This window comes from Dasypus novemcinctus, chromosome 10 (genome assembly GCF_030445035.2).
Source record: "Dasypus novemcinctus isolate mDasNov1 chromosome 10, mDasNov1.1.hap2, whole genome shotgun sequence".
NCBI lineage: Eukaryota > Metazoa > Chordata > Mammalia > Cingulata > Dasypodidae > Dasypus > Dasypus novemcinctus.
Genome location: NC_080682.1, coordinates 92665729 through 92737817, shown reverse-complemented (window position 1 = coordinate 92737817; position 72089 = coordinate 92665729). Strand labels below are relative to the sequence as shown.

Here is a 72089-nt window from a genome sequence, read left to right as displayed (position 1 = left end):
GAAAACCACAAAATTTAAGATTAAGGCCTAAAATGATATTTAAGAAATCTACCACTGTAAGGGCATGCATTACAAACAAAATTTACTTAAATTTGTGAGCTACTCATTTACTTCAAGGAATTATAACAACGAACTTCACAGTAAACATGAAACAAAAAGAATTTTCAAAATGAAGCACTGAAATTGGAGAAAAAGGTAAAAAGAATTCTCCAAAAATTAAAAAGCTTAATATTTAAAGAAAATCATTAAGCAGATAAAATCTACGAAAAGATGCAAGAGAAATGAAAGGTAAGACACAAATATGCAATATAATTAAAAATCAGGACTTGGCTTTTAGAAAATTAATTAAAAAATACTAAGGAAATGTGTGAATCACTTTATGATTCAAAACTGAAATTTTTGAATCCATGCAATTTCCAGATTTTAAATAATTAACTGTAACTGAGGGACAAGATAAAGAAACAGAAACAGAAATTGGAAATTTAACAAAAATTAACAGAAATTTGCCAAAGAATATTGATAATCCTTCGGAGAATATACAATTAATACTCAATGTATGTTGTTCAAGGAATTACAAAAAGAAGGAAAACTCTGCATCTGCTAAACAAGACAATTTCTTAATGGAAAAACATTTCAAAAAATTTTAGGACTATTTCTATTGTGAATGTCCAATGTCAGGAAATGTACCTGTGCAATCTCTAAAAAATATATAAAATGCATTAACAAGTCTGCTTTAACATTACAAAATTAGTAATTGAAATTCACTCAGAGTCAAAAGAAGTATTACAAAAGATTAGACGGAGCAGAAATGTATTTGATTTTATATATTTTTTAAAAATTCAAATTAAAAGAAGGAACTTTTGTAAGATCATGAGTATTATCTAGTAAAAATTCAAAGATAACTACTTATTTAATGGACATGTCTTGCATGTCCGCTATCTCACGTTCTATTACTCAGTGTCGTAGAGGATCAAAGTCTAGTGGATTATAAGAAATAAATGTAGCTGGCATCTATTTTTGAACATATAATGAGCTATGTTGAGATGCCAAGAACATCTACAGACAAACCTTTAGAAATGATAAAAATTGCTAGGAAGATAGCTGGATTTACTCTTAGAATGGATTATGTTCCCTTAATCAATCACAGATTTATGCTATAACCTTGAAAGATATACAAGAGAAACTAAGTGCTCTTTCGATTCTGGGAATTTCTTGAAAACCACCACAAATACTTGTCACATTTACCAATGTCCAACAGTCATAACATTGTGGTGGCCTGTGGCCCTATGATTTGAAAAATTGCCTTAACCTCTAAGCACCCTCAATTCTAATCTATATAATAGTATAATTCATTCTGAGCTCCTGAAGTTGCAATAAAGATTAACCTCTCTGAAAATTTCTAATTAAAGTCCTTGCAATATGGAAAGATAATTAATATGTCTATGGTCAATTTAAATGAGGACCTGGATGACTTTTTCCTCAGTGGAGTCAATAACCATCAACACTTGACTCCTGGAAACTGCTTCTAAAGAGTCAGAGATCTAAGAGAACAATAACATGAATACATGTAGAAACTCAATGGAACCAGAAATTGAAGAACTCTGATACAGCCAAGTAAAAATTTGCCTTAGAAACTTTGTAAAGCATTATAAATGCTCAAACTATCTAATAGGATTAAAATCTGACAAAGCAATGAATATGATTTTGTAGGATGTTGGTGCTAATATACTTTGCTGTAATTTAACAATCTTTGTAATAGGCCATAGAGGAAGTGGGAAACCGAATATTTTGTCATATCAAGTTCCTATAAAACTGTCCAGTACTCAGGTTAATTAGGCACAGATTTCTACAGACACATGATTTCTACAAAGAAATCGTCCAAAAATTATTGTTTTTTTAGTATTATTTAAGTACTGTCCTAGTGGAGCTCCTAAAATGACCTAGAGCAAGGGAATCTTCAATTTAAAGAGCAGGTCTTCTGAACCTGTGTCTGCGTGATAACATGCATTTATACATGTAGCAGAATTAGTTCTGAAACTAGCTTTGGTTTTTAATTTCCATTGGCTGGTTCAGGTGGGGGTCAGGGTCCTTAGAGCATGATCCTGGCTCAAACCATTTAAGACTGCAGATATTCACCTCCAGGGGACTTGATAACTGTGAAAAGACAAAACCGACTCAGTAGGAAAAATGACACTGCAGGTGCTCCTATCGCAGGTGAATCGTATCTTCTCTAATGCATCCCCAAATCTATGCAGAAGCTGGCCCCAGCTATGTACATACTGTGGGGCTTACTGGACTGGACTCCTTTTATGTATCAATCTTCTCTAACTCAGAGGTGTTTATAACCACTGCAGATGGAGTCTATGATTTTATGAAAACGGAGGTGAAACTCAGGGAGAGAAATCATGTTCTCCAGGGAATAAAACCCAAATCACCCTGAAGCTGATAAAACCCAGAGGATGGAGGTTATAAATAGGGAAGTACTGAAATCACTTTATTTAACTAACATCCTTATTGGTATTTAACTAACATCCACATTTATCTATTCTTGAGTTAGCCTTTATTAAATACAGGCATAGATGGGTAAAATGTCTAAATTTTAGAAGAGATATCTGTTTAAAGAAGGTCTTTGGGGGCTTCTTTTTGAAAGAAAAGCAGAGTATAAATCCTCTTGCTCCTTATATTTAGGTTTTGTAAATGCCCGTTTCAGGAGGATTTTTTAAAAAATTTCTGTCCTGATGATATATCCAAATAGGAGTAAGAGCAGTAACTCAGAAAATACTGGGTTGGCCAGCTCTAGAGAGCAGAAAATGCAAAGTCATTTGTGCAACACCAGACATTACAGACTTGGAACTCTTGTATCACACCGCACTTGGCTTGGTTAAGTTGAGCTCCATTAAGAAAAATGGAAGGGGTGAAGATGCACTTACCTCTAGGCTGCAAACGCTTGATTCTTTTGGGGTGTTCCAGATGTAATTTTTCAGAAGAATTTCATCAATCAATTCAGTCTTATCTTCTGACTCACACAAACACACATCAAATCAGAAAATCACATGATTTTATAATATTACATAGTCTAGGATTATCACCATACTATGTATGTTTATAATAGCATAGAGTGTCTATGACATGCTTTCCCACTATTTCCCACGATTGACTACTTTTCCTTCTGGTAAGCTAGATTCAAAATTCTTTACCCAACACATAAAAAGAAAATACTTATCTAGTACTTCTGATATACCAAAATTTAATCCAAGCATTTTGCTTATTTTCATAAATCATCATCATAGTAACTGCTAATTTTTAGATATAATTATTTGTTCTCTTTTATAAAAGAGTTTTCTGAGGCACAGAAAAGTTGAGAATTTTGTCTAACAACACAGTGTGTGGTAATGCTGAAGTTTGCATTTATATAATCATACTTTCTCTTGAGTCCTTCTACACCAATAGGTTTCAAGAATTTATTATTTATCTGATTAGATTAAAATCTCTTAGTCTTCATTTGCCCTATTGTGAGGTTTATCCCAAATTCCATTTCTAGAACCAACCTTTTGTTTTTTTACTGTACACGTTCCACACTGTTTTTCCCTTTCTTCACCATTCCTCCCCTCTGCTCCAGAGTTATAAAATTTCTGAGAACAGAGTTTCACTTGACTCACATCTGTGTGTGGAGTATCTAAGGAATCTTTTGTTACTTTGCAGATGTTGACAAATATAGGCTTTCAAAACTCCCAAAATATGCCCCTCCCAAATACTGAATTTCCTTTTTACTTTTTTGATTAGTTTTACTCAATATACAAGGTAACTTTGAAAGATCCACTCTTTTAGCCACACACACTTAATTACTATTTATTGAGCTTTAGGCCCTTGTGGTGGATTAATTGCATTAATGACCCCAATAGATGGCGTCCCTCTATCTACATGCTGTGCTCCATAAATCTAGAGTCCTCCTCAGTGTTATCCTAAAGTTGAGTTTGTGACTTGTTTTGGTCAGTGGCAGAGTAACAAACATAACACAATTATAGACTTTCAAAAATACATGTCCAGGCAACCAGCAAGACATCGGTGGAGTAAGGACTTCCCCGAGTCAGCTCCTGCTATGGGGCATTTCCCAGAACTACCTGGAGCGAGCTGGAGCACCTGTTTGGGGGCTCCAGAAGGCCAGAAAGCATCCTGCCATATCCTTGAAGGAAAGGAAGGAGCAGAGTGCCAGTCTGCAGAGAAGACTTGTAGTAGAGTGCTCCATGCCCTGGAGGCTGGTGCCTATCCTCCACTGGAGGCAAAAGTCACCTTGGGAGCAGTTCCTTGGCTGGGATTGAAGCTCCATTTCCCAGAAAAGGGGGAGGAAAAGATGGTTGGGCACCAACCTTAGCTACTGATGAGGAAATTCAGTGGGCTAAAGTATAATCCTGGGAACAGCTAAAGTTTGAGGCTGTTCAAGTGAGAAGGAGGTACGTGGTAGCCACCATCTTAAGTCCACGCATGGACGAGGGTAAGTGAGATGGACAGAAAATCACAGTGCTGGTGGGGACCGGCTTCTTTCCATCCAGGTCAATTTGCAGCTCTAGCCTAGGCCACAGCCCCACCTCCAGCAGGGAGGAAGCTGGGGAGACCTGCACCAGCCTCTCTGTGAAATTACCAGCCAAGCTGCAGAAGCCTGTGTTTATCCTACTCTGGCAGCATGAGCTGCTGCGGGAGCTATTTTGTGTCTGGAATTGGAAGCTCCATTTCCGAAAAACAGAGGAGGAGGAGACAGGTAATCTAACGATTTCAGCTACTGATTGGTAGACTTGGCTGGCTAAGATATAGCCCTGGGAACAGCTGGGGTATGAATCTGGCCAAGTTGGAAAGACACCAGTAGGCGCCATTTTGACTCCACCCCCAACCTGAGGGGAAGCCCGCTAACCAAAAATCACAGTGATGGCAGGAACCAGGTTCTTTCACACAGATTGGCCTGCAGCCCTAAACTTGTCTTCAGCCCCACTTCTGGCAGGGAGGAGGCCTGTGTTCCCAGCACCAGTTTATCCAGGTAACTGCAGGCACTTTGGCTGGCATAGATTGAAAACTGGAAGTCTCCCAGGGCAACTGTGGTCATCTTGTACCCAGATTGCCTAGATTGCCATGCATACCTGCAGGTCCATCCAAGCCCCAGGCAAGGGAGAGAGGGGTGTGGAGCTTCATCAGTCTCTCTGGGCAATTACAGTCTGGCCTGCACAACTTGGATTATTCCATAGAGCTGTGACTCTGTCCCTACCTCTGACAAAGGAGAAAGTTGGGAGAAATTTCATTGATCCCTGGCACAATGGGGGCAGCTTGAGCCAGCCAGCAAGGGAAAAAGGACAGGAAGCCCTAAACTGTGGAGAAAAACTGCACCCAGAATAAATATGCTTGTAATCCAGCAGCCTTGACACCAACAAAAAATTGCAATCCACACCAAGAAACAGGAAGCTATGTCACAGATAAAGGAACAACATAAGCCTCCAGATGACATAAACGAGTTGAGTCAACTAATTATAACTGTTCAAACAAATCTCCTTAACAAATTCAATGAGATGGCTAAAAATATTAAGGATATTAAGAAGACAATGGATGAGCACAAAGAAGAATTTGAAAGCATACATATCTTATGGGAATGAAAGGTGCAATAAATGAAATTTACAAAAAACATTGGCATCCTACAATGGCAGATTTGAGAAGGCAGAAGATAGGATTGGTGAACTTGAAGAACTAGCCTCTGAAAGTCAATCTACAAAAGAACAGATGAAGAAAAGAATTGAAAAAATTGAACAAAGTCTCAGGGAACTAAATGACAGCAAAAGGTGTGAAACATACATGTCATGGGTGTCCCAGAAAGAGAAGAGAAGGAGAAAGGGGCAGAAGATATTTGAAGAAATACTGGTAAAAAAATCTCCCAACCTTATTGAAAGACACAGGTATTCACATCCAGGAAGCTCAATGTACTCCCATCTGAAAAAATCTGAATAGAACAACTCCAAGACACTTACTCATCAGAATGTCAAATGCCAAATATAAAGTCTGAATTCTGAGAACAGCAACAGAAAAGCAATGCATAAGATATAAGGGATACCCAATAAGATTAAGTGCTGATTTCTCATCAGAAACCATGGAGGCAAGAAGACAATGGTCTGATATATTTAGGATACTACAAAAGAAAAACTTCCAGCCAAGAATCTTATGTTGTCTTTTAAAAGATTGTCTTTCAAAAATGAGGGCAAGATTAGAATATTCACAGATAAATAGAAACTGAGAGAATTTCTAAGCAAGAGACCAGATTTTCAAGAAATGCGAAAGGGTGTGCTAGAGCCTGAAAAGAAAAGACAGGAGAGGGAGGTCTGGAAGAGAGTCTAGAAATAAAGATTATATCAATAAAAGTAACTAAAAATGTCAAAAGAGTGCTGACAATAACAGTTGACAGATAAAACTCAAATAGTCAGGAAGAAACGTAACCAATGATGTAATGCCTTTGTATTTAGAAAACTGCAATTCAATATTAAAAGAAATTTTAAAAGGCATAAATAACTGGAAGAACATTCCATGCTCATGGATTGGAAGACTAAATATCATTAAGATGTCAATTCTACTCAAATTGATATACTGATTCAATGCAAGCCCAGTAAAAATTCCACCATCATAAAAAAAAAAAAAATGAAAACACAAATCATCAAATTTACTTATGGGTTGAGTGGTCCTGAATAGCCAGAAACATAAAAAGGAAAAGCGAACCTTCATCTCCAGACTTTAAATCATATAACCTAGCTATAGTGGAGAAAACAGGATGGTACTGGCATAAAGACAGACACATAGACCAGTGGAGCCAAATTTATGGTTCAGAAACAGACTCTAACATGTATGGTCAAGTGATTTTTGACTAGCCTGTCAAACACTCACAGCAGAAAAGTCCATGAAACAAATGGTGCTGAAAAATTGGATTATATCACATCTTATCCAAAAATTAACTCAAATGGATCAGAACCTAAAAATAAAAGCAAGAACCATAAAACTTCTAGAAGAAATTGTAGAAAAATATCTTCCAGACCTGTTGGTAGGTGGTGGATTCCTAAAGGAGATAAGGAAAGGACTGAGATGGAGTGCTGTATGTATATAGAAATTTTAATTGATGTTTAATGCTTAATGAATGTAGAAATTTTAATGTAAATGTGTGTAAATATATAGAGTGGATGTTAGCACATAGTGAGCAACAGCTAGTTTATAAATGGGGATGTGGCTGAAAATGGTAGTCTAGGGATGTAAATACCAATTGACAGAATGCTAGAAAAAATATCTAGGAATTGACTAGCACAGTAAACCAAGAAGTGAATGAGAATTGAGGTCAATGGTACAGATGCAAGGGTGTCCTTGTGAGCTACAACAAATGTACATTGCTACTACAGGGTGTTCGGAATGCGGAGAAGCATGGGTAAAATAGAGCTGAACTGACCTGTGGACAGTGCTTATATTATAATAATATAATATTCTTACATCTATGTGAAAGATATACTGTGTTGATAATGAAGCAGTACGGAAAATATGAGCCAAGTAAATGTACATTATGGACATAGTAACAATCAGATGATATTATCTTATCTGTAGCAAATGTTCCATCACAGTGTGGTGTGTTGATGAAGGGGTGTTGTTTGGGAATTCTGCATTATGTGCATGATTATTTTATAAGCTTACAACTTCTGTCATAAAAAATATATTTAAAAAATAATAATAGGGTGGTTTTGGGGAAAAACATGCCAAAGGTAAGAGAAGGAGTATGGTTAGTTAAGAATTTGACAATATTCTTTCACAATTTGTAAGAAAAGTCTCACAACAATGCAAGGTGTTGGTGGAGGTTTGATGTAAGGGACTTCCATATGATGGTATGCATGTTTGCTTTGTAAGTTCACAACTTTTATTATACACTTAATTGTTTATGTATGTTCATATATAAATTAAATAAGGAAAATAATAATAGGGTTGGTTGGGAGAAAAGTACTTTGGCTACTAGCAGTATTTTGAAAATGCTCTTTAATCATTAGTTAAAAAGGTTTAACAACATTGCAAGTTATTGGTAGTAGGGTGAGTTATGAGAGTGCTGTATGATATTATATATGTCTGTTTTGTAAGCTCACAACAATTACTATACAATTATTGTTTATTTATGTTTATGTATGAGTGATATACTTCAATAAACTAATTTTTTAAAAAAGGAAACAAAAATACATGAATACATGTGCATATTTTCCTACATGTACCTCCTCCTGGAAACCCTGCCAGTGACAACCTGAGAACAAGAACTGGCCTTGGTTTCAGGATGTGTGGCCACATGTAGCAGAAATGAGTCCTCTCAGCTGAGACTGTCTTTCTCCAGTCAGTCCGCAGTCAAGGCCAGCTGATGACTGGATATGTCAGTCAAATCTCATGCGATTAACAGGATAATTAAGATCCAAATTAACAGAAGTGTTCAAGTGACTCCTAGGCTCATGAGCAAAAACAAATATTTACTATTGTATGCCACTGAAGTTTTGTGGTTGTTTGTCAAGCAATATTACTGTGGGAAAATACAAATTATCTAATCCCTCCTCAGAAAACGCTGCCTTCCTTTGGATTCACAGACATTTTAAACCCATATTTCCTTTCACACCTTTGATCATTTCTTTCAAGTTCCTTATAAGGGCTTCTACTCTAATGCCCAGTCTTTAAATATCACTGTTCTTCAGGATTCATATTGAAGATCTCTTTCCAGAAGTCGCTGTTCTTCTCATTTTACCTGTTCTACACTTTTTGAAATTGACAAATACATCAATGCATTTATTTATTCTGCAAAAATACTTTGAACATTCTCTGTGTTTGTACACACATATATGTGCACATGTGCACATCACTAATTTTATTGGATGGTGCAGTTGCTTTGTCTAACAAGATAGAAAGTTTTGTTAGACAATGTTATGTTTTGGTTGGGGAAAACTTTTTAAAAGATTATAATTAAGCATACTTAAGGAAATGAAATCTTGATGAGATAATAAAGGAGAAGCCCTTTTATACACATTTGATGTTGGCATTGACAGATGATTTTAAATAAGCCACAAATAGCATGATTAATCGCTGTGAACAGAGAAAGAGATATAGAACCCTACAACGAGCAAGGAGAACATACAGTTTGAGACATGAATATGGAAATCTGTATCAAAACAATTAGAAGATTAAATTTAAATTGCTTTATTATGTCAGTCAATGTCATGAATAAGACTCATAAATTATGTTTAAAATGATGAATGACCACATTAAAATTTAAGAATTTTCTTAAAAAAGTATAATATATGTAAAAATCTGAAATAAAAGGAGGGAATTGCAAATTAGGTTGTAAAAGTGTTCAGAAAGGTGGAGAAAAACATGAAACATGTAGAGTTTCTGAGGTTTTTAAAAGGGTGATTATTTCAAGACATTAGGAATAAATGAATTACATTCATTATTCCTGAGAAGTAGTGTTAGGTGAAAATAGAGGATGACCTTTTCAATTTGTCTACACAAAGGCAGAGGTGAAACTGAAAAAAAGCATCAGGAAGAGTGGTTTGGGATGAAGAAAGTGGAGAAAGTGAATACTGACAATTTGTTATTTGAAGTTTTGCTTTTATTTGAATAAAGACATTGGTGCCCTGCCGCGTAGGGGAGCCCCACGTGCAAGGAAGCCCCACGCGCAAGGAGTGCACCAGTAAGGAGAGCAGCCCAGCGGGAAAGAAAGTGCAGCCTGCCCAGGAATGGCGCCACCCACGCCCACACTTCCCGTGCTGCTGACGACAACAGAAGCGTAGAAAGATAGAAAGAAACAAGACGCAGCACATAGACACAGAGAACAGACAACGGGGGGGGGGGGGGGGGGCGATTAAATAAATAAATAAATCTTTAAAAAAAACAAAAAAAGACATGGGTGGTAAATGAGGTTACTGATACTTGGAAGAGTGGATTGTTTTTTAAGTAGGATCATAAAATGAGAAATAAATGGCATCTCAAAATGTTTACATGTAACTTAATGATTGTATTTAAACTTAACTGGGGGAAACTTATTGGTTGGACAGGGAGGGACTGAAATTTTTAAATAGTAAGTTTTCTCTATATTCTTGTTTAATTCTTGGCATGATTTCTGTGACGTTAATAGAAACATCTTCAGTCCCTCTCCTTGTTATTAATTTGCACAAACTTAAAAATTAAAGTGAATGCAGCACTAATTCCTTGAGTTTCATTTTCAAATGTAAAGAATATGAGAAATGTACCTTTTGCTCCCCCTTTCCCTGTGCTAATTACAGGTAATATTTATGATGATGATTTTTATATTTGGTTAGCATTTCTATCATTCTTTCTAAATGGACTGTTTGTTTAAGGCCATCTTAATAGTAAAATTTATATTCCACTAGTCTGTAGAAAGCAGTTTTGGGTAGAGTTAGGCTAGGGCACTTGTGGTTGGAAGACTAATTTATTTTCAAATTAAATACCTAGAAGCTGAAATCTCATTAGATGAATTACCTCTTGAGATATGCCCTAACTTCTCCATCAGGAAGACACCATTGAGAAAACCAAGGACCTGGGGTAACGATGAGAAAAATTTCATCATGGAAAGTTAACAACTGCCTTTCAATCAGTGAATTCCAATTACTATTCAAAAATAAGGCAAAAATTATCTTGTCTTGATGACTGTAGATTATCTCCTTCTACTTCATGTATTTCTCTTCATAACTCTCTTAGCTTACATAAGGATTTAGTCATGGGAAATTGGGTTAGTGATGACACCAGGTCTTCACAGAGGTGAGATGATATCAAATTCGTAGAGTGTGTTGGCCATGCCTCTGATGTGGGGATTCTGAAGATGCTTAATGGAAAAGCATCACTCAACATCTTCCCTGTTATGCTCAAGATGGTACTTTTAGGAAGATATCATTACCTCCTGCCTAAATAGCAGGCAGAAGCATTCCTACCCTTCCCTTTCCTTCCTTCCCTTCCCTAACAAATGTCCTTTTCATGATTTGTGGGATTTGGAATCCTTAGTTCCTAAAAGGATTCTTAGGACACAGTCTCGTATCTGCTTGGTTTTCACTCCATAGACTACAGGGTTCATAGTAGGAGGCATGAGAAGATAAAGATTTGCTACAAGGATGTGGCAAGATGGAGGGATAATGTGGCTTCCAAAGCGGTTATAAAAGAAGCAGAAGAAAGCTGGACTGTAGGTGAAAACAATGGCGCAGATGTGTGCAGTGCAGGTGCTGAAGGCCTTCTGCTGAGCATCTGCTGATGAGAGGCTGATCACTGCCCGGAGGATCATGGTGTAGGAGACTGTGATGCACAGGATGTCAAAGCCCCCAATTAAGAGGGCAGCCATTAGGCCATAGATAACGTTGACCATGATGTTTCCACAGGATAATTTGGCTACAGATAGCTGGTCACAGTAAGTATGGTGTATTATATTGCCTCTGCAATAAGGTAGACTTTTGGTAAGGAAAATCAAGGGAGTGATGAGTAACACTGCTCTCAAAAAGGTGGCAAACCCAACCTTTGCAATAACAGGATCAGTGAGAATGGTGGAGTAGCGCAGAGGGTAGCAGATGGCCACGTAGCGGTCCAGGGCCATAAGCATGAGCACCCCAGACTCCGTCGCTGTGAAGGTGTGGACAAAGAACATCTGAGCCAGGCATTCATCAAAGCTGATTTCCTTGAGATGGAACCAGAAGATGCTGAGGGCTTTAGGGATTGAACTAGAGCACATGACAAGGTCCGTGAAGGAAAGCATGGCCAAGAAGTAGTACATGGGCCTGTGCAGAGAGTCTTCATAACGGATGAGGTAGAGGAGTCCACAATTCCCTACCATAGCCACAAAATACATGAAGCAGAATGGGAAGGCTATCCAGACATGCATGTCTTCCAGCCCTGGGACTCCATTCAGAATGAACGATGCTGGGGTCAGTTCTGTTTTATTCAACATTAGCATGATCAGGCTGGTGTAATCATTAAAGTGTTTATAGGTTTTTTGTTTTTTGATTTTTCTAGAGAAGAGAAAGAAGAAACATATTTCACTTATGGTCTCCACTCCCTTAAATGGTACGTTTTAATAGTAATCACAGTTTTAAACACCAAAAGAAACATTGTTAAAGCCAATGATGCATGTTAGTTCATTCATTTATCAATCTTTCAACAAATACATTTTTAGCACTAACTATATCCCAGGATATATTACAGATATTATGAAATGATATAGATTCAATTCTCATTGACACAATCAAATATAATTATGATATTTTTGACAGCATTATTAAGGTGTCTTACTTAAATGTTAACTATATACATCTTCCTTTGAGTGTTTCTTAAAGACAAGTTCATTAACCACTTCACCCATGATCCAACAATTATGATGAATATTATTTAATTGCTCTTGTTATTCTTAATTATCATGTCATATTTATTTTTACTATATATGAGGCACTGTTGAAAGCATTTTATAAACATTGATTTAGTCTTCGAAAGCTCTGAAAGTATGATCATTAAGCTTTACTCTATAAGTGAGTAAATGAAGGAATTATGTAAACGGGTTTCTTTATTTCTGCACTGTACATTTAACACCAAAACTGAGTCATCCTCTGACCATGTTTTAAAACTTATTTTCCAACTTTCAACAAAGAAATATATTTTTATTCCGTTCAGAGTGAATCATAGGGTAATAACTGGAAACAAAAATTACCTGCTCCATCATAACGAATTTTGAAGTCCAACTCCTCATACACAGTCCCTTTCAATATTTTAGGTCTGGAGTTGCATTTACCTCTATGTTTCAAAGTAATCTGCATGTTCTCTTTTTATTTAGTTTGTCCTTCTTTGAGATGTTTTTCTTTTAAATTATCATGTATTGTTTACATTTTATGATATTATAGCTATTATCCCTTTCAAATAACATGGTAAGGAAATTATATTTTCTTCCCCATTTAATATTTTTCTTTTTGATGAATAATTCCCTTTATTTTAGTTTGTTATTTGAAATGTCTCAAAACATATTGAGCTCCATATCTGAATTGACTTTGATTTTCTTGACAATTGGACATAATCTATTAACTTTTGACCTTGCCTACACTATTACTCTTCCTTCTGGGAAGTTTCTGTCCTCCACTGCTCTCACTACTATCTGTTCCCAAGGTTTGCTGTGTAATTCCCATCCAGAAATTATCTCCATCTATCCTTTCTGTTAGCTCACTATTTTGCACAATCATCTTTCCTTTCCCCATTCACATGAGCATATGGATTATATGGTTTTGAGATTATCAATGTCTAAATATAGGTTTATTCTCTTCATCATTTTTCAGGTTTTAGAATTCCAGGTGAAATATTATTTTAAGACAGATTTTTGAAAACATTTCTCTACGAATCTCCAACTTCCACCAGAAAACCATTCTAATTTTTTGTCTTTTACACTTGAACTATTCTTCCTTAGATTTTCTTCATGTATTTACTTTGTCTTTGAAATATTTATGACTGCTTTAAAAATTCTCTGCTTTAAAATTTCCTGGTCATGATGGTGTTGACAGTGGTTTATGTGGAGGTATCATGTGTATTATTTTGCAGATACTTGTGTTTTTTTAGTTAAAATTTCTGTGACCCTTCATTTTGGTAGCTTTTCTTGTATTAACTTTTGATAATTTCTTGCTTTCCCATCATTTTTTTATCTCTTTCTACAACTCTTATTTTTTATATATTGTACCTCCTGATATGAGCCTGTTTACTTTTATTGTTTTTTTTTAAGTTCTTTTTGCTTCTCTATCTGGCCCATTTTCTGGGAAAGTTACTCAAGGATATCTTCAAAAAATTTTTGGTACTTTTTGGTCATTTATCATATACAAATTTCCAAGATCTTGTTATTTTCCAGTGAAACTTGTAAACTTGATAATAGCAATGTGCTATATGCACATATAAAATGCTATTTTGTTATATATATTAATTCCATAGCATCTAGGTTTCAGTTATTTATTTTATAGCTTATTTTGTTTATTGCTTTTCTTTTGGGTGATTCTCAAGTGTCTGGTAATCCTTGACTGTTAATTCATATTACTGACTATGACTGCCTTAACTTTCCTTTAGCTTGATCAAACCTTGGACAGGCTTCTCCTGACTTCAGGTCCCTGATCTCCCTCTCACTCCAGTCACTATCCAGGCATCTAAACCTACCTAACTGGAGAGTTGCTTATCTCCCTCTTCTTCTCTCCTGGACTTTGTAATCTCGAGGCATAATCAAGGCAAAAGAAAACATTCTAAACCAAATTGTCCTAATTGCAACCTCAGGAAATCGCTCACCAAGCCCAGTGATCAAACTGCCTTAATAACCTCGGATGCTTTTCCATGAATCCATCCCTTAGCCCTTATAAATCTGCTATCTGTTGTCTGAATGGAAAACAGTTTAGACTTGGTTTCTGTTCTCTTTCCCTTAGTGCAGTAGTCTTTCCCTGTTTAACATTGTTTAGTGCAATTTTTTCTTTGATATAGGAAAGAGACTTAAATTGCTGACTGTATATTCTGAGTGATAATTGAAATTCTTTGATTGGTACAATTTATTTTATAAGCTGTATGGGCTCATCACAAATTTGCATGTCATCCTTGCTAGGGGCCAATCTAATTGTTCCAATTTTAGTACATGTACTGCCAAAGCTAATACTGATTGGTATAATTTACATAGAGTGCTCAGAGTACTCTTTACTTCATTGAATACATCTTAATCATCAGTATTAATAAGCCTTTTCTTGGGGCATTTCAAATTGTTCAGAGAAGAATCAACCAAAATGCATCCTGAAAGATTATATGACTTGTTGCTAATTTTTTTTTGGAGTTAAATAGGAAGAAGAAACTGAGGATCTCAGAATTAAATATAAACATTTTAACAAAATCCTCCCATTTATTTTTTTGGGATGTCTTATCCTTGATGACAGCCAGATCTGATATATATATACACACACACACACACATTTTAATAATTGTTAAAGTTTCTGACCAAAATAGTTTTCTAGCCATAAAAAGCTAGTTAACTTATAGTATAAGATAGAACATGAAACAAAGAGGTCAAACTGTTCATTATTCAGTTTTTTATCTATATCCCTATTTATTTTCATATATTCAAATTGAAGAATGACAGATTAGGTATGGAACAAGAAACTTCTCTGTATAATAAAGAAAATATGTTGATCATATTAATAAAATATCCTTCAAAAACCTTTCTCATGTCATTGTAAAACCATAGGGAGTAGCATTAGCAGGATGACAGAGTAAGAGTTTCTGAAATTCTGTCCCCCAACAGAAACGGGCAGAAATGGGCAGAACCAATTTTCTCAGAACTCTGGAATACAGACAAAGGCTTATATGAATAGCAGCCAAGTGAATGCTCAATCAATAAAAGGACAACTTAAAAATGGGGGGAAAAATAAATAAAAAATTTTTTTAAATGTTAGGAAAGCCTTGTGGTACTATTACAAGCCCTTCCCCTATCCACTTCCTGGTTTGGTACACTAGCAGGTCATGGTCCATTTGTATGTTCCTTTTCCTGACTCCAGAGAGAAGAAAGCCCACCTTATTCTCAGTTTGGGGGGTTTATATGTCTGTTCCAACATGTCTGATGACAGCCTGAAGGACTGATCCAAGATACTCATCTCTGTCTTGTTTGTCCCAGAACTCACTCTGGATGGAGAAGCAGCAGGCATGGACACTAAAACTCTGTAAAAGAACAATCAAACAGCAGCCACCTGGAACAAGGCAGTATGTGATTGAGACATAGAGTGTAACATCTTTACACAGGAGGAAATATTGCCAGGAAGTACCAGGGAAAATTGGGGAATTTAAATTGCAGAAATCCACAGAAAAGTGCATGTTCAGAAAGACCAGAGAGGCCCCTAAGTGTTGACCATGGTCTGCTCTTTATGCTCAGGGCAAGACTGTCTGAATGCTGAAGAACAGCCTCAGCACAGAGCCAGTCCGAAAACAATGGAGACATATGATTTTGATTCTTGTCTTTTCGTTTGGTTGTTTTGTCTTTGTTAAATCCTGGCATTCAAAGAAATTTCTATCAACACGAGCTGAATATAAAGTTAAAGGAAGAGAAATTCCAGTCACTATATACATCTAGGAATACAGTCTTAGCATAAATTTTTTGGAGAAATTACAAAGCAAATAGACAGGTATAGCTTGCAATAAAAGAAAACTACCCAGCAAATCTTAGTGTAGAGGGCAATCTGTCATCTAGAGATAACACATTGGAATGTTCAAATGTCAATATTTTAGGAATAAATCACAAGACGTTTAAAACAGGAAAAGAGGGCCTACTGAAAGGAATGATAAAACATGACAGATACCATACCTGAGGAAGCCCAGACATTGAAATTTCAGTAACTCTGCTAAATAAATTCAATAAGCTAAGGAAAAACATGAACAAGGAACTAAAGGAAATCAGGAAAATGATACATGACAAAGCAGGAATTCAAGAAGTGGCTATTTTTTTTAAAGGAACAAATAATAAAAAATCTGGAGCTGAAAAGAATGATAATTTAAAAAATAAAATAAAATCACTAGAAAGTTTCAACAGTAAAATGGAACCAGCTGAAGGAAGGACAATTGAAATTATTCAGTCTGAAGAACAGAAAGAGAGAAAAATGAAGAACAGTGAACAGAGTCGGAGGGACCTGTGAGACACCATAAAGTGTACCAATTTCTGCATTAGTACTAGAGGATAATAGAAATATAAAGGGTCAGGAAGACTATTTGAAGAAATAATGAGTGGCAAATTTCCAAATTTGAATAAATGCATGAATGTCCATATCCAAAGAGCTCAATGAATTCCAAAGAGGATGAAATAAAAAAGATCGAACAGAGACACATTATTGTTGCTGCCAGCCCGAAGGGTTTCGGAATGATGGACAAGACAGAAGGGATCAGGGGACCTGCAAGTCAATGTCTACAGATAAGTTTATTTCTATTTCACTACATATTTATAGAGAAGGCTTATTTACTAACAAGCACATACAGATTTACTGTTGTTATCTTATCGTTAGAAACAGGGAGAGGTCATTTGTCTTTTAACTTTTCAAGATGACTTTGTTCCTTCTACTAACTGGACTGTTGACCTAGTAAATCTTAACCAGAGATATTCCTGTCCTGTTGACCAAGGAACTTATAACAAAAAAAACATTCTTTTCTTGTTCTGTTTCCTAGGTAGCATCATGTCTTATTTTCTTCAGCCAACAAGTCATTACTTCCTTCATATTATAGTCAAATAGTCAAATGTCAAAGACAAGGAAAATCCTAAAAGCAGCAAGACAGAATCTTCCCATCACATACAAGAGAGCCTCAATAAGATGATATATAAATAACCAATAAGCACATGAAAAGATGCTCAATATCTTTAGTCATTAGGAAAATTCTAATCAAACCATGTTGAGAGATTATTTCATTCCCACTAGGAGAGCTATTTTTTTTTAAAGTGGAAAATAACAAGTATTGATGAGAATGTGGAGAAACTAGAACTTTCATGCATTGCTTGTAATCATGTAAAATGGTTCAGCTGCTGTGGAAAATGATGTGGTGATATTTGGTTATAGAATTACCATATAATCAAGCAATTCCACTCTTAGGTATACAACCGCAAACAGTTCAGATTACGAACACAAGCAGGTATTCGAGCAACTTCTGTCGTGGAAGCATTATTCATAATAGCCTGAAGATGGAAACAACTCAAGTGTCCCTGAACAGATGAATTGACAAACGGAAGTGGTATATACACAATGGTATATTATTCTGCCATAAAAAATGAATGACATTCTGATATATGCTATAACGTGTTCTAAGTGGAACATTTTTCTAAGTGAAAGAAAACAGGCACAAAGGACAAGCATTGTATGCTTCCACTTATAAGAAATTCTAGTATAAGCAAATTCATAGAGAGAAAATAGATTACAGGTTACCAGAGTTTGGGGGAGGACAGAAGGAAATAAGGAGTTTTGGCTTAATGTGCAGAGCTTTTGTTTTAAGTGATTATAGGTTTTGGTAATGGAGTGTGCAGATGGAAGCACAACATGGTAAATGTAATTAATGCCACTAAATTATCTACTTAAAATTCTTTAATGACAAGTTTTTTGTCAAATATTTATATCGTACCATAATTTAAAAAATCTTAGTCCTGCAGGAGCAGATAACAATGTCAATTAAGCAAAACGTTGAGAGACATCCAGAGAAGCTTGTAAGAGGAAGAGGAAAGGACAAATTAACTTAGTTCTGAAGCCTGATTAGGGTAATGCCAGGTCAAAATAAGAATCTTCTTCTCATGACTGTTGCTGTATATTTTCTACTCCCATCATAATGAAACTTCTACTTTTGCACTTTTGTAGTCCTCTGTCCTTCTCTTCCCATTCTTCACTACTGCCACCCACTACAACCACATTTACCTTCAAATTCTTAGACAAGATAGTTAGACATTTTCTAAATCTTTATATGCTATAATTTGTAGAGTCCTTGGCTTATAGACAAGAAAGATTCTCTTTCACCACATTTATGCAATGGCACTATAAAATAAATTCATATTCTTAAATCACCCACAATTTATAAAAACCCTGAATATTGCAGCATTCATATTTAGAACTGCAATGTCTAATATACCTGGTACATATTAGATGTCAATATATGTTTTCTGAGTGAATGAGTAGATTACTGAATAGAGAAATATATTTAAATCTTTAATTTTATGATTATTAAACTATAATCTTTGTAGTATGTCTGGGAAATATAAAAAGTACCATTAGAAAACCATTTACCTCATATATCACTAGAAACAAATAAATTATTAAAAAATTCCTTTTTAAGTAGAGAGATAAAGACTATCAAAAAAAGAAACTGGAAAAAATAAGGCAGAAGGGAAAGTAAAAATGCTCATTTGAGCAATAAAGGTCAATTATTTAGCAATACTACAAAATTATTCAAAATTCAGAATGATTTGGCATATAAATACATATGTGATGAAATGAGGTGCTTAGAAGGAAACACCTTGAAATATGCCAAAGATTTTTTCACTAAACAGAAAACATAACAACCTACCAAAATCAGACCGAGAAATGTGGAAGGGAATATTATATCAGAGAAAGTAGAAATCAATGCAAGAAAATATTGGATCAAGACCACTTTTGGGAAAGTATAGATGAAGTTCTCGATAGTGCAGTTAAGCTGACTGTATCAAATTGTTTCATTTCCAGGTTTGATAAGGTGTCTCTAAAGTCAAAATAACAGAACACTGAAATGATCTTTCTTACTTTAAGAGTCCATTTTGTGAGAAGTTTTAAATTTGGGAAATTCTCTTTATTCATATCACAGATAATTTAGCTGGTCCTTAAGTTTTTACAGCTTTAAATATTATAAATTTATAATACCAAAACAAATTTAAGTAAATTCAGTACATCATGATTTAATTTCTTCTGCAAATATAATGACTGACAATGTGCTATGGCTGTGGGCAGGGATGTTAGAATAATAGCACTGATACTCAAATATTGCCATTTATAAAGTAGAACTTTGATATCATCTGTTGTCTATCCTAATTTCCGAACCTTATAAGCCAAAATTTGTTTCCTTTCTACACTTTCCTCAATCCTTGAGTCCCTTGCTTTTCTGTACATATGATAGTGGGTTCATGCACTTCAAAAGTGGATGAATTCCAGTCATAGATAAGTCTTTTTAGAAATTAATCATTTTGAGGTATATGGGTAGGGAAGGCAAGAAACAAGAGTAATCTGCTCATTAGCCTCATGATAAAGAACTATTCCCTAGCTATCTCCCTATTCTTCCCTTTCATGGGGGGGATTCATACCTGCCTTACACCACTACAGGACCAATGAATTCTATTTGGTTGGGAAAATAACATAGATATTCACAATAATCATGATAAAATGCACTGAACTGTAATCTGAGAATTGGAGAAATAAGCAATTTTTAAGGAAATCCAACTTCCCATAACATTTCTATCTTCAAGTATGTATATGGAATCACAACTGCATTTCTGAGAATAGCAAAAGCCATTCATGTACATTCAAAAAACCTTTCTACTTTATCCTTTTTCCCACAGAAATGCAAGTCTTGTCATCAGTTTTTTTGTATATCCTGCAATACCTTAATTTTCGGATAGCCAAACAATGAAATGAATATAATCTGGTCCAGGTGCCCAAGACCTTGGTGGACTACCATCACCATCTTTGAATCAATGTACATGACAGCCCTCTGTCTCAAAGTCCTTTGTTCTCTGTGTACTATTAGCCTGAGCCTTTAAAGGGAAATATACATGCTATATATCCCAAGGGAATACTTAAGAGCATCACAGACATAAGCACTGTTGTGAGAATCAAGTATATCTCTATGGAAGTAGGAAAAACAATAAGAGCTTTCCATTCTTAATGCTCAAATGATGAGACATAAAAATGTAAATACTTTCTTTTGTATGTATCTATATGTGTGTGATGGGTGTGATCTATATTGGGGAGATAAGAGAATGTACACAAATATTTTTTATTTTAAACTTTTTATTTTAACAATACATATCACAAAATGCACCATTTTAACCACATGCAAGTATACACTTCAGCAATAATGATTATGCTTAGAATATTGGGTTACTATCACCAATAATGGATGAACTTGAACACATCATGGAAAATAAAATACACAAAAAAGACAAATAATGGTATCATCATGCTTATATGAAATACCTAGAAGACACTTAATAGAGAATGGTGTTATTTATAGGTTACCAGTGATAGACTGTGGAGCAGGAAGAAGGAATTATAAATTAGTGGGTAAGCAGATTCTGTTTCAGGTGGTGAAAATGTAGGGGTACTGGATATCTGTGATGATAGCACATTATAAAATTGTACATTCACTATGGAAAGCAGTTTGGCGTTCCCTCAGAAAGTTAAACATAGAATTATCATATAATGTGACAATCCTCCTCTCCTTTTATACCCCCAAAATCTGAAAGCAGGGACTTGAACAGATATTTGTATAGAAATGTTTATAGCACAATTATTCTCAAAACCAAAGAGGAAACAATCCAATTGTCCATCAACAGATGAATAGAAAAGCAAAATATGGTATCGTCACAAATTGGAATATTATGCAGCTGTGAGAGAAGGTGATGTTCTGGTAAGAGCTAAAATATGGGTGAGATTTTGAAAACTTCCTGTTGAGTGTAATAAGCCAGATGCAAAATGATGAATATTATATGATCTCATATAAAGTAAGTAAATTTCCTCGAAACAGATTGTATTTTACAGGTTACCAGGAGTCCAGTGTGGGGGTAGAGAAGACAAAGAATTGCTCAGTGGATGGAGAGTTTACGTTTGATATAATGAAAAAGTTGGGATAATAGACATTGGTGATGGTAGCACAATATTATGAATGGAATTAATACCACTGAATTGTACAATTAATAGCGGTCAAAATGGACAAAGTTTGAATTTTATTTTTGAATTTTATATTTGTTACTATAAAAATAAGACAAAAGTGTTGAGGGAAAAGTAAGCAAAAAATTGAGATCTTTATCACAATGAGATGTATTTAAGGGAAGCAGCTAAGCTCAAGCAATTGAGCTCTCACCTGCCACATGGGAGGTCCCAGGTTCAGTTCCTGGTGCCTCCTGGAGAAGATGAGCAAGACAGCAAGAAAGCGAGCTGCCCCAATGGGCTGGCACGGCAAGCTGATGCAACAAGATGACACAACAATAGACACAAGGAGGAAACACAATGAGAGAGACAGCAAAGCAGGGAGCTGAGTTGGTTCAAGCGATTGTCACTCTCTCACATGGGAGGTTCCAGATTCGGTTCCCAGAGCTTCCTAAAGAGAAGACAAGCAGACACAGAAAGCACACAGCGAATGTACACAGAGAGCAGACAGCAAGCATAAACAATCGTTGAGGAGGGGGTGGTGGGCAATAAATAAAGAAAACAAATCTTTTTAAAAAATATATATTTCAGTTTAAACACATAAAATCACTCAAGTTGCATTTTCAAAGATGTTCACATATCAAAAAATGTATGCCAAAACATGAGAGAGAGAGGGAGATGAGAAATAGGAGTGGAGTCAGGGAAAAAAAGAAATTAATGTCAAATGGTAGAGTGTCGTGAATAACAAGTATGTGTAAAACTGCTCTCAGAACATTAGCGTCCTCTTAAGAACCATTAGTGACAGACACTAGTTAAGATCATGGATCTGAAAGAGAATACCTAGGAAGAAAATGTAGAAAAAAAATTAAGGTTAAATCCAGTGATATGCCAAATATGTAAAACTCTGGCATAAAGCGAGAGGATCTAGAAAATAACGTTGTAAAGTAGTGTCCAGCAAGAATTAAGAAAATCATAAATTGTGTAATGCTTCCAAAGTTAAAAAATGGGAGTATTTGAAGATATCAGGAATATTGACAGCAGTTCAAGTATTTCTGAAAGATAATATGTGAACACAAAGAGAGCCTATTTCACTTGTAACATGGAAAGCACTAATGAAATTGATAAAAGCACTTTCAGGTGACTGGAGAAATAGGAGAAAGACAAGGGGAAGATTGATTTTGAGTTGAGAAAGTAAAGGGAAAGAATGTTGACAACATGTTCTAGAGGTTTGAATGTTAGATTTAGCAGAAAAATGGGAGGAGGCATGGAGGGCACTTAAACTATAAGGGGTAGGACAGTTTTTGTAGGATTTTAAAATTATAGATAATAAAGGATGACTCGTGAAATAATTAAATATAATTCAACGAGCGTAATTAGCTGAACTGGGGAGAATAATGCCTATTCTTGTTCATTCAATAGGGAGAGATAAGAATTTAAAATGTTTTCTTTATATTCCTATATGTTGTCGTTTTACGAAACATTAATATAAAACTATTTTCGTTGATCTCATTTAGTTTGGAAGAAGTTTAAGTATTAGAAAGAGAAATTTAATTTTTCTGTATTTAGTTTCACAGTTGGAAATAAGATGAAACAAGTACTTTTTTGCTTCCCTCTCATGCTGTTTTCATGGGAAAAAAATGCCCTGTTTCTTATGTTTGGTTAAGATACCTATCTCTCACTACAGGCTGTGTGCTTTTAAAGGTCTCTGGAAGGAAATTTAAAAATGCAATTATTCTATAATAAAACAATTAGGTGTGGGCTAAAGTTTTCAGCTGCATAACTTGATTCCAGTAAGATACCCAGAAACATAAATGTTATTGTGCTTAAGACCTCATGGGATACTTCCTACTTTCTCTTAGAAGAAGATATTGAGAAAACAGAGGTAGATAAGTAATGATGAGAAAGATAGAGCATAGATATTCCAGATGAAATTAGCAACTGGCTATACATCTGAAATTATAGAGACCGGGGTCCAGAACAAGATAAGGTCCCGGAACATATCCTTCCACTTTATTCAATTGCTTAAAAAAATGGTTTATTAAGTTTTCTTCAAAGTTAATTTCCCCCAGAGGTGAGAAGGTCCAGAATTCAAAGAGAAGATGTTGGACATGCCAATGATGTTGAGGTTCTCAGGACACTTATTTTAAATGTACCATTTACCATCCTCTCTTTTCATGATCAAAATAGTACTCTCAGAAATATTTTAACACCTCCTGGATAAACAGGCAGGTAGGAGTAGTCCTTCCATTCTTTTCTGATCAGAGGCAAATATTTGTCCATAAGCTTTGGGATTTGGTGTCCTTAGAACCCGAAATCATCCTTAGATCACAGAATCGTATCTGCTTGGTTTTCACTCCATAGACAACAGGGTTCATAGTGGGAAGCAGGAGCAGATAAAGATTTGCCACAGTGATGTGGCAAGATGGAGGGATTGTGTGGACCCCAAAGCAATGGAAAAACAGAAGAAAAGAGGTGGAGTGTAGGAGAAAACAATGGCACAGATGTGTGCAGTGCAGTTGCTGAAAGTCTTCTGCAGAGCATCTGCTGATGAGAGGCTGACCACTGCCCGGAGGAACATGGCATAGGAAACTGATGCACAGGATGTCAAAGCCTCCAATCAGGAGGGCTACCATCAGACCATAGACAGCATTGACCTTGATGTTGTCATAGGATAATTTGGCCACAGACATGTGGTCACAGTAGGAGTGGGAAGTTATATGGTCTCTGCAATAGAGTTGGCATTTAGTGAGGAATGTGAAAGGAATGAATAGAAACACTCCTCTCAGGAATGTGGCAAGTCCAACCTTTGCAACAACAGGATTGGTGAGGACAATTGAGCAGTGTAGAGGGTAGCAGATGGCCATGTAGCAGTCCAGGACCATAAGCATGAGCACCCCAGATTCCATCCTCTGAAGGTGTGGATAAAGAACATGTGAGCCAGGCATTCATCAAAGCTGATTTCCTTCAGATGGAATCAGAAGATGCTGAATGCTTTAGGGATTGAACTAGAGCACATGACAAGGTCTGTGAAGGAAAGCATGGCCAAGAAGTAGTACATGGGCCTGTGCAGAGAATCTTCAAAACAAATGAGGTAGAGGAGTTCACAATTCCCTACCATAGTCACAACATACATGGAGCAGAATGGGAAGGAAATCCAGACATGCATGTCTTCCAGGTCTGAGATTCTTCTCAGAATGAAGGATGCTGGTGTCAGGACTGTTTAATTCAGCATTTGCATGATCATCTATTATGATCATCAAATACTTTAAAATTCACATGGTTTTTCCTAGAGTAAGAAGAAGAGACGAGAAAAGACACATTGTTGCTGCCTCCCTCCACCCCTTCCCCCAGCCTTTGTTATCTTCTTCTTCCAGCCGTTGCTGTTCTTCTCGCCAGTCCCGCCCACGTTGCCAACATATAATCTGCTTTTTTCCTTGGCCACTGCTTGCCTCATAGCCGTCTGCCCAGCCCCGCCTATCCTTTATCACCCCTAGCCAGCCCGCCCTAGCTCCAACCCCTCCCTCTACCCAACCATATATAACTAAGTGTACTTCCTCAATAAATTAGACTTGCGCATAGACCTTGTCTCCGTGGTTTCTTACATCTGACCGCGCGTCCCCTCCAAGCCTTGAGCCGCCTGTTGCCGCCCCGGTCAGGCCGTGGCGTAGGCCCGACCCCAGGCAGCGATCCGCCGGCAATACTCCGGCGGTAGCAGAAACCCGCGCAACAATTGGTGCCCGGAACAGGGACTCCGCTCCTTTCTGTATGCGGTGGAGCGACCTCTTCATGTTCCTGTTTGGCCGGCCAGCCGCTCGACCTCCCGCACGCGACCCATCGCCGTCCTCCCGTGCCGCCGCTCAAGGTAGGGACTCTCCGGCGTTGTTCCCTCCCCCTTCGCCATCCCAGCCCACCCGTGAACCCAGTCCGGCCCTCAACGACAGCGAGTCTACCCCCCTCCTAAACCCTCCATCACAATGGGAGCCTCTCTCTCGTCCCGCCAAGTCCCTCAAGTACGTTTACTCGCGGCCCTTTTAGAGACTCACCACGTCAAAGTCTCTCTCCGTCAGCTACAGCGGTACTGGGACCTCCTCCTACCCTTTAACCCTTGGCTCGCCACCTGTGCTCTCTGGAGCCCAGAGACTTATGAATGTTTAATTCAGCGGGTAACGTCCGCTATGGAGCACGAGCGCAAGCAGTTTCCCCCTGGTCTTATCCCTGCCCTCGTTGCTATCCGCGCCTGTCTCCAAGGTGTGCCCTCCCCTGCCTCCGCTCTCACCTGTGAGCCTAGCCATCCTCTCACCTGCGATCCTGATGGAGACGACGATACCCACTCTCTGCCCGCCCAGCTCGAGGCTGCACTTGAACTGAATCCCCCCACAGCCTCTGATCCAGACCCCATTCAAGATGGCGACCTTCCGCCTTCTTCCTCCCCGACCGCGCCCTGCAAACAATGCCAACATGGCGCACTTCCTCCTTCTTCTTCCTCTGCGCCCTCTTCCCGCCTTTACCCGCCTCTTCCTGTTTCGTCACCATCCGATCCCGCCCCGGATGCCTGCCAGCCGCCATTTTCCGCTAAACCGGAAGGGCCTCCGGCGCCATCTTGGCCTGTGCCCGGAAGTGACGTGGCCACTCCGCCATCTTGGCCCGAGTCCAGAAGTGATGTCAGGCGTGACATCTCCGTGCCGCCATCTTGGCCAGTCAAAAACACAGTTGCCGCCGCGCCATCCTGGCCGACGCCCGTTAGCACTGCCAATGCCTCACCTCCATGGCCCGCTTCATCTCCCGCCTTCCCCAGAAATAGCGGGAGCATCGTGAACCCCTCTCCGCCGGCGTACGACACCACCTTTCTCACCCCTCCCACTCCGCCTCTGGCTCAGATGTTCCCCCTCAATCCTGCTCGCACTCCGCAGAACCCACAAGCGTGGGTCCCCTTTTCTCCCAAAGACATCCAGATGCTCCGCAACACGATAAAAGAGGATGGCCTTGCCAGCCCTCATGCCCAAGACATTCTCGAGCGTATGACCATCCCTCGCTGCATCCCTTATGACTGGATCTCTCTAGCCCGAGTGGTTCTCTCCCCTGGGCAATTCATTGACTGGCGAGCCCATCTCGGTGTCCTAATAGACAATCAGATTGCTGACAACGCGCGTCAGGGTGTGCATTACCCTGCAGACGCATTTCTCGGGTTCGGCCCTTACGGTGATCCCAGCGCCTACACTGCCACCCCGCCTGGGTTTTTCCTCCACCTTCGTGACTGTGTTTTTCGAGCCTTCCGTTCGTGTGCCGCGGCTGCCCCAGAGCCTCTCATGAAGCTTTTCCAAAGACCCGAGGAGCCGTTCAACGAGTTCGTAGCTCGTGTGCAAGCCGCTGCAGAAAGGCGAGTTGTCGGCAACACAGCCCGCGAGTCCTTCGTTAAGGACATCCTACAAGAGGGGGCTAACCCAGCTTGCAAAGCCATAATCCGCCCCCTGCGTGACAAGCCACTCCAAGATTGGGTCCTCGCCTGCTCCGGAGTGTCCGGACAAACTTCTGCGCTCGCAACAGCTATCGTCGCTGCAGTTCAAACAACCAACACCTGCTTCCGCTGCGGCGAATTAGGCCACTTCGCTCATGAGTGCCCCAACCTTCCAGCCCCACCGCAGCCAGTAGCCCAGCCTATAGTGCCACCGCCGCGCCCTGCTCCTGCCGCCCGACCGCCCTCCACCCCCTGCCCGCGCTGTGAAAAAGGGTATCATTGGGCACGCGACTGTCGTGTTCCAAGACAGCCTTTAAACGGGCGATGGGGCAGGCCTCAGCCCCTCTCCCAAGAGGCCCTCTGGAAAGCTCCAAAACCATAATGTGGACAATGCCTATTAGACGTCACCAAAAACCTTCATTAGAACTCAAAATAGATGGGCAATGGCTTGATGGACTTTTAGACTCTGGTGCTAAAATCTCTTGTGTTCCCTTCGAAACTGCTGCGTTCAATCACTGGCCCCTCGAGACTGGCCCTCAAGTCATAGGTGCCACGGGAGCCGCTACCTCCTGGAGAACATCCCAGCCCCTGCACTGGAGCGACCGAGAAGGACACGAAGGCCAAATTTGCCCGCTCGTACTCTCTTCAGTCCAAACCATCCTGTGGGGGAGAGATGTCCTCAGCCAGCTAAAAGCTCGAATCACTATGGAAGCCTTTTCAGCTGCGCTGCCCCCCCCCCTCATAGGGGCCACTGCTCCCATCTCAAGACCTGACCCTATCCCTCTGGAATGGGACACAGAGGAGCCCATCTGGGTCGAGCAGTGGCCCTTGCCAGCTCACAAGCTACAAGCTCTCTCTGCCCTCGTTGAAGAGCAATTGCATGCAGGGCATATTGAACCGTCCACCAGTCCCTACAATTCGCCAATTTTCGTCATTAACAAGAAAAACACGGGCAAGTTCTGCCTTCTCCATGACCTTCGAGAAATCAACAAGCACATTAAGCCAATGGGATCACCTCAGCCAGGTTGCCCGCATCCCACCGCAGTCCCCCAGCATTTTTACGCGGCAACCATCGACATCAAGGACTGCTTTTTCTCTATTTCTCTTCACCCGCGGGACTGTCCCCGATTTGCGTTTACAGTCCCACGCACTAACAACCAGGGCGCAGCGCTTCGATTCCAATGGCGGGTACTGCCACAGGGTATGCGGAACAGCCCAACCATATGTCAGCTCTATGTTAACCATGCCATTGAGCCGCTACGCTCTAAATTCCATCCAGAGCAAACATACATCCTCCACTATATGGATCACCTTCTCTTAGCAGCGAGCTCCAGCGCGCTCCTCAATGACTTGCTCTCTGCAGTAATGACAAACCTTTCAAACCTTGGACTTACCGTGCAATCAGACAAAATAAACCTCCAACCTCCTTTTCAATTTTTGGGCTTTCATTTTCATCACTTCATTCAGCCCACAAGCCCACAAATTCACGTCTCTCACAAGATGACGATGACTGAACTCCAACGACTTTGTGGACAAATCAATTGGCTTCGCTCGGCGCTGCCCATCACAACAGCGCAGATGCAACCCCTCTTCGAGCTCTTGCAGACCAAAGACAGCCCACCAACTGCAGCCACCCGTAGCATCACCATCACTCCTGCTGTTCGAGAAGTCGTCCAGCAAGTTAGCGCCGCGCTGCAGCAGTGCCGCCTAGAGCGGCTCTCCCCTGACCTTCCAATTTTAGCCTTAGTCCTGCCAACACCGGTCACACCCACAGGCCTCTTATGGCAAGATGGCCCCCTTCTTTTCCTGCATACATCAAAAAGCAGACTCCCAAAAATTTGCCTCTTTATCAGGGCCTGGATCGCGTTGGCCACTGACTTAGTACTCCTCTCCATACAAACGTATGGCATCCCGCCACACACTATTGTTTGGCCCTTAGACGCAAAAGAAGTTACCTCCCTCATCATGAACAATGCCCAGATGCAAAGCCTGGTAGAGTTCTTTCGTGGCTCCTTTGACAATTATTATCCTCATCACCGATTGCTGCAAGGAATGTCTCAATTGGCGTTTTCCAACCCGTTCCGTCCATTGCCTGCGCGGAACCCAATCCCCTCAACCATCACTGCTTTCACAGACGCCTCAAAAACGGCGTTTGCAGCCATCATATACACTCCCAAGAATCCTAAGCCCCGACAACTGCTGTTCGCAAATGACTTTTCTGTTCAAGTGGGCGAACTTCTAGCTGTCGCCGCAGTCCTTAATCTCCACCCGGAGCAGCCTCTTAACATTTTTACTGACAGTCTATACACGCTTCAGGTTTGCCGCAGCCTGCCACTCGCCACCTTTTTACCAGGCGATTCAAATATTGATCGAGCACTTGCCTTCGTGCAACGCCTGCTCGAGGAGAGAAAACAGCCATGGTACATCACTCATTTAAGGAGTCACTCTAACCTCCCAGGGCCCCTAGCTCATGGCAACGACCTCGCCGACGCAGCTGTGTCGAGCCGCAAAGTCTTTCCATTAGCCTCCAAGAACTACGATATATGTGAAGACCAGCTCGGGAACTCTATCAGTAGGGCTAAGTTACTACACTCTCGGTTTCATTACTCTGCACGGACTATTCACAAACTTTATCCAGATCTGCCCATCGAAACCTGTAAACATCTGGTACGCTCATGTCGCGTTTGCGCACCTCTTCTCCCCCTGGGGCCCCTACAACCTCAAGGCGTTAACCCTCGTGGCCTCTGACCTAACTCGAGATGGCAATTAGATGTCACTCATGTCAGCGCCTTCGGCCGCCTCAAATATCTTCACGTGGCCATTGACACCTTTTCACATCTGTGCTATGCAGTCTCCCTTGCAGGAGAAAGCACCAAACATTGTATCAAGGCACTCCGCCAAGCCATTTTGCTCATGGGAGTCCCATGGGACCTCAAAACAGATAATGGGCCAGCGTACCGCAGTGCTTCTTTTGCCAGCTTCATGCAGATGTATCACATCACACATCACTTCGGCATTCCATACAACCCACAAGGACAAGGAATTGTCGAACGCACTCACCAACAGCTCAAGCTGCTCATTCAAAAGGAGAGAGCCTCTTCTCCCCACAAAGCCCCAGCAGATGTTGTGACTGCTTGTCTCATTCATCACAATCTCTTAACTTTTGACAGTCAAGGACTCTCTCCCACACATAAGCATTGGGGGCCTATGTGGCCACCTTCTCAAGTTCCTTTAGTCTACTGGAAAGATCCAGCCACTAACCGCTGGCAAGATCTGGCCCCCCTGCTAGCACAAGAAAGAGGCTTCGCCTGTATCTTCCCAGAGACAGAGCGACAGCCTATTTGGGTCCCAGGACGAAACATCCGGCCGGCAACGCAACCGCATAACCCAGATGACATCCCACATCCACTGACACCAGAAAACAATGCTAATAGCAATGATTGAGACTCTTTCACCCATACTGACCCCAATGTTCCACTAAATGATGAGCACACCATGCCCTCCGTACGAGAAATACTAATTGCCCCCCCCTGTGAGGGCTCTCCTTTCTTCCTTTTGTTGTTGCAGGTTTTCACTATGCGCCCCCAGGCAAGCACATCTGAGTCTACCTCTCCTGCGCCGTGGCCCGTGGAAGCCACACCAGCTCTCTCTCGCCGCGAACACGACATTGGCGCCGCTTCCTTGCCCGCCGCCTAAGCCGCCTTTCCCTTGAAGATGACGACCCCACCGAACGCCAAATTCTCCAGCTCCTCTGACGAGCCCGTTCTGCCCATACCCACACTCCCTGTCCCCCTACTCTCCCTCATCTCATTCATCTCCTCATCCTTATGCTGTCTTTAGCCTCTTCTGCTCAGGGCTCCTCTTCCCATCAACCTTTCAACTGGACTCTCACTCTATTTGATAAAGTCCTTGCCTTCGATGTAACTGCGAGTCCTCCCTCTTTCTCAGTGCACATATGTAATCTCGCCAACCTTCCTGTTGTTAGTTCCAGTACGGATGTTTCACACAAAACTCATCGATGCTGGTACAGCTCACTTACAGGCCTCAACGGCCCCTGGAATTATGGAGTCTATGGCTACTATATCTGCCCTGCCTCTGCAAGAGGCTGCCATGACCCAACACATTTTTTCTGCCCTTCCTGGGGCTGTGAAACAATAGCCCATGGCTGGTCAGGAGCCCCAAACGAAGACCCCTACCTCACTCTAAAAAAGGGCAATGCCTTACAGAATAACATCACACTCGCAGTCAAAGACCCCAACTCAGACATCTGGTTTCAAGGTCGCACATGGGGGTTCCGTTTATACATGGAAAGTTATGACTATGGCTCTATCTTCACTATTCAAAAGAAACACCTGTCTGCTCTACCCCCCCCTGCCGTCGGCCCAAATCAGATTCTCAATCCTCCAGAGGCACAACGGCCTCCTTCTCCACCCCGCTCCACCTCCCCCGCTCCTCGCATGCAGCCGCGCCCTCTCATCCCCTCTAGCCCCTACTTCAAACTCCTAAATGCCTCCTATTCCTCTCTCAATGCCTCCCACCCCAACCTCACCCGCTCCTGCTGGTTATGCCTTTCCCCTAGCCTCCCCCTTTACGATCCACTCGCAATCCCCTCACTACTTTTCAACTCCTCTACAGAAGACTCCCCTTCTTCCTGCAACTGGAATCAGTCTACCCATGTCCCGCTTACCCTCACGCACATCTCTTCCAAAGGTATATGCGTCCACCCCCGCTCTACCCACACTCCTAAACTTACTGTTTGCTCCAACTATACCTCCCCAGAGGTCTCCGCCAAATACTTAGTCCCCTTAAACACTACTCAATGGCTTTGTTCCTCTACTGGACTTACCCCATGCCTATCTGTCGCCACTCTCAACACGACTAGAGAAACGTGTGTCCTCATCCTTCTTACGCCTCGAATCATCTATTACACCCCAAGACATTTCTTTGAAGCCTTCGATCACACTCAAGAAGCCATCTACCTCCACAAACGCGAGCCTATCACTGCTGTACTCATTGTCACTTCCCTTCTGGCCGCAGCTGGGGCCGCTACTGGTGTCGCTGCCCTATCCACACAGGCCTCCACCCTCCAAAACCTCAGACAAGCAGTTGACACTGACATTATCTACCTCCGAGATGCAGTCAAATATCTTAGAGACTCTCTCAATTCCCTTTCGGAAGTTGTTCTGCAAAACCGCCGAGGCCTCAACCTCCTTCTCCTAAAAGAAGGTGGCCTGTGTGCAGCTCTAGGAGAAGAATGCTGCGTTTATGCCAACTACACTGGCTTAGTAGACTCCAGCCTAAAAGAACTTGAAAAAGGCCTTAACCAACGCCAACTCGAGCGAGCCCAGGCTGCAAGCTCCTGGGGTTTCCTGCAGCCCCTCCTCCCCTACCTCCTGCCCTTAATAACCCCAGTCTTGCTCCTCGTCCTAGGTCTCACCGTTGGTCCCTGGGCCATTCGACGAATCATTTGCCTTGCCAAAGATCAAGCTAACAGCATATTTTCTTCCTTTGTTCAGATTCATTACCAACATCTCGCTACTACTGATTCCACTTCCCGCCCTCGCCCACATCCTCGTCCCTTTTCCCACCGTACATCCTGCCTGTAGGCTACTTGCTGTGAGACTCCCTGCCTCTGGCCGCCGGCACGGGTTTGCTTCCCTCGGTGTAAAGGGTCTGGGTGCCCCCTCTGCCCCCCTTTTTTGCCATACGTCCAGAGAGTCTTCACAGTCAAGTTAGCCACAGTGCAAGCCACCCCTAAAAGCGTGTACAACATCAGGCTAGACATTTCATCTAACACCAGCACGCACCGACCCTAAGGGCTATACATGCATCCTGATCAAATGCTATGTCACTTGCCCGTGGCCGGTCAATCCTGCCCCCTTTTACCCCTCACCCTCCCCAGCCTAATACTCTAATTTCTTTTACTTTCCTTTAAAAAACAGAAGGAGCAATTGTTGCTGCCTCCCTCCACCTCTTCCCCCAGCCTTTGTTATCTTCTTCTTCCAGCCGTTGCTGTTCTTCTCGCCAGTCCCGCCCACGTTGCCAACATATAATCTGCTTTTTTCCTTGGCCACTGCTTGCCTCATAGCCGTCTGCCCAGCCCCGCCTATCCTTTATCACCCCTAGCCAGCCTGCCCTAGCTCCAACCCCTCCCTCTACCCAACCATATATAACTAAGTGTACTTCCTCAATAAATTAGACTTGCGCATAGACCTCGTCTCCGTGGTTTCTTACATCTGACCGCGCATCCCTTCCAAGCCTTGAGCCGCCCGTTGCCGCCCCCGTCAGGCCGTGGCGTAGGCCCGACCCCCGGCAGCGATCCTCCAGCAATACTCCGGCGGTAGCAGAAACCCGCGCAACAACACATTATGGACAATATCTCCCTCCCTCAATTTTCTTTAATTCTTCAGTGTATTTCAATGATCAAACACCAAGTTTCCTAAGTGGCTGAGAATAGCTTTTAGTTCTTTATTTAGGTGTTGTTTATTCATTAATTAATTAACCAGTCCAGTCAGAAAATTATTTTTTATGTTGTTCCTTTAATTCTTTATTTTAACGCTTGTTAAAATATTTTAAAGTATACTTTATATTACATAAATGTTACATAAAATTAGAGCAGATTCCCATATGCTCCATTCCCTACCCCTCCCACTCTTTCCCATGTTAACAACATCATTCCTTATTTTGGTTCATTTGTTATAATTGATGAAAACATATTGCATCATTTTCACTAAGCATGGATTAGAGTTTACATTAAAGTTTACACTCTGTCCTGCACAATTTGTAAGTTATAACAAAACATATAGTGTCTTTGGGACAATTTTGATGTTCCAAAAATGCACCTGTTTTTCCCTCTCGTTCTCCTCAGAACCACCAGTAGTCACTGCCTCTCCCTCAATGATGAAAGTTCTTCCATTGCTAGAGTAACAATAAGTGTATAGTAGAATATTAGTAAGGGTATTCTAGACCATCATTCATTCCCTATCCTGAGGATGCTGGGATGGTAATGCTAAAGGTGGAAGAATACATTTGTGCAATGGATAGGCGTGAAAGTGATGCAGAAAGTTCTTTTTGAGTACCTTATGAACTGGGTTCCCTTTAGAGACACTGATTCTACATCAATTTAAATGAGACAGAGTTCCTGATCTCTTGAATTTATAATCAAGTATAAATCTTTTCTGACTTTTGCAAAGGGATTTTTGTTAGGATACCTTACTTAACTATTAATAATCATATACATTTCCCTTGGATGTTGTCTTAAACAAGATCCTTTGATCATCTCACCAATGACCCAAGAGTTATGATGAGGATATTTTTATTCTTAAAAAATGGCTGATATTGAAGTTGCTTACTATAACCAGGCACTGTTTTATGAATTTGAGAAATAGTAACTCATATATTCCTCTATAGAATTTGGGGTTTTACAATTCAGTGGGAAGATTTTGATTCCAGTCTTCTCAGTTTTTAAGATGCTTTATCCTTCCTTGACTTTGGCTAGCAAGGATGTATTTATTTAGAGTATTGTTTTTAAATTGCTCTTTAGAATAACCTTCCAGCCACGACTGGAAAGTAGTTAACATTAGTTATGATGGTGAGTGTATCAGTGGTTCACTTCATTCCCTTGATTTTATCTTCTTGGTTATCTCTCTTTTACTATCAGATACTGATTGTCCTCTGAAATTTTCTGATGTCTGTGACAAGAAAATAGTCATCTTGTTATTAATATACATTACTAAAGGCATGAATATACCTTCCTTCATTCTTGTAGTTTTTCCATCTAATACTAATCATTCAATAATATGTTAACAACACTAATTTTATTGTTTCCTTACCTGTTGTTCTCCCCGGCCTTTTAGGTTTATGTTCTTCATGATTTTAAAAATGAAACTCATTTCACTTGGTTTACAATATAAATATAGCTTTCAATGTGACACTTCTAATCACAAGTCAAATTTATTCCTAATTCAAGAGCAGAATTAATCAATCCCAACTTCTGTACTTATATCTAACTCTTAATTTCAAGTTAATTAAATATTTGGATGAAGAAATAGCCTCTCATTATTCACTCATTTCTTTATTTTTAATGAATATTTATCTAATACCTACAATGTGACAAGATGAGGGACATGACACAGATTTTTGCTTTAAGGTACTGAAGTTTAATGGAGAAATCAAGATGCATATAAACAATCACAGTAATGCGATACGAACTAAAATAGAAGTATGTGTATGATTATTAATGCACACTAGAATATTCAAGTGGATGTGGATTTTCGGTGATGGCATATTTGGAGGAAAAATTGGTGATTATCAAGATGAACTCTGTTGTAAAGAAGATATTTGGTATCTATTTTGAAGAAAGGCAAGTTCTAAGGAAGATAAGTTTGAGGAATGAATCCCAGGAAGAAGAATCTACATCTGAAAGCATGGAAGTCAAAACAATGAACTTTATGAGAATTCAAAAATTGTGATGTGCCTGATATATAGGCCATCAAGTAACAGGAGGGCAGCCGGCAAGTGCTAGTCATCCTTGTCCTACTAAATTTTGTCAGGAGTCATATCACAAAGGATCTTGTAAATATCAGATAACAAGGACTTCTGTGAAATGAAGAAAATAATAAAGAATTCACAAGAATCCTGAAGATCACGAATTAATTCTATGGTGCTTGAGAACCTTATCAGGCATACAGAAGTCTGAGTTCTCTCCCCCTTCAAGGAAATATTTATTCTTCCTAAAAAGTGAGGGTAGCAGAAGGAAAAATAAATGTATGAGATATTATAGTCTTTCTGCTGTCTTTCTGAACTGTGGATAAGTAAAGTAAGTGTGGATGGGAGACAGGAATTGAGTTTGTTTATAGCAGTAGGTTATCATGTAGTTAGCCAGCTCCCAGGTATTAGGAATTCAATGAAAGCTTTCTACTTGTTGAAGTGAAACAAACTCTCTTTTTTGTCTTTATTTATTTTTTTAACATTACATTAAAAAAATATGAGGTCCCCATATACCCCCCACCCCCCTCACCCTACTCCTCCCCCCATAGCAACAATCTCCTCCATCATCATGAGACATTCATTGCATTTGGTGAATACATCTCTGAGCACTGCTGTACATCATGGTCAATGGTCCACATCATAGTCCACACTTTCCCACGTTCCACCCAGTGGGCCATGGGAGGACACACAATGTCTGGTAACTGTCCCTGTAGCATCACCCAGGACAACTCCAAGTCCCGAAAATACCTCCACATCTCATCTCTTCCTCCCATTCCCCACCCCCAGCAGCCACCATGGCTACTTTCTCCACACCAATGCCACATTTTCTTCGATTACTAATCACAATAGTTCATGAATAGAATATCAGTTAGTCCACTCTCATCCATATTGTATTCCTCCATCCTGTGGACCTTGGAATGGTTGTGTCCACTCCACATCTGTATCAAGAAGGGGCTTAGATTCCACATGGATGCTGGATGCAATCCTCCTGCTTTCAGTTGTAAGCACTCTTGGCTCTATGGTGTGGTGGTTGACCTTCTTCAACTTCATGTTAGCTGAGTGGGGTAAGTCCAATAAACCAGAGTGTAGGAGCTGAAGTCTGTTGAGGCTCAAGACCAAAAAAGAATGAAAGTCCAACAATAAGCCCTTGATACTAATGACTATGCTTGTGAGCCTGTGCACCTGAAATAAGAACAAGGCCTAGAGCTGCAGGGTGCCTAAGAGTTAACTCCTGAGAGCCTCCATGATGCTCAAATGTGGCCAGTTTCGAAGCCAAAGTCATCATGTAAACGTGTTGCCTTCCCCCCAGCATGGGACATGACTCCTGGGGATGAGCCTCCCTGGCACCGAGGGAAACAAACTCTTTGTGATCAAGTCTTCCAAACAGTTCTAAGACCTTCCACTAACCACCTTTCCTAAGTTGCAAATGGTGTATCTCATTTTCCATAGAAGCATTATCAAGTAATGTTATGGAAATGCCACCAATTTGTTAGGTATAACACCTGTCATTGACAATTTCTGTCAATTGACAATTTCTTTGAGGCTCATTTTTTTTTCTTTACTTCTGAATTTCTCTAAATCAGATTAGCACAACAAGAGCAAGGTCTTAGTGAAATATATGGATTTTACTCGGTTTTTCCAATTTCTAAAGATATGTACGTGGAAATTTATGATAAACTATCCTTTAATATATGGATACAAATATTGCTATGAGAAATGCAGAGTTAAGAAATCAAGTCCTAAAGCACACATTCAGTCATCTAATTTATGACAAAGGAAACACCACATATTTGAGGCAAAAATGTTCTTTTCAACAAATAGGGTGGTGTTAATTAGATATATGTATGGGGAGTAATAAGTATATATTAAGTCTTAACTCACTAAAGGGAAAAATCAAACCTCAGAAAAATATTAGATCTAAATGTAAAAGAAAATACACACATCCTCTTTGATATTTGGAGTAGGTAATGATTTGAAAACAGAACACAAATAGTGCTAACCCCAAAAAAGACTGATGGGGTCCAATTAAAATGAAATATTTAAATGATAAGACACTCTTAAAAGTATAGAAAGATGAACCAGGAACTAAGATAAGCTATTCATAATGCATAAATAAACTGGATACAAAAATTTGTAGAAAGTACACCTACAGCACCAATAAGAAAAGGAGGGGAGGAGCCAAAAGACTTAAGCCTATACTTTACAAAAGAAGAATAAAAATGCCAATATAGGTGCAGACTTTTTAAATATCTGGTAAATAAGTACAAACTAAATCTATCATTAACATGGCAGTATATGCCAAACTTTAGAGGTAAAATTAAAAAGATCAAAAATACTAAAAGCTGTCAAGAATGTTGAGCAAGTGGGATTCTCACACACTACTGGTAGGAATATAAATTAGAACAACTATTTTTGAAATGTCTTATAATAATTAATATATTTGTAACCAACAGGTCCAATCCCAATAAAAGTATGTACAATACATTCATTTACCAGAATATCATTTGAACTAGAATACATATTGCGTCACAATTTGTAGTAGACTGAAACAGGAAAATACCCAAATGCCCTTCAACATTATAATGGATAATTAAATTTTGATACATTCCAACAATGGAAATTTGTATAATAATGAGAACAAATTTCTACAATGACAGTTAACAGCATAGATGAATCTTACAAACATAGTATTAATTTATAATATTGGTGCCATTTATATAAAGTATAAAAATAGGTCAAACTAATCTTTTATTACAAACAAGACAGGGTTTTCCCTAGATGGAGAGAGTGATAAATTGAAAGAAGCATAAAGTAAAGAATTCTTGAAGAGTGCTGGTAAAATGCTTTATCTTAATCTAGTTATGGGGTAAATGAGAATTCTAATGATAAGAATTTATACAGATTTAATTTGATTAACGTTCATATTTCATATGCATATTAGCATTTATTAAAAGCACAAATATGGCAGGGGGAGTGAATGCAGCAGCATGTTAAATCATCCTATTACATTTTTAGTTATTCAGTACCCATATTTTTAGATTCTTCTCAGGTAGAAAGCCATTTTGGCATAGCTTACTCAAATTCATGCTGTAGGAATAATTAAGTGCCATCAAATGAATGCTCTTGTGTGTCTCATAAGAGGAAAGATTCCTCCTGCTACCCGTCAATAATAAAATAAACTATTTTAAGAACATTTTCTGGTAAGAGCATGTGTTCACAAAGAAATTCTATGTCATAAAGTGACACCAAGAGATGACAGATCATTTTTTATTAAAAGTAACTTGTTTGGAAATTGTAAAGCATCATAGGTTGAACATTTTAATAAGCATGCCTTTCAAGGACTCACCTCATATCATTACAGAAAATTAGAGTTATACAAGGTGTGTCACAGGAGCACCTGTATACTTAACCGAGTCTTGGGATAAGTCAGAGAAATTTTCCCAGAGAAATAGAAAAGTGCTCTTAGACCTGAAAAAGAATTAGGATTATGAGAGTTCATAATGGAAGAAAAAACATAATCTCCTGTTCCTGTTCCTGTTTGTCTTTGCTTTTTTGGTGCTTCCCCTGTCAAAAACCTCCAACCTGCCACTCATGCTGACACATTATTAAGGAATCCCCAACTGTACCTTGGATGTGATGATAAATCATTCTCTAAATGACCTTAAAACAATGTGTCTTCAACAATCCAGATTTGAGATAAGAAATTGATTTGTTGACAGAATTGTTTTCTTTCATTATATTTACCTCATGGTACTATTAATATAAAAATCAATTCATTTCGGGGAATCCTCCACAATTCAATGAATTCATGGATATTAAGGAGAGTTTTTTTTTACATTTACACATTAAAACTGGATATAATTCTAATTACTTTTTAAAAATTATATACGCAGTAAAAAAGAGTGCATCGGAATGAAAACTACTCACGGAGGTTTAAAAAAAACAGATGCAACCTATTTTAGGTAAACAGAAAGTCTACGAAATAATTGAAGAAGATGTATTAATGCCAGACAGAGAATTCAAATAAAAAACACTGGGTCAAGAACACTTTCAGGAAATAAAAGGTGTGCTCATGTGCAAAGAAAGTGGGTTGTACCAAATTCATTCATTTCCAGGTGTAAAATATTTTTCCACAACTCAAATCATAAAACTCACTTCCTTACTTAAATACAGACTGAGGGTTTTAAAATTTGAATTTGTCAAATTTACATTTAAATCATATGACAGTTTATAATCTTTCAATTTTCTATTAAGGTAAGTGATTTATTTTAAGTTAACATTTTGGGTTTGGATATTCAAGGAGTATATTAATTTGCTTTCTGAATAAAGTATAAAATGTGGTATTTTCAACTTAAGAAATATTTATCCTTGAAGAACAAATTTCAGTCAAATAATCTATGTTTGCAGTCAACATTCATATTTTCAGGTTGTTTTCACATACATCAACAGAAATACGAATTTAAAATGGTATATATATGTATGTATACACGCACACAATTAATTACAGTTGCAATAAGATAGATTCGTAAAATTATTCCTCAATATCTTGTGATAATTATGAACTAATCAAATAAGAATACTATTTTTCTCTCAATCCCCCTTTAATACATTGAACAATTTCCCCTAATTTTGTTGTTCAGTTACATGTTTCAGTCTATACAGTGCATTGTAAATAACTGCATTTTTGCAGCTTATTTTGCAATTAGAGTGTATCATGGCAAGAGTGGGCAATGTCAGTTTGGTGCTTTAATGATTTCTGCTAGAGAAAGAACACCTATCTGGGGTGGAGACACAGATACTGTGTGTTTTTCCAAGTGTCCCTAGCTCTATTGCATTCCACCCATATAGGTATTTATTGGAAGCAGGTAGAGATATTGGGTGAAGCATAGGTATACCTTAATTGAAATCAGGAAACATTTTTCTGTAATTCTGTGTGCATTATTCTGAATGACAAATATTTTTAATACTAGATAAACATTTTATTTATATTTCTCATATTTCCTTTTATAGGTATAGCTTTAACTGAATTTACTCTTTCTCAACAATTTGGGTCCCATATTCAATACTGCAAAGCTCTCAGAGATCTAAGCTAGAGATCTAAGTTTTAGGTACACATTTACGCAACTTCCTTTTTTGAATCAAATTCAAAATTATTTTACTACTTTATAATTTTCATTTCTCCTGCAAGGAAATGTAACTTTTTACACCTGGGTGAGGTCAGGGTTTTTGGAATAATAATATTGACATTACTATTAATAGTAATTTTAACTATTTCTTGTTATAAAGCACAATTTTGAAATCATTTATGTCTGTCTTCGTTCCTAATCCCTAAAGGCAATAAATGTGCTTATTTCACTAGCGATCTTCAATCCTTTAGACCCATATTCTTCTTATATAAGAATTGTTTGTTCTGTTTTAGTGTTGCTACTCAAAATGGAAGAAACAAAGAAATATTTGAGTGTCCCAAGAAAATAACTGAGAAGATAAGAATCTGATTTCGAAGAATAAGGAAAGGACGGATACAGAGCAAAAGTATTCTGACCATTCATGTCATGAAAAAGAACTATTTTCTAGCTATATATCTCACGGGGCTATTCAGAGCATCACAGACACTGCTGCTGGTTGGAAACCTATATAACTTCTGTGGTTGGAGGAAAAAATAGCAACAGCTTTACATTATTCATGCACAAATAATACATGAATATCTAAATGAATAATTTCATATGTGCGTATCTGTATACTTTTTTATGAATGATCATGTATGTATGGGGGGAGGGAGAATGAAAATTAGTAAAAGCTTATTTTAATGAAAACTAGTGCTTTCAGTGTTTATTGCAGATTTGCCTTACCTTCTTTCTCACTGGGCTGTGGAAAATACTTTGAGTGCTTAAGTAGAGAATGTTTCATTCACTTGCCCAAGGATTAGTTTATTTATTATTTTATTCATGTGTTGTTTCACTCTTCATATACATATTTATTGCATACTTACCACTCCCCAAGTTTGACTGGCGTTTGCATTATTTAAACATGACCTCTGGGTCAAAAAGTTTACTTTCAAAGAGGGAAATAATGGATAGTATGGCAGTCTAGAAAGCCATCAACAGTTTAGGTTTATTACACATAGGTATTGTTAGAAATAATTAAGTGAATGTCCAAACCTTTAAAGTATAATGATGATGAAGATGATAATGATAACAAAAAGACACAATTGACTCTAATTTTAGATTCATTTAACATAGATAATAAAAGTAATGCCTATATATTTTGAATAACATGGGAACATAAAAAGGAGCTATGAAGAAAGTTAAGAAGAACCCATAACTCTTTAGGTTAGAGGGAACTTCTAATGTATAATTATCCTGATTTTTTTAACCCTATAGTCAATTTCTTAATACACACTTTTATTATATATGGTTTAACAAAACATAGGTCATAAATTATTACAATAGGAATATTACTATTTCCATTTGATACTACATAATTTTACTGTTCTAAATTAGGATTATTATGATTGAATAAAAGTTCATCAGGGATGTATATAGTTTATTTAAACATATTCCTATTCTTATATAGAGAGAAACTTTTTATTTTTAAAGAATTTTTTAATAAACGAACATGTCTCTGAAATATTTATGACATTTATGATCTAATTATTTCCTCAAAATTAATTCCTATTGTGTATTAGAGTTCCCATTTTTCTTGCCAATAATTATAGGCAAATTTGATGAGTGACTATTATCTCATTGTCATTTAACTATGCTGAAGCTTATTTACTAAGAATGTTAACTTTTTAAGTGTAAAATTGCTGGTTGTAATGCATGGTGATGAGGGAAAGTTGCTTGCAAAATTTCTCTTTATAGGTCTTCTTATGGATATTTTGTGACCTCCACAAGAATATGATATGTTTCTGTTAATGTTTTACAAGTGCTTAAGAAGAATAAATATTAGCTAATATTGGGCTCAAAAGATGGCCATCAGACATATCTTGTTAATTAAGATTACTTATTTTTTGTAATCTTGCCTGGTCTTGGACAAAAAGTAGTGTATTAAAATCGCCCACTATTAGCCATTCTGTTATTTTTTCTTTCCTTTCCTCTAGCTTCTGATTTATCAGGGGATTGCTGTTTTTACGTATGTATGTGTACTATTATATTACCAATTGGAAAGCATTATACAATATCCATCTTTACATTTTTAATGCTGTTTTTGAATACATAATCATGCCTTTATATTTACATTTTCTCTCTCCCTTTTGTCATATATATTTGGATATGTAAATATGTATTTTCTTTTTTTGTTAAGGTATACATTATTTTCTTGAAGAGACTTAGATTACATAAATGTTACATAAAAAATATTGGGGATTCCCATTGCCCTGTTCCCCACACCTCTGCCTATTTCTCACACTAACATTAGTGTGGTATATCCATTGCAACTGATGAACAGATTTTGGCGCATTGCCAATAAGCATGGATTAGAGTTTACATTGTAGTTTACACTTGCTTCCACCCAATTCTGTAGGTTATGGCAAGATATATGATGACCTGTATCTGTTGTTGCAATGTTTTTTAGGACAATTCCCAAATCCTCAAAATGCCCCAATATTACACCTCTTTTTCCCTCTTTCTGCCCTCAGAACATTCACTGGCCACTGCCTCCACATCAATGATGTAATTTCTCCTATTGCTAGAGTCGCAATAATAAATCTATAGTAGAATACCAGTAAGTCCACTCTAGTCTGTACTTTATTCCCCAATCCTGAAGATTCTGTGATGGCAATGCCCATTCAATCTCTAATTGAGCAGCTTCCATCCCATATTGCTATTGGAGTAGAGTCCCTTGTTTACAGTTAGAGACTCTCTCAGTTCCTTGGTGTGGTGGGTGTCCCTCCTCACCTCCTTGTTAGTTGTCTAGGGTGAGTTCAATGAACTGGGAAGGAGGTTTTGCAACTCTGCTGAGGCTCAGGGCCCAGCTGGCACATGGATAGCCCAAAGATTCCAGTCTCTTGGACATATACTTACCAACCCCAGCATCAGAGTTTCAAACAGAAGGGACAGAAGTGGCATGTGTGAAGAAGTCAAAACTCTGTCACACTCAGGAGCACAAACTCCAAAGGAGGGCCCACTGGCAAGACACCAAACTCCAAAGCTATCTGCCATTACCATAGGACCTGGGTGTCTCCACAGACCTCAGGAACCCCACTATTTGGAGTAGGATCTACTTTGGCAGTCAATATTAACCTGCTGTTGTGTGGGGCATTGACTCAGCTCTATGGTTTCTACATAGCCTTCTCCATTATGATAGCTCTTATTCCACAGGCCCAGGATATAATGTGGTTATTATCTCCAATTATATACTCAGCAACTGAGTGAATCGCTTTGCCCATGACCTCATTTGTTCCCTGTTCCCCTTAAGCCCTCAGAATTACAAGGGGGCCATGATGATATTCCCACCCCCCTGCCCGAGGCTTTTTTGTTTTGCTTGCTGTCTACTCTCTGTGTCTATTCCCTGTGCCTTCTTCTCTGTCAGTATTTTATTTTCATTTATTTCCACACACACACCCTTGTGGCTTGCTTGTTGTCTCCTCTCTGTGTCCATTCACTGTGCTGCTCTTCTGTGTTATTTTTGCTTGTCTCCCTTTTTGTTGGGTCACCTTGCTGAGTCTGCTCTCCACAGGACTGGCGGGCCAGGCAGCACTCCACAGCACTGGTGGGTGCACCTGCTTTTCACAGGAGGCCCTGGGACGCAAACCCATGGCCTCCCATCTCATAGGCGGGAGCCCAATGATTGAGCTACAGCTGCTTCCCACAATGATGATATTTTGAATCTCCAGTTATCACTGTCAACTCACATGCTGCATCCCAAAAGTTCTCAAAATGCCTGAATATTTCCTTTACCTCAGGATAGTCATGAAAGTAAATGGCTATGAGTCCACTTGTGAAAGGACTGAAAGAATCATTACAGATTATACTTACTATGGTATATACTTGCAGGAAGGGTCTTTCCTACTGGGGACCAGGAAACCTCTTCAATTAAAGGCTTCTGAATATGAAAATTGGCCCAAATCTTGGAACTTGGCAGGGAATCATGGCATTTTATTGTTCTACTGCCTGCCCCCTCTTGTGACACCATTCTTTGTATGTGTAGGTATGTGTGTAAATGGAACTTAAAAAACATGAACTGTATTGAAATGTATTCACAAACCATACATTTGACCCAAAGTGTATTCATTATCCACAAAAGGGTTCTCAATGCTATGCAGGCTGATGTTTCATCCTTTAGCTCTCCCTCTAGTGATATAAGTTACCTTAATCTTTCCCTTTAAACCACTATCGTACCCAAATATTAGCACTGCTAATTACATTCACTATAATATGTTATCATAACTTTTATCCTTTTACAAACATTTACAAAGAATCTTTTTACAACTTTTTTTTAAAGATTTATTTATTTATTTATTTCTCTCCCCTGCACGACTCCCCCTTGGTTGTCTGTTTTCTGAGTCTATTTGCTGCATCTTCTTTGTCCACTTCTGTTGTTGTTAGTGGCACAGGAATCTGTGTTTCTTTTTGTTGCATCATCTTGTCTCAGTTCTCCACGTGTGCAGCGTCCTTCCTGGGCAGGATGCACTTTCTTTCGCGCTGGGCGGCTCTCCTTACAGGGCGCACTCCTTGCATGTGGGGCTCCCCTACACAGGGGACACTCCTGCGTGGCACAGCATTCCTTGTGCGCATCAGCACTGCGCATGGGCCAGTTCCACACGGGTCAAGGAGGCCCGGGGTTTGAACCACGGACCTCTCATGTGGTAGACGGATGCTTTAACCACTGGGCCAAGTCCACTGCCCTCTTTTTACAACTCTTGCACAAATTAAGCTTCAGATTTCCATTCTCTATCCTCATTCTATCTTCTGGTGATATATGTTCTACACATTAAGTCCATGAGTTTGCTTGTTATAAATAAATCTTATCGCTGCGATCATACAAAGTTTTTCCTTTTGTGTCTAGCTTCCTTCACCCAACATAATGTCCTCAAGTTTCATCTATGATGTCATATGCCTTATGACTTCATTTCTTCTCACAGCTGAATAATATTCCATTGTATATAAATAACAAAATTTATTTTTCCATTTATCTGTTAAAGGACACTTAGGGTATTTCCATCTTTTGGCAATTGTGAATAATGTTGCTATGAACTTTGGTGTACAGATATTTGTTTATTTCACTGTTCTCAGTTTTTCTGGACATATACCTAGTAATGGTATTTCAGGTTAACATGCCAGATCTATATTTAACTTCTTTAGGAACAACCAAAGTATTCCATAGCAGCTGCACCATTCTACATTTCCACCAAAAGTGAATGAGTGTTCCTATTTCTCCATATCTTCTCCAAAACTTCCACCTTTCTGTTTTATTAATAGTGGCCATCTAATAGGTGTAAAATGGTATCTCATTGTAGTTTGGATTAGCATTTGCCTATTAGCTAATGATGTTGAATGTTTTGTATGTGTTTTTTACCATTTGTATTTTCTTTTGTAAAAATGTCTGCTCAAGTCTTTTACCTATTTTAAAAAATCAGATCATTTTTCTTTTTCTCATTGAATTGTAGGATCACGTCACATATAATGAATGTTAAACTATTATCAGACATGTGATTACCAAAAATTTCCTCCCTTTCAATAGTCTGCTTTTTCACCCTCTTGACTAAGGGGAAGAAGTATTTAATTTTGAGGATGTCCATTTATCTATATTTCCTCATTCTTCAAGCTTTGGGTGTGAGTTTCTAAGAATGTACTCCTCACCACCAAATCTGGAACATCTTTTCATACATTATCTTCCAGGATTTTTATGGTCTTAGATTATATGTTTAGGTCTACGATGATTTTGACTTGATTTTTATAGAGAGAGTGAGACAAAGATCCTCTATTATTCCTTTGGTTACGGATATTCAGCACCATTTGCGGAAGAGACTTTTCTACCCAGTAGAGTGGACTTGATAGCCTTGTAAAAATCAGTTAGCTTTTTGTTTTCTGGAATAAGAGGGGCAGATCCCATATTATTCTCAACAACCAGTCTGCTCCATGTCTTCTAGAACAAAATCTTTAACTATGGTTGGAATCTCCACTCAAGTATAATTTTGAGTCTAGGTTTCCAGGTTGGGCTCCTTTTCATGTTCTTTTTAGGGCACTGCTTGACTTTCCATGAGGTGAAAGAAAATCTGTGGTTCCCACCGACCAGACCCATAGAATTAGAAGAAGCACCAGAAATGATAGTATCACATCTTGAGAGCTGGAGATAGGCAATCAATCAGGACAAGCTGCAAGGCCCTGGCTGCTCTGTCATTTTCTTAGACGTTGTTTAATTAGCCCCCTAACCAATACCTTTCTGCAGTGGAATTTGCTGGTAACCTATGTTCACAATCTGACCCAATGTTGGGTTTACACAGATCTACCATCTCAAGGTGCAACTGGCCTCCCTTGGACTGTCACTCCTGTTAACTGAAGAGCATGAAACACCATGGTGGCCTGGCAGAGTATATCATATCAAGTTTAAAATGAGACCTTCACCTACCTTTAAGACTGAAATCTCCCCGAGCGCAGGGGCAGTGACTACTGAAGGATGATGGACCATTGATGAGCTCTTAATAGTGATTACTGTACTTACAAACCTTTACCTTTTTATATTGTTATTATCTTTTTTTCAAAAATACATAGATCACACAAAATGTTACATTAAAAAATATAAGAGTTTCCCATATCCCCCCCACTCTCCACCCCACCACACTCCTCCCACATCAATGACTTCTTTCAATCATTGTGGCACATTCATTTCATTTGATGAATACATTTACACAGCATGGAATGTGTTTGAAACTATAATGTGGAGGAAACTCTTTAGAAAACATAACAATGAAGGGTTACTGGTTTAAGAGGAACCTTAACTTTTGAAATTAAAACTTAGCCTAGCATTATAGGATGCCTAAGAGTTACCTCCTGAGAGCCTCCTTTTTGCTCAAATGTGGACTCACTCTAAGATAAACTCAGCATATAAATGCATTAGCTTCCCCCCAGCATGGGGCATGACTCCCTGGAATGAGACTTCCTGACACTGAGGGATTACTGCCAAGTACCAACTAGCAATGCATCTGGTAAAAACCTTGATCAAAGGGGAAAAGGGTAAAGACAAATGAGTTTATATGGCTAAGAGACTTCAAAGTGAGTTGGTAGGTCATTACAGAGGTTAGGCTTATTCTCACCTCAGCAGGATCTCATTGACTGACAAAGTAAATATTGCCTCATTAGCAGGGCTTCATTGGGCTCTGGAGACATGCAGACACAATAGGAAGGGTAGACAGCTCAGAAGTTTTGCACTGTGTCAGTGGTACCACTTGGAATTTATGCTCCTCAGTGTGACAAATTTGGACTCAGTTGCAGATCCTTACACACGGCCCTTCTGTCCCTTCAATTTGAACCTATAATTAGTACTAGAGTGGATAGATATATGTCCTAAAGACTTAAATCTTCAGGCTTTTCATGTGCCAGTAAGGCCTTGAATTTCAACAGCACTGCAACACTTACTCACCAGTTCATTGGACTCACCCAGGACAACTAACAAGGAGATGATGATTGACAACAACCATCTCAAGGAGCAGAGAGAGTCTGCAACTGCAAGCAAAGTAGTCCCATCCTTCTGCCCCTTGGAATATAAACTCCTTCACAATCAGAGGTACAGTGGGCATCACCATCCCAGAATCCTCTGGATTGGGGAATGAAAGATGGGCTAGATTAGTCTTACTGGTGTTCAAATATGGAGTTATTGTGATTTAAGCAATGAAAGAAATCTTATCACTGATGTGGAGACAGTGGCCACTGGAGATTCTGAGGGGAGGAAGAGGGAAAAGAGCTGTGACATGGGGTATATTTTTGGGACTTGGAAATTATCCTGAATGACATTAAAATGGCAGATACAGCCTATTATATAGTGTCATAACTTTAAAAATTCTGTGAGAGAGTTTAAACAACAATGTAAATAATAAACCATGCTTTTGGCACTGCTCCCAAATGTGTTCATCAATTGTAACCAATGTACCACACTAATGAAAGATTAATGTGGGGAGAACTGCAAACAGTAGAGAGTAGAGCACATGGGAAGCCACATAGTCTTATGTAACATTTATATAATCTAAGTATCTTTTAAAAAAAACATTATATTATTAAAAAAGGACTGAAGTCCACTGCCATCTTATAATGAGACTCATAAATATATTTTTTCTCTTGTAAAGAATCATGTGAATATAACCAAGCCTGTGTAAGGATATGCAGTTATAATGTTTTAGGTTGATTAACTGTTGAATTTGTTACCTTAGATCATATTGCCACCATATGTATGGAATACCAAGAGTGAATTCAAAACAGGGAATGCCTAATACCTACCTCCTGAATTCTATGATTTTACTGTTAAACTAAAATATGATAGTCTTTTCTAATGGAAAAGTTTAACATTGGGGCTCACCTGTTGCTTAAGGGATGATTATGAACTTGAGGGCAAGTTGGATGGCCCTACTTGCTCAACACCTGGACTGGACGATGCATGTAGGGACAGTCATATGTCCCTGACACTTCATATGACTATTTGCCCCTTATTCCCAGCAATTTGGAAATGATCAAAGCCAGATATAAAGTGCACCCCCTAGTGGTGTTTTCCATTAGCTACCTTTGTGTCAGGTGGTGCTGCGATTGTTACTGAAAAACAAGCAGCTGCTTTAGCTAGACACACTGTTCAAGCTCTTAATGATTGTATAGTAGCAATTAATCTGCTTAATGAAGAAGCCACCCAACTACATAAAGCAGTCCCGCAAAATAGAATGGGTTTAGACATTCTTACTGTGGCACATGGTGGAACATGTACCCTCATTAATGTTCAAAGTAGTGTATAAATTTCTCATCACTCTCATAATGTCTCACAGGCCTTAAATCATATGCAAGAGCACGTAAATCATATTGACAAATTAGGTATTAATCCCCTGTGTAATTTGTTTAACTCCCTGTCTTGGCCTTGGCAGCATGTTTATTAGGTTTACTAGCTTTTGGTGGAAGACACAGTATTCTGTTGTGTGCTGCCCTGGTGTTGTGGAATGTGGATCTAGTCTTAGTCCTACGAGAAATGCAAGTGCTGTATGGGGGTGGATTGTGAGGGTCCAGTGGATCCAGGGTCCTGGGTCCCCTCCTTAAGGGAAAATCGACCCTCAGCAAGTAGACACCTACATGTCCCAGGGCACAAATTAAGATGTGACAGACCTCCACACAAGGATACAATATGCAGATGGTGGTGTAAATTTTACTCTTCTCAAAACTCTTCTCTCCCTTCCTGTGATAACATTGCTAGTCCCCTTCTGTGGGTTTCATGTGATCCTAACAGAAACTCTGCTTTCATACCTTATGGAATGTCTTTGTCTTGAAACCCCTCATTTTTCCAGATCTTTGCAGAATGCTACTTTCATTCTCTGACCTGCCACCTTTGATGACCATCTTATGGTTGAAAGTCTCAATAAAGCTCATGTCTGATTCAAAAAAATAAGAAATCAGTTGACCATAGAGGTGAGGGTCTATTTCTGAACTCTCAATTAGATTCCACTGATCAATGTATCTTCTTGATGGCACTAAAAGGGTCTTTTGACCACTGTAGCTTTTAATTATTCCTAAGGTCAGAAAGTGTGAGTCCTCTGACTTCACTCTTCCTTTCTAGGGTATTCTTGGATAATTGGAACACATTTCCGTTCAATTAAATTTGGTAATTATTTATTTTCATTTCTTTACAATAGGCTGTTTTTGGAATTTTGATTGATGTTGCATTGAATCTATAAATCATGTGTATAGTATTGACATTTTATGATGGTTAGTCTTCCAATCCATGTACAAATACAGAATGTCCTTCCATTTGCTTGGGTCTTCTTTGATTTATTTTAGCAGTGTTTTCTAGTTGTAAGTATAGCTCTTTTACATCCTTGTTTAAATTAATTACTAGATAGTTTATTCTTTTAACTGCTATGGTAACAGGATTTTTCTTTTTTGAATTCCATCTCAGATGTTCATTACTAGTATATGGAAATGTTCCAGTTTTTTCCATATTGATCGTTTATCCTTTCAAAATTTACCCACTGACTATGAGGATTTTCAGATATGCCCTATGTTATGTTGATGAATTTTCCTTTTATCCCTATCTTTTGTAGTGTTTTCTTCAGAAAAGGATGCTGAATTTTGTCAAATGCCTTTTCTGCATCAGAGAATTACTGTTTTTTTCCCCTAAGATTACTTAATCTGTTATATTATGTTATTTGATTTCATTATGTTGAACCTACCTTGTAGATCAGGAATGAAACCTGATGGATCATGGTGTATAATTCCTTTGATAAGTTATTGGGTTCAGTTTGCAAGTTTTTTTTTTTTTTTTTGAGAATTTTTGAATCATATTCTTTAGAGAGATTGGTCTGTGCTCTTCTCTTCATTCAGGATCTTGGTCTTTCTTTGTTATTAGGCTGATATTGGCTTCATAAAGTCAATTAGGTAAACTTCCCTACTCTATGTGTAGTCATTGTCTCAAAGAGGCCAAAAGAAGTGTGAATATTGTGTGAGTGTCATGGTATATTAAAAGATGCAGGAAACAGGAACTATCAGTCAACTCTGTAACCCACATTGTGCTTTCTTTTTTTTTTTTAATTTTTTAAATTGATTTTGTAAAAATATTACATTAAAAAAAATATATGAGGACCCTTCAACCCCACCACCCCCACCCCACCACTCCCTCCCCAGCAACACTCATTCCCATCATCATGACACATCCATTGCATTTGGTAAGTACGTCTCTGGGCACCTCTGCACCTCATGGTCAATGGTCCACATCATGGCCCATACTCTCCCCCATTCCATCCAGTGGGCCCTGTGAGGATTTATAATGTCCGGTGATTGCCCCTGAAGCACCATCCAGGGCAGCTCCAAGTCCCTAAGACACCTCCACATCTCGTCTCTTCCTGCCATTCCCCATACCCATTAGCCACCATGTCCACTTTTCCCACTCCAATGCCATCTTTTCTCTGTGGACATTGGATTGGTTGTGTCCATTGCACCTCTATGTCAAGAGGAGGCTCAGATTCCTCATGGATACTGGATGCAATCCTCTCACTTTCAGTTGTAGGCACTCTAGGCTCCGTGGTGTGGTGGTTGTCCTTCTTCAACTCCATCTTAGCTGAGTGAGGTGAGTCCAATAAATCAGATTGTAGGTGCTGGAGTCTGTTGAGGCTCAGGGCCTGGCTATCACATTGTCAGTCCAGAGATTCAGATCCCCTAAATATATCTTAAACCCCGACACCAACTACAACTCCAGCACAGTAGCATGAAAGTCTTAAGAAGAGAGATCCCATCTGAGTCCAGATTCATCACGCATAAACACCAGCTCCAAAGAAGGGCCATCTGACATGGCAGTTAACCCCATTTGCCATGACCATAGCACCCATAGGCCTCTTTAGCCCTCAAAGGAACCAATATCTGGGGGTTGTATCTACTTTATCTGTCTCTTAGACTCTGCTCAGTTGTGCATAAGGGCAATCCTTATGACAGCCTCCAGACTCTTTTTTAGAGACTCGTAGCCATATAAACTCATTTCTCCTTTCCATTTCCCCCTTAGATTAGGTCAAACAGCATTTTAAAGTCATGTTATTTTATGTAGACAGGGATATTCTGCTGATCTGCATTGAACCTTCCATTCAAGGTCATTCTCCAGTTGCATCATCAGTTGGTAGTTGATAGTGATCCCTCGGTGCCAGGGAGGCTCATCCCCAGGTGTCATGTCCCACGCTGGGGGGAAGGCATTGCATTTACATGCTGAGTTTGGCTTCGAGACTGGCCACATTTGAGCAACATGAAGGCTGTCAGGAGGAAACTCCCAGGCACAATGCTGCTCTAGGCCTTGTTCTTATTTCAGGCATATCAGCTCACAAGCATAGTCATTAGCGTCAGGGGCTCAGTGTTGGGCCCTCTTTCCTTCCCGGTCCTTGCCGCTGCACCTGGGAGACTGTCGCTGCTCCCCTAGGGACCACGACAGAGCACCACCGGCCAGAAACCCAGTACCCCCCCACCTGTAGTTTTTAATTGTTGCCACTATGAGTATACCAAACATTACCATGCACCCTGGACATATGTCCTGTATAGCTCCCTGTCAGCCATATATCACCTGTCAATAGTATCCTATACCAGTATTCCTCCATTGTCATTGTTGAACCACTCTGTGATCCAGAACTTCCTGAAAATTGAAGCCCAATACAATGTCAGGATCCCTTACTAGCAAAATGGCATATAGCGATGGGTTTAAAGGTTAGATATAGAATACGTGTTGACTTGGAAAAAAATCTACATCCTATCTTTTTTTTTTCCCCTAATTATTGAACTTCTCTTAACAAGAGCCCTAGACCACAGCAATTCATATATATAATATATAGCACTCCCACACATCCACCACAAAACCGTTTCCCTTCCACAGCGATACTCTTACACCCTATTTACATCATATTTACTTACAGTGATGTACAGAGTCTGAGACAATAGCTTTCAAACAAGGTGACATCTGTGCTTACATTGTGGTGCTTACTTTAGGATACACAGTTTTCTAATTTTTTAGTTATCCTATGTTTTACATTATGGTTTACATTATCAGTCTGTCGTCTCCTATATGTTATGGTGTAATATTACATGTTTTATATCCATCCTTGTGTACTCTCGCGAAACTCCTCTCTTACCCCCCCCATTTACCTTGGTTCCACACATTTAACATCCATTTTCCCATTCACCTTGGTGCCCACAGTGACAGCCAACCTCCGTTTCCCGAGGAGCCACGTCTAGAGATAGTTGGAATAGTGTTCAGGGCCTAACTTACTCAACTGCCCCAATGCCCTGGGAGGCACCCTTTCTCTCGAGAGATACAGTTCCCTCTATTTGATGGCATTAGTCCTCCCCAGGATGTGGGTCCACCCCCACTCTCACTACTTGGGTCTCTACCCAATGGTTCCACCCACTCTGGCAAAATGAGCATTCAGACATTCCTCAGGAGCCCATCCCACATCGGACCATCCCCTCCGAGCATTCTAAACAGGTAACGCTCTTAATTATATTTTGATACGATTTTCTCAGCATTTTACTCTCCACCAATATCTGACACTCTCCTACGTTCGTATGCTACCCCTCCCTCCCCCCACTTTTGGGCAATATTACACATCCGCCCATCCCCAGCCACCCTCAAACCCGCAAAACCCCTCCCAAAGGCAACCCCTTGCCCCCATTTTATCTCTTCTTTGTGTTCATACTTACCACCAGCTCGTCATAAGTTCCACCCCTGCAGATGTAGGCTCACATCCTTCCTCCACCCCCCGATTTCCTGTAAGCCTATCGTTCAGTCTCTTGCTCTCTGAGGCAGCTTGTTTATTTCATATCATTGAGGTCATGTAGTATTTGTCCTTCAATGCCTGGGTTGCTTCACTCAACATAAGGTTCTCAAGATTCATCCATGTTATCACGTGTGTTTGTAGTGTATTTGTTCTTACAGCCGAGTAGTATTCCATTGTGTGTATATACCACATTATATTGATCCACTCATCTGTTGATGGGCATTTGGGTTGATTCCAACTTTTGGCAATAGTGAACAATGCTGCTATGAACATTGGTGTACATATATCGTTTTGTGTCCTTGTTTTCAGTTCTGCTGGGTATATACCCAGCAGTGGTATTGCTGGGTCATATGGCAAATCTATGGCTACTTTTTTGAGAAACCGCCATACTGTTTCCAGAATGGTTGGATCCTTCTGCATTCCCACCAGCAGTGGATGAGTGTTCCCCTTTCTTTACATTCTCTCCAGCATTTGTATTCTTCTGTTTTTTTTTTCATAGCTGCCAATCTTATGGGAGTAAGATGGTATCTCATTGTAGTTTTGATTTGCATTTCCCTGATAGCTAGAGATTGGAGCATTGTTTATGTGCTTTTTAGCCATTTGTATTTCTTCTTTGGAGAAGTGTCTGTTTAAATCTTTTTCCCATTTTTTAAATGGGTTGTTTATCTTTTTATTTTCAAGATATAGGAGTTCTTTATATATGCAAGTTATAAGTTTCTTATCAGATATATGGTTGCCAAATATTTTCTCCCACTGTGTGGGCTCCCTTTTCACTTTCTTGACAAACTCCTTTGAGGTGCAGAAGGCTTTAATTTTGAGGAAGTTCCATTTATCTATTAGTTATTTTGCTGCTCATGCTTTTGGTGTGATATTCATGAATCCATTTCCTATTACAAGGTCCTGTAGATGTTTCCCTACACTGCTTTCTAAGGTTTTTATGGTCTTGGCTCTTATATTTAGGTCTTTGATCCATCTTGAGTTGATCTTTGTATAAGGTGTGAGATGGTAATCCTCTTTCATTCTTCTACATATGGCTATCCAGTTCTCCAGACACCATTTGTTGAATAGCCACTCTCCCAGTTGAGAGGGTTTGGTGACTTTATCGAATATTATGTGGCTATATATGTGAGGTTCTATATCAGAGCTTTCAATTCGATTCCATTGGTCTGTGTGTCTCTCCTTATGCCAATACCATGCTGTTTTCACCACCGTAGCTTTGTAGTATGTTTTGAAGTCAGGTAGTGTGATTCCTCCAATTTCGTTTTTCTTTTTCAGTATGTCTTTGGCTATTCGGGGCCTCTTTCCTTTCCAAATAAATTTCATAGTTAGTTTTTCTAGTTCCTTAAAGAAGGCTGTGTTGATTTTTATTGGGATTGCATTGAATGTGTAGATCAGTTTTGGTAGGATAGACAACTTAATAATATTCAGTCTTCCTATCCATGAACAAGGAATATATTTCCATTTATTTAGGTCTTCTTTGATTTCCTTCAACAGTCTTGTATAATTCTCTGTGTATAAGTTTTTTACCTCTTTAGTTAAATTTATTCCTAAGTATTTGATTTTTTAATTTACTATTGTGAATGGTATTTGTTTCTTGATTTCCTCCTGATCTTGCTCATTATTGGTGTACAGAAATGCTACTGATTTTTGCGCATTGATCTTATAACCTGCGACTTTACTAAACTCATTTATGAGTTCTAGAAGCTTTGTTGTAGATCTCTCAGGGTTTTCTATGTATAGGATCATGTCATCTGCAAATAAGGAAATTTTGACTTCTTCCTTTCCAATTTGAATGCCTTTTATATCTGGTTCTTGCCTCAGTGCCCAAGCAAGTACTTCTAAGACAATGTTAAATAGGAGTGGAGACAATGGGCATCCTTGTCTTGTTCCTGAGTTTAGAGGGAAGGATTCTAGGATTTCTCCATTGTAAACAATGTTTGCTTTAGGTTTTTCATATATACTCTTTATCATGTTCAAAAAATTTCCTTGTATTCCAATCTTTTGGAGTGTTTTTATCAAGAAAGTGTGCTGTATTTTGTCAAATGCTTTTTCTGCATCTATAGATATAATCATGTGATTTTTTTCCTTCAATCTGTTTATATGGTGTATTACGTTGATTGATTTTCTTATGTTGAACCATCCTTGAATACCTGGGATGAATCCCACTTGGTCGTGGTGTATAATTCATTTAATGTGTTGTTGAATACGATTAGCAAGTATTTTGTTAAGTATTTTTGCGTCTAGGTTCATTAGAGAAATTGGTCTGTAATTTCCCTTTCTTGTGGTGTCTTTGTTTGGCTTTGGGTAGGGTAATGTTGGCATCATAGAAGGAGTTCGGCAATGTTCTTTCTGTTTCAAATTTTTGGAATAGTTTCAGCAGGATTGGTGTTAGTTCTTTCCAGAATATTTTGTAAAATTCACCTGTGAAGCCGTCTGGCCCTGGGCTCTTCTTAGTTAGGAGATTTTTAATAACTGATTCTATCTCTCTGCTTATGATTGGTTTGTTAAGATCATCAATTCCTTCTTTTGTCAATATGGGCTGCTTATGTGTTTCTAGGAATTTGCCCATTTCCTCTAAATTGTCATTTTTGTTGGAATATAGTTTTTCAAAGTATCCTCTTATGATAGTCTTTATTTCTGTGGGGTCAGTGGTGATATTGCCTTTCTCATTTCTTATTTTGTGTATTTGCATCTTCTCTCTTTTTTTCTTTGTTAGTCTCGCTAAAGGTTTGTCAATATTGTTGATCTTCTCAAAAAACCAGCTCTTGGTCTTGTTTATCTTTTCAAGTGTTTTCTTATTTTCTATTTCATTTAGTTCTGCTCTTATCTTTGTTATTTCCTTCCTTCTTCTTCCTGTTGGGTTACTTTGTTGTTGTTTTTCTACTTCCTTCCAATGTGCAGTTAGTTCTTCAATTTTTGCTCTTTCTTCTTTTTTGATATATGAATTTATGGCTATAAATTTCCCTCTCAGTACTGCTTTTGCTGCATCCCATAAATTTTGGTATGTTGTGTTCTCATTATCATTTGTTTCAAGGTAGTCATTGATTTCTTTTGAGATTTCCTCTTTGACCCACTCTTTTTCTAAGAGTGTGCTGTTTAATTTCCAAATCGTGGTATGAAACCTCGGCTTCTGTCCCTTGCAAATTTCCAGCTTGACTCCACTGTGGTCAGAGATATTGTTTTGTATGATTTCAATCTTTCTGAATTCATTCAGCCTTTCTTTGTGGCCTAGCATATGGTCTATCTTGGAGAATGATCCATGTGCGTTTGAGAAAAATGTATATCCTGCTGTGTTTGGGTGTAATGATCTATATATGTCTATTAGATCCAGCTCCTCTAATATACTGTTCAAATGTTTTGTTTCTTTACTGATTCTCTTTTGAGATGTTCTGTCCAGAGTTGATAGTGGTGTATTAAAATCCCCCACTACAATTGGAGATGCATCTATTGTTTCACTTAGTTTTTCCAGCGTTTGCCTCACGTATTTAGAGGCGCCCTTGTTAGAAGCATAAATATTTATGATTGTTCGATCTTCTTGACAGATTTTCCCTTTCACTAAAATGTAGTATCCTTCTTTGTCTCTCACAATTGTTTCACATTTAAAGTCTATTTTGTCTGATATTAATATAGCTACTCCTGCCTTTTTTTGGTTATTGTTAGCTTGTATGATTGTTTTCCAGCCATTCACTTTCAATCTCCATGCGTCTCTGGGTCTAAGATGTGTCTCTTGTAGACAGCATACGGATGGGTCATATTTCCTTATCCAATGTCCCAGTCTGAATCTTTTGAAAGGTGAGTTTAATCTGTTGACATTCAGTGTTATTACTTTCAAGGAATTATTTGTGTTAGCCATATTTTGATTGGATTTGTGTTTGTCATATTTTGTTTGTATTTTTTTCCCTTCTCTTTTTTTTTTTGTTGTTGTTGTTGCTCTTATACTCTCCTCCAACTTTGCCTGTCCTGTTTTTTCCTTTCTTCCTGCAGAACTCCCGTTAGAATTTCTTGAAGTGGAGGTTTCTTGTTGGTATACTCTTTCAGTTTCTGTTTGTCTGCGAATATTTTGAACTCTCCATCATGTTTGAATGCTAGTTTAGCTGGATAGAGTATTCTTGGTTGGAAACTTTTTTCCTTTAGTACCTTTACTATATCATACCACTGCATTCTTGCCTCCATGGTTTCAGAAGAGAAATCAGCACTTAATCTAATGGAGCTTCCCTTGTATGTGATGGTTCTCTTTTCTCTTGCTGCTTTTAGAATTTTCTCTTTGTCTTGAGCATTGGATAATTTGACAAGTATATGTCTTGGGGTGGGCTTGTTGGGGTTTATGACCAGTGGAGTGCGCTGTGCTTCTTGGATATGTACATCTGTCTCTTTCAGTAGATTTGGGAAGTTTTCAGCCATTATTTCCTGCAATACTCCTTCTGACCCCTTTCCCTTCTCTTCTCCTTCTGGAATGCCTATAATACGTATGTTTGAGCGTTTTGCATTGTCATTCAGGTCCCTAAGTCCTAACTGGATTTTTTCTATCTTTTTATCAACCCCTTCTACTATCTGTTTGATTTCTGATGTACTGTCTTCCACATCACTAATTCTCTGCTCTGCCTCTTCTAGTCTGCTGCTATTTGCTGCAAGTGTATTTTTGATTTCTTGAACTGTGGTGTTCATTCCCATCATATCTGTTATCTTTCTGCATATGTCTGCAATTTCCCCTCCAAGTGATGTCTTCATGTTGTTAACCTCTTTCATTACTTCATCAAATTTGTTGGTGACAAATGTTCTGAGATCTGTCATTGCTTGTGCAAAGTTCTGCTCCCCTTCCTGATTTTTGGTTTGTTGATTGGATTCAGCCATGTTTTCCTGATTACTGGTTTGGTTTGTAGATTTTTGTTGCTTTCTGGTCATTATTTAATCTTGACTGATTTAATCAGTTCCTTAGCTTCTTTGTGTACTCTTGGAGATTAATTAGCTGTTGTTTTTGCGTAAGTGTTATATCTTCTCTTTGTCACTTTTTTCTTCTTATTCTAATTTCTTGTTGTTGGTTAAGTTCACTTTAAAGGAAACTATTAGTGCTGGGGAAAGGCAATTGTGTAAGCAAGGGAAAAGTGTAAAGTTGTATTGGTGATATATGTTAACAAAGTAAGAATATGAGATCTGGGAGGATGGAGGTTAGATTCATGTAAATTGTGTAGAGTTATAGCAGTAGGTAGAGTACCTATTATGAGTTAGATGATTGAATATGGGAGGAATATGGTATGAGCTAAAAAGCTATTGTTTTCGTGAGAGAGGAAAAAAAGAAAAGAAAGGTAATAGTTTTAAGAGTGGATAACAGAGAGAAAACAAAACAAAGGTATTAGAAATTAAGACTTAGACACTTCGTGGATCAAAAAAATGGAGGTGGGAGGTGGAATATAGGAGAGACAGTAGATGATGGCAGATATCAAGATGTAGGGGAAAGAGGATAGTGTAGGTAGCCTAAATCAGTTAACATAGAAATGAGGCAGTGGAGGATGAGAAAACCTCAGAAAATGTATAACTGAGTTAAAATAAAATAAGTAGAAGATGAGGGACACGAGGGGGAGAGAAAACAGAAAAAGAAAACAAATAAAAAAATAAAGAATAAAAATTAAAAAAAGTGGGGGAAGAGAAGAAAGGAAGAAAGGAAAAGGGGGTGGGCAAAGGGTGGGGAACAGGTAGGGGAAAGAAAAAAAAAAACAGATATACACGACCCACAATTAAAAACACCAGCTACACAACAACAACCACAAAAAAAACCCTAAATAACTGAATAAAAAAAAGACTTTGGGGGATACGCTGTGAGAAAAGACTAGGGGATAATGCGGTGTTAGCAATCAGGACATTAAAAAAAAAGTAAAAAATAAGACAAAATGAAAATAAAAACAAACAAAATGAAACGATAAAGAAAAAACGCCAACGTTGAAGGCTAAGGCTTTCAAGGACCTCAGATGGACCTCAGGGCGTGATGGATTCAGGGGTGGAAAGTCTGAGATATTAAAGACTCAAGAGGTGTGATTCTCTGGGATGTGGGCCACCAGAGTTTAGGGGATTCAGACCAGGCAACCTCCAATCTGGTCAACAGGAAGCCTAGGTGCCCCGTAGTATAACACAGCCCTCAGGGATCCCCACAGCTGGGTGCCAGCCCTATGGGGGAAGTCAGATCCGCAAACTCTATATTATGTCTGAACCCTGCAATTCACTTACTTAGTAGGGCTCATTAATGTGGGTATATCGCCACTTCAGCTTTTGGACAGCTCCCACGCTGTGCTTCCAGAACACTACCATTTGAGGGCGCCTTTACACTGCAGCCATTTTACTGGCACAGATCTGAAGCCTGGCCCGTGACTCCGAAAACAGATTCCAAAACCGGAATTCCCAAGCTTCGCAAAATAGTCCCTAATCGGCTTCCAGACGTGTTCCCCTCCCTCGTCGCACCCTGAGACAACTTCCCAATTACGTCCCTCTATTGCTTACAGCCTAATTCGGTTGCAGATCGGCAGCCGGGGTGTGGGGGTGGGGCTTCAGGAGGAAGCGCTATTATTTGTGTCCGCCATCAAAAATTTTCCCCCGCTTCACAACAAAACACCGTCTATCTCCCCAAATCGATCCGCAAAGGCGACCCGTCGCATCAACCTGCTAACAGCCCACCCAGGACTCGTGAACTCCCCAGCACTGCAGAGCCACCAAAAAGCTGAGCCGCTGCACAGCACTGCGGCCCCACCCACCCCCAAGATGGAGGAACCCGTGTGCGGGTCTCACCTCCGGGCAATAGAACCCAAATTATATCTTATAGACCGATCCTCTCCGTTACCTTTCCACCAAATCGATGTCCAGGCACTTCCTGCCCTGCAAAAATCCTGAAAAAGCCCCGCCTCGGAGAACCTCCAGCCGCGCCCAGCCGTTTCTTCCCAGGAGAAATCGCAAGGCAAGTTCACTCAGCGACCATCTTGCTTCTGCCCCCCACATTGGGCTTTCTAGAAGGGATAAATGATAGGTGCTTATGAATGACCATCAGACTCATCATGAGGAAACACCAGACAATCCCAAATTGTGGGATACTCAAAAAGTAACTGGCATGTAAATCTTAAAAAAAAATCAAAGTCAAAGAAATATGAGAAAAAGTCATATATTAAAGTAGAATAAAGAGACAAACAAGGCAAGCATCTGCAATGCTGGATCATGGATTAGACCCCAAACCTGTAAATAACTGCTGTAAAGGACATTATAGAGATCTCTGACAAAATTTGCATTACAGACTGCTTGTTAGAAACCCCTAGTATAGATAAAGTTGGAGAATCAGTCAGAATCCTAGTTTGAAAACAAAAAAGCACACAGAAATTTGTCTGAAAATAATTTTAATGAACTTACTATTAATGAATTGTAGGTTGGGTTAAGGAAACAAAAATGGATGTTGGAAAAGAAATGTCTCTTGGGGCACCTGGATAATCTCAGAATGATTTTATGCACAAATTTCTTGTCCTGACTGGGACAGGGAAAAAAGTTATTATTGGGTAGCTATAAGAGTTGGAGCTTCCTAGCAAATGCTGTATGGGACGCTTCCAGTCAGAATCTTGAGGTCAAAGGAGGTGCAAACCCTCTCTCTTCTTGCACTCTCTTCTCCTGCCTGTGCCGCCTATTGGCTCAATTCAAACTAATTCCAGAGGACAAAGGAGCCCGGGTTATTCAGTATATGAGAGTAAGATTTCTGGGCAACAGATCAGAGAAGACAAAACAGAGAATGGATCTGAAAAGGCAAATGAAGAAGCTGATTCTTCTAGCTACCTATACTGTTTGTGTTCCATTTGTCCATATTGGGGCATCTTCCTGTATTTTACCTAGACCTTTATTTTAGTGTGTGTACACTCTGCTCATCTGAAGTGCTTTCCATACCTGCCTCTGCCTTTCGTATTACAGGAGTGATACTGCTTCAGCAGACTGAGTTCTTGGCTACCAAGTTATAGCTATCAGTGCACAAGCATTACCTGATATATGCATCTCAATCACTTAGTTCTTTGGTTGGTGTTCTGTTGGTGAGTATGTATGTTTATGTATGTTTGTCTTTTTATATTTGTTTTTCTATTAAGAGGTAGAAATCAATCATTCATTCTGGATTATGATTCCACTTGTTCAGTCTGGAATAATCTTTAATTTTGGAGATACTGAGATGATTTTTCCTCAGATAATTTCATAATCATTTATTTTAAAAATGTGAAAAGGTCTCAAAGAAACTTACCCTTCCATCCTCCTTTAAGTTTTACTATCCACTTTAAAACAAACTGAAGTCCATGGAAAAATCTATATATTTTATTTGTTTTTTAAGCCCAAACAATGGAACTTTTGGAACCCTGCCCAAAGCGCTTTTGTCCTAAATGTATAGACCATAGGGTTTAGGGCAGGGGGAATGATGTTTTGTGTCACATTCAGTAGAACTGGAATCAAAGGAGCCTTAGTCTCTGCCAGGTGAGTGATCATAACCACAAAAATGACAGTATAGAAAAAAACGATGATTAGGAGGTGGGAACTACAAGTGCTCAGAAAATTCAATGCAGCATGGTCGAGTTCAGTGTAAGGCCAGAGCGCAGTATCAAAATATATGACACCAATATAAGACTTAGATCACTTCCCATGACAAGCCAAGCCAGAAGTAGTTGACATATTCTGTTTGGCCTGCTGTCATCCCAAGCTAGGCATGTGACCCCAATGTTAGAGCATAGACAATGCTCAATCTCATTCTTGGAGCAATAATTCCAATGGGCTGCAAGCACAGGCACTGAAATGGCAAACGATTCATTTCTAAACACCATAAACAGTGTAGCTTTTAAGATTAAGGCATTGGTGATAATGAGTAGTGAAGAGGGTAGCATATGGCCACATATCTATCAAAAGCCATTCAGAGGAAGATACCAGACTCCATTCCAACAAAACAATGAATTGTATAAATCTGAGCAAAATGCTCAGAAAGACTAATGACCTTGGCATCAAACCAGAGGATGGGCAGGATCTTGGGCATGATGGTTCTGGCCAGGCCCATGTCCACCACAGAGAGTCTGCCTAAGAAATAGTACATGGGTTACTGTAGAGTAGAATCCTGGCAGATGGTGGTGAGGATGAGGGTGTTAGCACCAATTTCTAAAAAGTAGAGGAGTGCAAAGGGTAAGGAGATCCAGTGTTGCCATCTGTGAATACTTGGCAATCCCATCAGGATGAACTAAGAAACCTGGAATTTTGAGCTATTAGAGATTTCAAGAGATGCAGATGTATTTTCCTAAGGAAAAAAAGTTTCAATGTTTGTTTCTCCAGGCATAATAATAAGTAAACACCACTTTACAACTGTCTCCACATAATGTCATTTGGTGCTGTAACAGAATGAATTCAATAGTCAATGTCTCATATCTTAATTTTAGGTAAATAATAAGAATATTCTAGGATTTTATCAGCAGAAGACAAACTTAAAAGTTATCATCAATGTTTACCATCCAGAGAGAAAATTTGTCATGGACCTCTAATCTCTATTTGTCCTCTCTTCAATTATCCCAGGTTAAGGGCTTCTGTATTAACGTAATTCTTTCGTTCTTTTTTTACAAAACCTTTCTTCAATCTCTTGAAACATTTTGTGTAATCAAGTTTACGTGTTTGTCTTTCAGATTTATTCCTTCATATAGTTCCCAATCTTGCTTGCTTAGATTTTTATTAACTGATAATAGCTGGAGTTTTAAAAACGATACATTAGTAAAGATTATATTTTGTAGCTACACGATTTCAAGTTGATATAGCTGCCCATTAATGTTTTATATAGGTTTCTAATACCTTGATAACACGGCCTTTGAAAGAATTGCAGACAGAAAGCTTGTTAAGACCGGGAGAGAGGAAGTTTTTCTTGACTATTACACTTTATATGAACTTCTCAGAAGGTTACAAAAGAATAGCTTAAAAGAAGTTAAGTTATCCTGGCTGAACTTGTAAATTAAGGGAGTCATATAAAAAAGACATAAATAGCAAGTAATGTCCTTTTCTGGTTGAGTCTTGGAGAACTTAAAGAACATGTAAATAAAGCATTTTGGTACAAGTAATAAGATGCTTAAGGTGGTGTAAGAGAAAAGAATTACTTGAAATAACAGCCATGGGAGACTGAGAATTAGGTTCAAAACTGAACTCATTATCTTTTGCCAAATTTTGTTGCTTTTCATGCACTTTTTAATCCTGCACAATGGGCAAATTAGCCACTCAGTCAGGCTAACCTAAACCAGAAAATCAGATGTCCCCATTCCTCACCATTCACAAAGAATTACTTATTTAGCCTGTGGAAGTAATTCGAGGAAAAGTCATATACTCTGTCTCTATGGTACTACTGCTTCTGATGGAATTCAAAACTTTAAACAAACAAAACAGAAATTCAAAATGTAAATACCTCCCTTGTTGGCTGGTTGCACTTATCTCCTATTTCACTATGTTTCTTTCTTTTTTGGTAGCTGTTTCATCTTTCTAAAACTCATATTCCCTTGCTTTAAAACATTCCTTCAAATAAAGGTCAGACTCATTTATAGCATATAAGACACTCAAATATTATGCACACCCACTAAGTGTCATTTCTTGGTATAAACCTCTTTTTATCCTACACTTCAGGTGCACATAATACTTGCTATTAAAATTATTGATTTTGCAAGCCATTTCATTCTCAAAATGTTTGCCATAGTGAAAACTATTGCAGGTTTATGAAGAAAAAAAACAAGTTAGAAAATAGGTACTAACGTTAAAAAGGCATCTTAAAATTAAGGTTGTTAGTAATTTATATTTATTGTAGATTTATTCTTGGTATAAATCGTTTTAAAGAGAAGAATAAATCTGAAAGAAAGGATAATCCGCTATGATCCTGTGATACAACCAAGAAACATATATTCTTATTAACAACTAGATGCATTGAATTTTGGATACTTCTTCCTGCCTTTATGTTTGTATAAACATATACTCACTCATACTAGATAAAATCTTCCTTCTTTAATGGCAGTTGTAAATTGAGGACAAGACAAATAAAATTTATCCATAGAAAATTTTAATGTATAACAGGTACAAACAACCTTGGAGGTAAAGCTAGTTTTACCTTGGGCATTTAGATATGAGGTCTGAACAAGTTCAGCACAGCACTTCCATTCTGAAGAACTTGGAAGTGCATAAGTCATTTAACTGTACAAGACCAGGTGTTCCAGCCAATCACTTATTATTACAAATCCTCATATTAAACACACAGCCTGTATCTATGACTTTTTCACCACTTTATTTTAAATGTCATTCTCTTAACATTTAGAGAAACAGTTAAGTGAAAGAGACTATTATATTGCACAGAAGGAAAATAATTTTTATATTTCTTAACAATTTGTGGTGAGCCACAAATAAAATGAGGCTCTGTTATTTAAAACTGTTATTATATTAACACTGAAGGTAAGACAGCAGAGACTAAATAACCACTGGTAAGTTCTTTGAAGGGTAAGGTAATATCTGGAACGGTATATGATCCTGATATTTTCAAATTGTAGATCAATGCCCTTTTGTGGCCAGTCCCCATTGCAACATGTTCCCAAAACAAGACAAGGAAATTTTAGAATGAGCCATTGTATGCTCTGTGATTTAGATCATGACTATGCAAAGGTTTCAGTACTTACTGTGGTCATGAGCAGAAATTCAAAGTCTGAAGTCCTATCATGAGGTTTCTGAGAGAGGGGTTTACACTTGAGATGACATGTTGTCAGCTGATACAGGACACAGAATTTATGGGCTTCTGGAATTAATGAGTAATAAGAAGTTTAATGATCTAAGGATAGTAGACCTCCTTTGGAGACATGAGGAGGGAGAGGCCCACGGAGTAATCTGAATTCCTAAGATGTTAAATCTCAAAAGATGAGAATGGAGATTAACTCAGAAACATGATCCCTCTGGAAGTCACCCGAGAATTTAAATAAGCCAAAAAATGTCTTCATTATGAAATGATGATGAGTCTATATCATGTGGACAATTTTATTTACAGTATTTGAATTGTTCTAAAGTACAAGACATAGATGGTTAAAATGTTTCTTTAAATATTCTTAAAGTGGAAATTATTTATATATTCAAAAGTATATATTGAGCTTCTAAAGTGTTTAGAAAATGAGATGGGCAAGAAATGTTAAATAAAACAGTCATGGTTCCTGCTATCATGGAAAATATGTTCTAATGAGAAAGGAGTAAAATACTAAATGCTAAATAAATAATCAAACAAATTTTTAATTATAATTGGCATGTGTACTTTAAAGTGAAAATGCATGGAGTTATGAGATCCTAGAGTGGGGGAAAGTAATCTAGTCTTTTTGCCAAGGGAAGATTGCCTGAAGAAATAACGGTATTTAAAGAATCCAAATGTTTGTGTGATGGATTTGGGAAATGACTTTAGATGAATCTGTTGACGAAACATGGGCCTTAGACTTGTAAGCAAATTTTTCTAAAAAAATAAGAGGAAACTAAAAGATTTTATAGAGAATTAGGCCATAGAAACAAGATCTCAGAGACCAGATAAAAAGTAGCTAGAATAAATATAAGTAGATCAGGTAGGCAGCTCCACAGAAGTCCAAGGAGCAAAGACTTTATCTTGAACTACCTCTGTAAGTCTCCTGAGGTTCAAATAAGATGAAGCTAAAATTTATTTACTTACTTAATTATTATTATTTTATATATTCAGAATATTTTATATATGCAGAATATAGATGACTTTTCCAAGAAAACCATTCATTTCTGGAGTAGATAAGCCGAAGTCATACCGGGGTGGATTAAAGAGTAAATGTGAGACTATTAAAGGGACAAATGAATGAAAGAATGACTTCAGGGATGTTTAACTAAAAGGAAGGAAAGACGGTAAAAATGGGATGAGTTCTTGGTGTTTACAGTTGGGGTTCTGTTTGTTTAATTCTTAAGTCTTTGTTTCCTTGTTGAGCAGATATAGGGTTTATTAGTCAGCCATCAGGGTGGTAATGCAAAGTACCAGAAATCTGTTGGCTTTTATAAAGAGTATTTATTTGGGGTAGAAGCTTACAGTTACAAGGCCTTAAAGAGTCCAACTCAAGTTACCATAAGAGTTACTTCCTCACCAAACTCTGCTGCCATGTGTTGAAGCAAAATGGTGGGTGATGTCTTCACGTGTTCAGCCTTCCTCTTTCCTCTTAAGGCTCCATGGGCCCAGTTTCTGATCTCAGCAATAGGCTGGAGGACTCATTTCTTTCTAGACTCGTGTTCTTGTCACTTCACAAAGTCAGCTGTAAACTATCAGGTGAATGGCTCATCTCTCTTACCTGGCCACAGGATCAAAGCTGACAAGTTCTCTCCTGTTTGCCTGTGGAGCTCTCCCTATTCCTTTATGCATTTCATAGTGTGATCCTTGGATGAATGACCTTATATAGAGAGCCCAAGAAGATTCAGGGGTCTAAACTGAGTCATCCTTATTATGTGATCAAATCAAGGCCCTAATCTTAAAATAATTTAAACAAAGTCATCTCAGCTGACTCTAATACAATCAAAGAGTATCATGCTCAGAGGAAAAGACTAGTTTACAAACATAATCTATATCTCCTTTTGGAATTCATAAATAATATCAAACTGCCACAGTTGGTTTGATATTTAGTTATAGTTAGCTAGACAAAAATAAAAGAGCTACTATCTGTTAGTATTTCAGAGGAATGTTTACACAAAGAACAGGAGGGAAGTTCCAAATTAAAGAAACAATTATTTTTATAATACAGAGTACTAGAGACTCACAACTCTGAAACATAGATTAAAGTCATGGGAGATTTTAAAAATCCCTTTATTGTTCATACAATCATTAGTGGTCTATATTAATGTTCTCTTATAACCCACGAGAGGAAAGAGTCGCCCTGCACTCCATTAATGTAGGAGACCATTCTAAGATATGTATGATACATAAGATATGTAAATAATAAAGTCATAAAATCACCCTGGGGGTTATAAATGATTTCTTACTAAGGTGACACCTTTTGGTAAGATTAATTGCAAAAAGAAAGTAGAAAATCTTAGAATTATATAAAATTCCAGAAAAATGCCATAAAAGCATATATAAAGATTCCTGAGACTTGGAGTAATCAGTAAACAACTTCAAGAGAAAATGACATAAGAAGCAGTTTAATATGGTTATGAATTCCAAAAATAGATATTAGATTATGTTTGTAATCTGTTCTGTACCTAGGCATGATTAAATTATGATTAGGGCTTTGATTGGACCACATCATTAGGGCAATGGTGAAGGACAGAGTAGAAGGGCTTTTTATTTTGTAGTTTTGATTTTGGACTTTGATGTTGAAGCTGGAGCCCCAGGGAGAGAGACAGAGCCATTCGCCTGATAGTCTACAGCTGACCTTGTGGAGAGAGAAAGCCTGGAGAGTCTCAGTCTACAGCTGAGCTTGTGTAGAAAAAAGAGGAGCTGAGCCCAGAGGGATCCTGGAAGCCTGAATACTCATGGACTTCAGTAGCTCTCTTGCTCCAACATGTGGAAATAGACTTTGGTGAGGGAAGTCACTTACGCTTTATGTCCTGGTAACTGTAAGTTCCTACCCCAAATAAATATCCTTTATAACAGCCAGCAGATTTCTGGTATTTTGTATCAGCACCTGTTTGGCTGACTAATATAACATATTATATGATTTTTAGGAATTATTCAATTATTTGCATCACATAAATGACTGTTATTTTTGCCTTTTTGACTTTGTAAACATATATATTTTTAATATGTATAAAAATATACCTAGACTTTCTAATTCCTACTCACATTTCAGGCTCAATCTGCTTCAGAAAGACATCCTTAACTGTCTCTTGGAATGAATAGTGACCCATGCTCCATATCCTCACAATATCATGTATGTAGTAAAGTGCCACTAGAGTTTTGCTGCAAGAATGATTCTCATTCACTATACTGATCTCATAATATCATAAAAATACTCTTTATTTTCATTCATTCACCAAAATACAAAGGAATTCAGCAAGATAGAGTGAACCTGGTATTGAGTTTTGTATCTGCAATGCTTAGGATGTTATTTGACACACATTAGATACTTGAACTTTTTTTGACCAAACCAATGAATCACATTTCATACTTGACTTTAAGTATTATTTAAATATAAGCTAATGACTATGTCTTAGAAAACATAAAAGGAAGCTCTGAGAATCAAAACTGAAATATACATGCATAAGTCACTGGAAATGATAACTCAAACAAAACATGTTCTTCATAAAACAGAGAGTAAAGTGCCTCTTCATAAGTTAATAAATTATTAAGGTAACTAAAGGCAGACCAAATATATTAGTTGGGGATATCAGGGTAAATTATTAAAACTCCATTATCAAAGTGAGTATAAACCTGCTTAAATTTCTAAAAACTATATATCAGTGTGCAGAGCCATATCATAATATATTAAACATGAAGGTTAAACTTAATGTTAAATTGTCAGAAAAAATACACAAAAATTTTGGAGTAGACATTAATTTCAGATGAAATAGAAATCAAATGAGGAAAAAGTTGGGCCAGGATTGTTTTATGAGAAACTTTTGGTAAAATAAGATGCAATTAAATTTGATTGTTCTTAGTATGATAACTCTTCTCCAGTTTTGATAAGTTAGCTCCATGGTTCAAATCACGGGAAGCACAGAAATCCACTTTCTTAATTTATTAGTATAAAGGAAGTATTTTCATATGTGGACTTTTCAAATTAATACTTAATCTTCTGGATTCTCCAGTTTTCAATTTAGTCTCACAGAGTCAGTTTTAAGCTACAATTTCAGCTTTGCAATATGAAAATGCTTATGTATTGTTATTTTAGAAAAACATAAATAAAATATGGTAGTTTCAATTTTAAGGAAAATATTTCTTCCAAGACCAAAAATGCAATCCTGAGTTTGAGTTATAAATACAATGATAGATGCTTCAAAGAACTCTCACATACATCATTTACCAAATATAAGTTCAAAATAACTAAATATATATCTGTATATATGTATATGTATATCACCTAATTACAAAGTAGGAAGAATAACCTGTGATAATGTGTTAAAGCAATTTCTGAAAATGTTGTACTTTTTATTGCTTTCTGTTGTATTAAATTTCCAAAGAAGGAAACATTGAATTAGACTGTTGAAAACATTTTTACTTTTTTTTAAAAAAACAACAGATTAAATTTATGATTAATACTATGTGATATTGCTTTAAGTTTAGGTCATTAGCTTGTTATTTGGCAATAGTATTGGGCCTGTATGGGACTTGAAACTGAAATGTAAGAATAAAGCCATTTCTAAGTGATAAAGTTGCCCTTATTAAAAGAGGATCATATGGAGTATTTATTTCCGTTGGGTAGATATTTCTTAATTGCAAAATATGTTTATTAGGTCAGATACAAGTAGTACCAGTAGATTTTCTGTTAAACTTTTAGGGGGTTCCTATGTTTCCTTTAGTTTCTTTACTTGATGCTGTTATATGGACAAATGGTTAAAATAAAATAGAGCTAGGGGACACAGATATAAAACACAATCTCTACCCCCACAAAGAGAGTCTTGCTTTTTATGGGTACAATATTAAGATACATAATTGAGCATTTTCCAGAATTGTTAAGAAAGGCTTAAATTAAAAATAAAGCTGCGAAAGTGAGTGACTATTTAAAGCACAGAAAGGTATTGCATGAGCAGATAAGTAGACATCATTGGTAGGAGTTTATTGACTAAATCAAATTCCATTAGGGAAGGTTAATTTTGGATTTCCTTGACATAATAAGACTGTTGATTTAGGCCTGGAGTGTTATATACTCCACATATCAGCAGGTAACATTTCAGAGGACCATAGACATGCTGTTGATATTGAAATAAAGCTAATGTCCAGAGGACGAGTAAAAATAAGTAGATAGCCATCTCCATCGATAAATATTTAAACATTATATGATAAATATTTAAACATTAAACAAATATATCATGAATGTATGTATGTATACATTCCTTATATGCATATGTACAGATAGATACCAGAGACAAGCTATTTTAATATAAATTAATGATTTCATTGCTGCAAGACTCTTCCTTTCTCTATGAGGATTTTCAAAGGCTGTGAGGGAACCAAGTTACATATACTTAAATTATGTGAATGATTTATTCACATAATCATTAATAAATTACTATTTATTAAAATGTTTATTTGCTCCTCTGTCATTTTTAAATGTGAATATTGTTAATTTATTAATTTGAGCATATTCCCAGGTAAACGCATTTAATTAAATCTTTATTTTTAGGAGGTATTGGGGCATAAGCCTGGGATAGGTAAATGCTTTTAATAGAAATAGAATCAAACAATATTATTACACATATACTGCTCTTTATATATACAGTATATATATATATATATACTGCTCTATATAAAATAAAAATATAAAAGTAACTTATTATTATACCATTAAATGTTCTTTCAAAGGAGAATTTTTAAGACTGCATAAAGTATTTTAAATTAAGAAATATTTTACTTTTTAAAATATTCTATCCTTTGATATCTAGGTATTCTTAATTTAATAAAATGCTACAATAAATATATTTATTCTTGAATCATATATGGCACCTTGATCTATTCCCCCCAAAAAATTCTTTGCGATGTATGAGAGTTTCCATTTTACCATGCCAAACAGATTTTTTTTCATTTTTTAAAAAAATTTTATTGAAGTATATCATTCATACATGAACATACATAAACAATAAATATAGTGAAAGTTGTGAATTTACAAAGAAAGCATTCATAACATCATACAGGTGTCCTAAACATCAACTTACCACCAACATTTGGCATTGTTGTGAGACATTTATTACAAATTACGAAAGAATATCATCAAAACCTTACTACTAATTATAGTACATATCCTACATTTGGTGTATTTTTCCCCTAACCCACCCTATTATTATTTTTCAAAATATATTTTATTACAGAAGATGTGAACTTATAACACAATGATGCACATGTGCAGTATTCCCAAGCCACAGTCCTTCACTAACACAGCACACTGTGGAAGAACAATTGTTACAGATTGTAAGATAATATCATCAGACTATTACCAACAACCATGGTCCATAGCATACATTTGGCACACTTTTTCCATATTCCCTTTGGCAGTATGAGATTATTGATGACTCCCAGAAAGAAATACCATGTTTGTAAACTTATCCATTCCCCTGGGTTGGATAACTCTGAGTGCAACAGATTCACCTGACT

The 72089-nt window shown here is 38.3% G+C and overlaps 1 protein-coding gene and 2 pseudogenes across 1 annotated transcript; all 3 read right to left on the bottom strand.

The window, feature by feature from the left end:
• Positions 1–11017: 11017 nt before the first annotated feature.
• LOC101419004 (olfactory receptor 52N4-like) lies at positions 11018–11983 on the bottom strand. Its single transcript, XM_004455015.1, has one exon. The coding sequence runs from the start codon at positions 11981–11983 to the stop codon at positions 11018–11020; it is 966 nt and encodes a 321-aa protein (XP_004455072.1).
• Positions 11984–23692: 11709 nt separating this feature from the next.
• On the bottom strand, positions 23693–24672 carry LOC101418558 (olfactory receptor 52N4-like; annotated as a pseudogene).
• Positions 24673–62128: 37456 nt separating this feature from the next.
• On the bottom strand, positions 62129–64931 carry LOC105745818 (olfactory receptor 56B1-like; annotated as a pseudogene).
• Positions 64932–72089: the final 7158 nt, after the last annotated feature.

What these genes read in the sequence shown, in the direction of transcription:
- LOC101419004 (XM_004455015.1), bottom strand. Translation starts at nt 11,983, where the DNA reads ATGCTAATGTTGAATAAAACAGAACTGACCCCAGCATCGTTCATTCTG.